At 47.7% G+C, this 71,455-nt stretch overlaps 1 protein-coding gene across 1 annotated transcript; it reads left to right on the top strand.

Moving 5' to 3' along the window:
• Window positions 1-25,872: 25,872 nt before the first annotated feature.
• Window positions 25,873-64,571, top strand: IGSF5 (immunoglobulin superfamily member 5). Its single transcript, XM_012781789.3, has 9 exons — window positions 25,873-26,483; window positions 29,258-29,336; window positions 33,075-33,392; window positions 37,723-38,022; window positions 47,695-47,835; window positions 52,065-52,089; window positions 54,740-54,840; window positions 56,574-56,647; window positions 63,763-64,571. The coding sequence occupies exons 2-9, from the start codon at window positions 29,279-29,281 to the stop codon at window positions 63,859-63,861; spliced, it is 1,116 nt and encodes a 371-aa protein (XP_012637243.2). The 5' UTR covers window positions 25,873-26,483; window positions 29,258-29,278; the 3' UTR covers window positions 63,862-64,571.
• Window positions 64,572-71,455: the final 6,884 nt, after the last annotated feature.

Below are 71,455 nucleotides of genomic sequence, written 5' to 3'. Positions count from 1 at the left end.
GCCCTTGCCAGGTGGACTTCCCGGCTTCCAGAAGCATTAGCCAAATAAACTTCTGTTCATTAAAAATTACCAAGTCTCGGGTATTCTGTCATAGCAGCAGAAAATGGACTAAGACAAAGCTATATTTATTTTCTTTCCCCCAAAGCTAGATTTCTTTTCGCATTATTCTCTAATCTACATTGATGTGACTTCACCCTAAATTGTGTGAATGAGAGCTTTGAATGTATTTCAAAGAACATTTACAGAAACACTAATTATATTTTGAGGATCATATTATTTTTTAGTCTTAAACAAGATGTATAAATCTTTTCATTTAATTCCAACTTAAATATGGATAACTTGCTAATCAATTCACTTCTGTTCAGTTTTCTCAAATTTAAAAATAACCTTTATCTACCCACATAGACTTAGACATAATGTTCATAGCAGTATTTATTAACAGCCCAAATTAGAAACAATTCGAATGCCCATTAACAGAAAAATGGATAAATAAATTTTAATTTATTTATACACTGGAACACTACTTAACAATAAAAAAGCAACAAGGTGATGATGGGTAAATCTCAAAACGCTGAGCAAAAGAAGGCAGACATAAAAACATTCATGCTATATGATCTCATTGATCAGCATTCTAGAAAAGTCTAACCTCACCCTACGGTGTCTGAGGGTAGAGAGTGGTGGCCATGGGTGGCCAGGGATTTAGGATATCTTTGCGGAGCTATTATACAGTTTGCCCTCAGGCTCCCAAAAGACTCATGTTCAAAATACAATTACCCTTTCCCAAATTCCCCCCAATTCTCAATTAACTACAGCATCTATGCAAATCCAAAATCTCATCAGCTCAAAAATCCCACACCTGTTCATCTGCATCATTGAAATCAGGTAAAACTCTTATATGATTCAGCTTGGGATAAAATTCTTCTACATCTGTGTATCTATGAAACTAGAAGACAAATTCTCTGCTTCCGAAATACTAAGGTTGGACTGGCATGGGATAATAGTTATAGATACTCACATTTGAAAGGGAAAAAATTAAAAGCAAAAAGGAGTCATTGGTCCCAAGTGATCTCGAAATTCAGCAGGACAAAATGCATTAGTTTCCAGGCCTAGAAATAAACCTTTGTGGCCGAGGCTGCCCTCTGAAGCCACAGTGCTAGATCTGGCCTCTAGGGGGGCCATCTGGTCTACTCCCAAGTCAGGCCACTCCCAAGGTAAGGTGACATACTGGCACATTTCGAGGATTAGGACATGAACATCCTCTGGGGGCCATTCTCCAGCCTGCTATAGGTGGTTAACAGGTGTGTACATTTGTTAAAATGCATTGAAATGTACACTTAAAACGGATACATTTTGTTGTATTTAAATTATAGCTCAATAAAGTTGATTGTTTTAAAGGCGGATTCTTCCTTGACATATGGTCACTAAGGATGTTTTCAGAGTTAGCTGGCTTAAATCCTACAAAGCAAATTGGCTAGGAACATGTGCAATCAGTTACTGCAATCATTATCATAATTTATAGTCATTGCAAGATCATCCCTCTCATTTCAAGCAAACTTCAGATAATAGCAAGAGGTTCATTAAATCTGACGAACATTTTTGGAAACATTCTTCCCGGTAGCTTCAGATGCAAAATGCATTAAAGCAAAGAGCATACTTGACCTCTTAGCACTTAAACCTGTCTGAGGAGCTCCACCTTGAGACTCTAACTTTGGCAGGGTAACCTAACAGGATCTCCTGCTTTGCTCAAGGTGGTGTCCTTCTCTTTTTTATTGTTCAGGTATATAGGATTCGTGTGGCTTTCTAAAGGGAAATGAAGCACTTTCTCAGGGAGCTGTGCTCTAGAGGCTAAGTAATCAGAGAGTGCATGATGTTGGGTTGAGTTCCGTATGGGGGTAGTCAACTCCAATGAGACACGTGTTGTATTCTATGTTTAGGGCATTCTGTGGCTAACCTGTACCAGAATCGCCTTGGTGTACAGAGGAATTCCCCTGGACTTGCTGAAATGCACCTCCCTTCTCCCCACCGAGACCTGCTAAACTGTAATTTCTGCAAACCAGAGGCTTAGATTCTACATTTCTTATGCTCCTCAGGTGATTCTATGCCCACCAAAGTCTGCGAATCGGCAGAAAAAAGAGATTGAGAAAAAGTAGCCGAGGAGGTAGAGGAACCAAGTGGCCACGGCATCCTAGAAACCAACAGAAGAGTCGCAGGAAGGAGAGTGTTGGTTTCCACCCTGTCATATGATATGACAAGATAGAGTAGACTGTCACTGATAACCAGGAGGTCACCTGGTGCCTTAAGCACCCACTGCTTCAGCGGAATGGGAAGAGGATGGTACAGAAGGCAGATCCTCGGCAACCAAAGAGAAGGCTCTATTGACATTAAACTAGACAAACATTTGGATCCTGCAGTCTCACCTCTTGGTGGCTACCCTGATGTCACATGAAACGCTTGCCCGTGTGCACAGAGATGTGTGCAGTGATGTTCTACCGAAGCACTATTTGCAATGAAGAAAACAGGTTTTAAATGTCCATCAGATAGGAAAACTAAATAACCCAGATACTGTATATGCATGTGATGGAACTCTCGGCAGCGTTGAGACGAATGAGGTGGGAGGCCCTTGAGAGAAAAAAAGTAAGTTGCAATAAAGCTCTGTATTTTCAGAGGCATTCAAATTTAATGATCAGAGAGTGATTAAAGGAGCCGGCGTGTAGTGCAAGCGCCACAAATGTTAGCTGTTATTACACTGGGGGTGGTGGGCAAAAGAGACTTCAGTGTTACGTAGAGTGCCTGGATTTTAAACCATGAGACTGCGTTTTCAATGTGCTACAAGTAAAATTAATAATAATAATAATAATGAAAACAGAGAAAGGAGCAGAGTTATCACAGAAATGCAGATGACTCTGTCAAGAAGTTTCAGGATGAATAGAAGAGACTGACAGCGCTTCACGCTTTTTCACGAGTCCGTGTTGTGTGTTGAATGAAGTTCTGAGCTCCAGCCAGTCGAGGAACCTCAACCCTTAAAACCCATCGCTCAAATGTTCCTCTCAAAGGATAGTGCAAATGACCCAGAAAGACAGAAAAGAGGAGCAGAAGTTTACTTTAAAATCACAGATGGATGGATGACGTAGATGGCTTAAAAGAAACTTATCAAGCATAACTAGGAAGCAATCGAAGGTAGGGTGTTGATTACTTTCCTAAGTATTCAGCTAGCGGGAAACTGGGAAAAAAAATGCATGATTCGCTCACAGTTCCCGGGTTCAGGATACACTGGCAAGTGTGAAAACTTTGGTGGGCACTAAATTAATTGTGGCTAGCCACGCTTTTGTGACTTTCGGAGATAAAACTAAATCTCTCCCTCACATTCGACAGAATAATGGCAAAGGATACGGGCAGCAGGTGGGCTTTGTAGCTAAGGTTGACATTTACGTCACTTCAAGATGAGCCCAATGTCACCGTGAGCACGTTTACAACTGTGGTGTATTCACTCCTGGGTTTGAATGTAAAAAAGGTCCACTTCCCATCAGGTGTCTGTGGCCAGACAGAGGTGCAGGGTCTTAAGAAGGCAATCTAAGTCTTGAGATAGCCATAGAGAGGTCATATCAATGCAAATAAACCACACCAACAAAATGCAATTATTATTAAGTGCATTTTATCACAGTGAGCATTTTCGGCCTCTGAATGTTGTGAGCACCTGCCTTGGCCCGGAAGCTCAGGATGTGACAATGGTTCCCCGGTGGCTGGCTGACTTCCTCCATTGTCCCTTCCCTCTGTGCAACCTACAAGGAGGAAGTCACTTTACCAACCAGGAATCTAAAACTAGGAAGTTAAAAAGTGTGGCCCAAATCTCACAGCTGGTAAACCACCAGGGCTCAGACCAGCTTATAAAACTAGTTTCTCCACCAGCCCTTGGGAAGCCACAGTGCCAACCGTCAGAAACCAGAGGGAATGGAGACACCTCAAGGTGCCACTGGCCCAGAAGCAGACAGGCATCGTGTGTCTCAGCAGGTGCCAGCCCCAGCAGCTGACACCCGAGCACCGGGTTCTCCCTGTCACACCAAGATGCTACCTAAGACCGATGGCAATCGGATGCCACCTTGAGAACGAGGGGGGTGGCAGTTAACCCCTGGTTGACCGAGTTTACCCAGAGATAACTGAGTTGACCTTAAAATATTAAATATTCTTTTAGGAGGAGGTGGGGGAGAGCGTGAGATAGAAATTAAATCCAGGCATCGTAAACACATAAAAATAAGAGCTGTTCCCTCTGTTGCCCACCGGAGTGCTGTGGACTGAGACACACTCCCAGGGCTGCAGCTCTGTGCCAGGTACCGTGCCGAGTCATTCGCTGTGGTTAGACCGTTGAATAATTACTGCTGAATGGATGGATCATAGATGGCTATTATTCCGTTATTTTGGATGAGAAGCTCAGTAAAAATCAAGTAACTCCCTTAAGATTTCACAATTAGTAAATGGGCTCACCGGTGTTTCTAAGATGCATTTCCCTTCTGAATTTCGAACAACTGAAAAGCAGGAGCAGAGTCAGACAGACACCACACTATTAGATTTATCCCCTGGGCAACAGGGTTCCGAGAGAACGTGTGTCTTGGGTCTGAGCATTAACCTTCCCGCTCCTCCATCCAGCCCCATGTCCACGTCCAGACTTAGCCCTTGCCCTGGGTCAGGACCCGGGACACAGGCTCGGAGGGGCAGTGTGCTGCAGGCGGTGACCGCGGCCGGGCTCCCAGGAAGAAGCGAGGGAGCAGGGCCTGGCAGGAGGAGAACGTGGGCTGTGACGGAGATGCAGTCGGGGCTGCGGCTGAGCCCGGGTCAACTCTGAAGCTTGGACGGCATTTCCGAGACGCCTCGAATTCAAGTGAAGGGAGCCAGGCCTGTGTATCCCAGCACCAACGAGTCACTGGATGCAGGCTACCCCGGGGAGGACGTGCATCCTTGGGTGCTGTAGCTCCCTCTGGCTGAGGACAAACCTGAGAAGGAGTCCAGCTGTGAGCCATCAGCAGGAAACACTCCCAGCCTCTGAGAGGATGAGAGCCCTGAACTGGGCGTGGGGGAGTCGGCCACACACCACTGCATCGCCGCAGTCCACCTGCTGCACCGGTGGCTGGCTGACACAGTGAGCTCGCCCCACTGGGGAGGAGTGCTCCCATCGGGGAGGAGTGCTCCCGGGCGCCAGCTGGCCCTGTTGCCTGGAGAAACCTACAAAAGGTTATTGGGACAAACTACTGACCCTGTGCTGCTGTGGTCTTGGGACAAGACTGTCACACCTGACCTCCCTCCTCTACTGCCCAGTCTTAGCTGTCTTTGTCCTCAGCCAGCACTGCTAGGTCTAGACCGCTGTGGCCCAGGGTGGTGGGTGACCCGGATTCCCACCCTGGGGTGCTATCTGCAGCCTACGCTGCTGTACTTCTCCGTTTGCTGCCAACGTCGGGCCAGGGAGGACTAATAGACACCCCAGTGGATCACGTGGGTGCCAGAACTATGCTCCCTTCCTTCCATGTGTAACGGCAGTCTCTTTTTTTTTTACAATTAGGGCCAATTAGTCCTGCCAGAATGGTGACACCGTTTCCTGCTGCTGGTCATGTGGCACGAGGAGCCCGAAGTTGAGGGAGGCAGTCATAGCTCGACGCTCAGTGAGACTGTCACTGTCTCCTTTAGCGGGAGGAGGCCCCTCTGGGGAGCAGGACCTCCCCCTGCAGAGTCTGGCATTGCGAGGAGGGGAGGCGCAGTTCTCCGAATGTCACTGGGAGCAGTGACAAGTAGGGCTGCCGTTCCGTCCCTCCACTGACGGCCACACTCTCATGCCCACTGTGGGCACAGTGCCGGGTCTTGGTCACGGAGTTAGAGGCAACATTGCATCTTGGAGCGTAGCGCCCAGACTTGCAGGTGTCATCGCCCATCTGACGCTTTACCTGTAGCTTCCAAGGGTTGTTTCACTGCCGCTGGGTCAGAAGCTGCAGGGCAGTGCCGGGTGTGGTAGGACCCGCCAACCCATGGTCGTGTGCCCACTGTCAAACGTCCTTTGCTGTAAACCGGGTCCTGGGATCCCATGTAGGATCTATGTTGGTAGACCAGACATTTTTTCAGCCCCCAGATAAGCAAAGGCAAAATGACACTAGAATATGGGTTAACTGCAGCCTCATTCTGGAACTTCCAGGGCGGCTGCTTGGCCTCTGGGGGATTGACTGTGCCACGTTAGGGGTCCCGGGCTGGTGTCTGCTGCCTGCAGGCTGGGTGGCCCGCGGCAGTAGCAGCCAGATCAGCCTCGGCGAGTTGGGGACCGTGCTGACGGGTCTGTGCGTAGCCTCCTCCCCTGTCACCACACGGCTCTGATCATGCACCTCGTGCCAGGACCGGCGTGGGCGACGCATGAAGAAGGCCGAGCCACTCTGCCTGCTTGGTGCTCTGATGTCCCTTCCACGGTGAATGCTCTCTGGAGGATGCTAACATAGAGCACAGAGACCTTTACACCGAATGCCCTCTCCCATGAGGGCCACCCACAGATCTCCTTGTCCCCGATCTTTGAATCTCTCTTCTAAGCCACCGAACAACCAGCCAGGCCACTACTCACTACTGCCAGTGAGTGAATCTATATATGTTCTAAGCTCGGGCCACTTTTCTTTCTGCTCCAGGTGATGACAGGGACACGGCTCAAAGCTCTTCCCGTTGGGAGGAATCCCCGCAGCCCTGAGTACTCAGAGCTGTAGTGCAGCAATGGTCCAGTTTCAGCTGGTCCCGAGCAGCGAGCTGACCCGTCTGCAAACCAGACTTAGCCTTTTCTCTCCCCGCTCAGCAGGAAATAAGGAATAAGCCCCCTTTCCTGCCACTGTGTGTGACAGGTGTGAACGGAAGGACACTGGTTTCGCAGCAGTGGATGACCCGGGCGTCTGGGCCACCTGCCTGTGCCACTTACGTGTGCCTCCTTGCCCTGCCAGTGCCTCACCCGCCGGTGCCACCTCTGTCCCAGGCATCACTTGCAGGTTGCTGGCCTGGCCTTATAAGTTAGCGGGTGCTACCTGAGCCGGCCGTGGTGGCTGCGTGCCCAGGGTCAGGCAGCAGGACAAAAGCTGCTCTTTAAATAGTGCACGTTTCCCTGCTGCAGATGGGCTGAGCTTGCTCTGGACCGAAGGGTTTGCATTGTGGTCCTGCTGGGCCTCATCTTAAATGGCACATGGCGTCCTGTCCCACTAGGGTCTTCCAGGCTGCGTGAGCCAAGCATCGGGGACACTTGCTCCACAGCCTGGACCTGCTGCCGTGCCCCCTCCTTCTCCAGGTCTCGCTCAGTGCCGGCGCCCCCCACGTCTCTCGGTGGCTGTGTCTGCACGATATTCCCAGCGCGGGGCACGCCGCTTCCAGAGCCCCAGACCACCGGAGCCTTAGAAACTCACCGCTGTCCCAGGTCCTGATTTCACAGGGGCTCTCTCCCGCCCGCCCTCTGGGGCAGAGATGGGGCCACACACTCGCCGCCTTTTGTTCATTCAGTCAACTTAGCATGTCACCCACTTAGCTGAGCAGCGAGATGTTCCGCCGAGTGTCCCGACGGTCGGGTCCTGGAGCCTGTGCTATGACGGAGGGCAAGAGAGTGAACAGCCCCGGGAGAGAGCTGGAAATAAACATTGCTGTCCGTCCCCGGTGGGTGCGGGCGGCTTCCAGTCCTCCCTCCGGACAAGCATGGAAATGGCACGCTCATGCTCATCAAACCCTTGTCTGCGAGCCACGTCTGCGCTCCCTGGCTGGGCACAGGTGCCACGTGGGCACAGCTGCTGCATCTGGAGCTGCCACTTGGGGGGGCTGCAGCGGTTCACTCGCACCTGAGACACGCACGCCCGGGAAGGAGCCCGGTGGGTGGAGGACACGGGGCTGTGAGGGAACCCACCGCCCCTGCAGCGGCCTCCACAGGTCTGTCCCCCACCCCATACAATATTGGGTCTGACTTGCCCCCTTGGCCTGCAGGCAATCTCGTGCGTTCCTGCTTGGCCTTCCCCCCGTGCTGGCTCCGAGCCCCAGAACACGTGGAATGCGAGCTCACGCGGCTGGCACGAGTGAGCACCACAGACTGGGCGGCTTCAATAGCACAGACGTGTCGTCTCACGGTTCTGCGGGACGGGAGTCTGAGATCAGGTGTCTCGGGGCAGGTTCGTTCCGGGAGTCTCTCCCAGCTGCTGGCGGTTTGCCGCAACCTGTGGCGGTCCTTGGCTTTTAGAAGCATCACCCAGACCTCTGCCTCCGTCTCCACCTGGCGTTCTCCCTGCCTGTGTCTGTCTGCGTCCAAATTTCTCTCTCTCTTTTTTTTTTATAAGGACATCAGTTATATGGATTAGGGCCCACTAATGACTTTATCTTAACTAATTACATGTGCAGTGATCCTAGTTTTAAATAAGTTCACACCTAAGGTGTGGCAGATCAGGGGTTCAGTATGTGATTTTGGGGGGACAGGGGCAGCGCCGTTCAGCCCGTTAGTGATTTCCGCCAGCCACCAGGGACGTCCCCTGCTCTTGTACACGGTGGGCGGGGAAACGCCCACAGGGTGAGTGTGTGGACTGGCTGGGCTGGGCCAGGACTCTCATTCTCATCTAGGCCCAAGGTGCCCCCTCGACCAGGGACACCAGGTGATGCATGGGTTCCCTGAGCACCACTGTCGCCCGTGCACAGCCGTCCTCCCCTCGGTGGGCAGTCACACGTGTGCAACGCTGGAGGACCCCGTGGGGGTGAACACCAGATGCGTTTGCTGTGGGGTTGTGGGGTCCTTCCTCCGGACAGCAACCCTGCCCTCAGTCAGTGGTCTCAGCCCCGAGAACAGCTCAGGGACAGAAACCAGGCAAAGGGGCTGTCACTAGTTCCTGGAGTGGCTGGTGTCAGCGTGCTGCCCCTCCAGCCTGGATTTGGGTTGATTGTATAGAGAGGGGGACGCGCTGGTCGATGCGTTGGTGGCTGCCGGTCCGTCTTGCTCCCCGGAGTGCTGTTCTAGGAACGACCTCCAGCGCTCTGCGTGGCTCAGGCTGCTGTAGCTGCTCTGGTCTTGCCGCCTGTTACCACGCCGGCACCCACCTGGCTGCTGAAGGTGACACGCGCCCACCTGGCCTCGACTGTTTTCAGGTTCTCTCCTCCCCGTGGCTGCCCAGTCCTGCCACAGCGCTTCCTGCCGTCAGCCGCCACTCAGCTTCCTGACAGCGCCGGGCGGGGCCTCTCAGCTGGGACTTCTTGCCACTTTGTAGCAGAGTGTCCGCAGGTCCTGGTGCGGATCACAGCTGATGCTGGCCACTTCCTGGGGCTCGGGCGGTGTGTGCACCCTTCTGGTGTGTGCACCCTTTTTGGAGCCTTTCGATCTTTCTCCCGTCTCCTGTCGCTGTGATCCTGTCGTTTCTACTTCACTTGATGTGGGTCATGGCTTCCCCGGGTTCCCGGGAGCTGTCCCATTAAGCCTATCTCCGGGGGCCGTGTGGGGTGTCGAGTATGTATTTCGGGAAGGTGTCCCTGTGTCAGTGACCTCTCCCCTGTCTGGGCGGACAGGTATCAGGCCAACCCAGGCTGAAGCAGGTTCTGACGGGGGGGGGGGGCACTCAGGCTTCAGTCCTCTGGGGGGAAGAGCGTGCGAGAGGCGGAAGGGAGAGGGCCGGCTCCACTGAACGCCTACCCTCCGGGCAGGTGGGCGCACAGGGAGGACGGGAAGGCGGCTCTCTGGATTACTCCCGGCGGTGGCGCTGCCCACGTCTCAATTACCAGCCTCCATTCCACCTCTCACAAGCACCCCATTTCCTTTTGGAGAAGCCCGTCTCCTGCACAGGCGTGGCCTTTCTGGGGCCGTCCTTCAGGGCGCTCGGCCAGCTCTAGCCGAGGGCCGGGCGCGTGGCCCAGACGAGACCAAGCCGGGACTGGACATCCTGGGGGAATCGGGTAGGGACGGAGAAACAGGTGGAAGCACATTGGTTCCAGCGATCGTGTCTGAGGCTGGGGCTGGGGGTTCCTGCTGCATGGACTCCGGGACCTGTCCTGCCTTGCTTTGGGCTGCCCAGTGTCCCCCACATCTTGCTGGTGACCCAGAGTCAGTGGCTGGTGTTTATGTAATAGCCAAAGAAGCCACATTGGCTACAAAGTCTATCCTAACCCCTTTGTAGACCTGCCGTCTTCTTTGCCAACTCCAGGTGGTTTTGGAGAAAACTTATTGCTGATGGGGTGAAGGAGGGAGTAAGCCAAGTTTTTTTGTTTGTTTGTTTGTTTGTTTTCCAAAGAGTTGTTAAATAGATTCAGACTGCGGAAAAGTGTCGTTATGCCGAAATAATCATTCCTCATGAAGTACTTTCTGCTTTGATGTTAAATTTAGATATTAGGCCAGGCACGGCCTAATAATCTTAGCACTTTGGGAGGCTGAGGCAGGAAGATTGATTGAGGCCAGGAGTTCAAGACCAGCCTGGGCAACATAGTGAGACCCCGTCTCTACCCAAAATAAAAAAAATTAGCCAGGCCTGGGGGCACGCGGCTGTAGTCCCAGCTACTCAGGAGGCTGAAGCAGGAGGATCACTTGAGCCCAGGAGTTTGAGGTCGCAGTGAGCTATGATCATGCCACTCACTGCACTCCAGCATGGCTGACAGAGTGAGATGCTGTCTCAGAAAAAAAAACTGTAGATATTTATTTGATTGTGACAACTCCTCTTCAGGCATCAATATCAGCTAGCATTGGTGTTGACCACTGAAATTAAATTTAGCTTTCCACCTGCTTTCAGTTTCTTAGGTGCTACAGAGAGGCTATTGCAGATTTTATGGTAATGTTAGTATTTTATTATGATCATGTATTCCTTTTGCATTAAAAATATGCATACATATTATCAGGTGAAATTTTTTTCTCGTTAAACTTTCAAAAGCAAATAGAACTCAGTGTTTGAAAATACTTCTCCTTTTCTTCTGCTTTGCTGACTGATATTTTTTGACATGCTTTTGTATTGGTGTAGCTTATTTATCCATAAAACTGGAAAAGAAATGACTTACTACTTTTCTTAGTACTCTGGCCTGGAAAAAGAGTTCTGCCTTTGATTATTTTGCTGCTGGATACATCCTGTCCCCTGAGGACTGGGTCTTAATAAAAATCTCCCTTTTTCTCTCCAACATAAGGGAATATAAAACCCTTAATTTTCATATTGGAGTTAGAATGAACAAGAATGGAGATGTGAAAATGTTAGCCTTTTATTCTAGTTGAGCTTTTCTTTCCCCCAAGAAGAACATTTGATTCTTTCTTTTAAGATACACAGTGAATATAATCTCTAATGCTATGAAAGCCTCTTTCTAAATGTAAATACGTGCGTCATTCCAACTTCTAGAAAGTTTCAGTCCAAGCTATGGAGGTCCACATGTTTAGTTTCCTGATGATCATCCCAGGCATTCATTCCTTCATTCCTTCATTTATTCATTCATTCATTCTCCACCGAGCATCTATCCATGGCAAGTAGTATCCAAGGTGCTAAGGAGGCACTGTAAACAAATAAGAACAGAGATCCCCACTCTCGCAGAGTACAAACAGTGTTCTCACTAATTTTAACCTGAATGATGAAGGCAGAAATACAATTTCATTTTATTCATTAGGAAAATGTGGCTGGAGGGTGATCATTCATGGGTTTTATAATTAGCATAATTTAGTCTTCTCTTTCTGTGTTCCAAGTTTAGGGCGAGCATTCACAGATCACTGAGTCACTGAAACTCACTGAATAAAATGAAATGTGGGTGTGTAGCGGGGTGGGAGGTGGGGAGGGGATCAACGCAGGCATGTTAGGAAAGTAAAATTTCAAGTCTTTCTTATTCGGTTTGCCACCCTGCAGTGCCATCTGGTGGTCAGAGGAAGGAAGACATTTCAAAAAGGCAACTATTAATAATTGCCCAGGCCAACAAGCATAAACTAAGATGGTCAGAAGCAAACCTAAACTGGATGCAGGAGTACAAATTATATTGAGCACTTGTGATGTGTCAATGCTTTGCATGTGTTATTCCATGACATCCACACAGTAACCCCATGAAAGGCGAGTTCAATTATTATCTTCATTTTGCTAATGAGGACATGGGGCTTGTAGGGTTTCCAGATAAAATATAAGACGTTCAGTGAATTTCAGATAATCAATGAGTAACTTTTTAGTATAAGCATGTCCCAAATATTCAGATAATCAACAAATTTAGGATAAGTATGTTCCATGCAATATTTGGGACATATTCATACTGAAAAATTATTCGTCGGCTATTTAAACTTCAGATTTAACTGGAGGGCCTGTTATTTGTTTTGTTTTTTCCTGCATCTGACAACCCTAGCTTGGAGAGTCTGAAGCACTTACTTAGGACCACAGAGAAGGCCGGACAGAGCTGGGGTTGCCAACCAGCTCCTGCTTAGAAGGAAACTGAGGCTCCCAGCAGCTGAGGCTGTCTCTGGCGACAACAAGCACACGGTTTGGTGGAAAGGCGGAAGCCCAGCTACTTAACTGCGCTGCTGCTTCCAAGTGCACGTGTAGGGAAGGACCGTCATTAGCACCAGCGTGGTTGGTTTTAATTTAGTGAACTTCACAGCATTTGGGGAGCAGAAGGTGCAGCTGGGCCAAAAGGGGGGCCAGACTCACGCACTGGAAGGTGCTGGGAGATTTGTGAAGCTTTTCTCGTGGTCAAGTGGACATGCCACGTGGAGCTTAGGGCACTGTACGCTGGGCATGCAGGCTGGAGAGACCCAGTCCCGGTTCCCGGGGGACTCCCCCGCTCACTTCCCATCAGGGGTCCCCGAGGAGGGGCATATGCTGAAGCCCTGGTGACTCATGGCCTCCTGAGCAGGGCATGGGGGTGGGCCTGCCCAGCAGGGGCTGGAAGCCAGTCTCTGGTGCCAGCCTGGGTCTGAGCGGAGCTGCTGACTTCTAGAAGGTGTGTTTGCGGGAACGCTTGGTCCACAAACCCTTCTTCTGACACCTGCCCTCCTACCACAGAGGGGGCCTGGAAGCCAGTTTTGTACCCTGTTCTCTGTGCGCTGGGCAGTGAGAAGAAGGCAGGGAGACTTTGAATTCGGAGTTAGGCGCAGAGCTCCTGGCCACAGATGGCAGCACTCTTGGCAGTACTGTGAAATGATTAGAGCCCCAGTTCAGTCTCTGTAAGATGAGTGTAATAAATAATACCCTCCTCTCACCAGTGTTGGCCTGACTGAATGAGACTGCAGGTACAGCCCCCTCCACAGTGCCTGGTGTAGGAAAACAACCATTGCACCCGGGCAAGTCAGAAATTTGCAGCACAGACCACCAGGAAGGGCTGCTGGAACTCTGGAAACCGGCACAAGTTCAGGTGGAAGCTCTCCTTTTTCTGGGAAGCCTCCTTTCTGCTCCTAACGCCTGTCCATTGATGGAATCAAGCCCACCTGGATGATCCAGCATAATTACTTTTACTGCAAATTAAATTAACGTTAATCACATCTACAACACGTTCCCAGCAACACTTAGGTTAGCGTTGTATGGAATAATTGGGGACAATAGCCTGGCCATGGGGACACAGAAAACTGACCATCTGCCTGTCTGTCATGAACACTGTTCTCCTGTACATTCTTTTATAGAAACCATACGCGAGAATTCCTGGCCGTTTTCTTAGAAAGGGGCTTCACTGAATGAGAAAGGTCATGCTCGTTTTTAAAAATTCTGAATCCCTCTGAGTCAGAGTCATCAAACCTTCCCTGTAAAGGGCCAGAGAGTGAGTATTTCTGGCTCTGTGGTCCCTGTGTCTCTGTCACGGCCCCTCCCTGCTGCCGCTGTGGCCCAAGTCAGACGCAGATGGTTCGAGAGCGGGTCGGGGTGGGCGGCGTCCCCACAAAACCTCGCCCGCAGAAACGGGTGCAGGTGCCACGCTGCCCGCCGGCTGTGGCTTGCTCGCAGACCTGTCGCACAGGGGTGGTTTTAGAAAGCGCTGAGTGGAAAGGGAAGCCGGGCAAAGAAGCCGCCTGGGGCTAGTCCGGAGGACAGAGAGGGAGGACGGAGCACTTCACGAGGGCTCAGAGCCAGGGCCGGAGAGCTGCGGTGAGAAACACGTGAAAACCACGACGGCCTTGAACTCCACGCGCCTTCAGCAGCGCCGTCACCAGGTGTCGCGTGTTCCTCCTTCCGGGCACGTGGATGTCTCTGCCCCTTCTGAAGTTAGCTGTGGCCACGTGGTTTGATTTGAATGGTGAAATACAAGCAGAAATAATGTATTACGTATGGGAGAAAGTTTAAGAACTTTAAGAGCCAGTGAAGGACTTGTGACTTTTTTTTTTTACATTTTTATTTTATTTCAAGATAATATGAAAGTACAAACATTTTGATTGCATTTTATATCTTTGCCTCTCCCTAGCAAGGGTTAGATTTATGCCTTTCCCCTCCACATTGTCACATTTTTTGTTGTTGTTGTTGTCCCAATGCAGCAGTTTTAAGATGAGACTTCTATCAACCTGGGTGTCTGAGAGAATAAGATAAGCAGAATTCCCCTGCCCACCCACGCCATGCGAGTGAAATATAAACTTTGGTTGTGTTAAGCCAGCAAGATTTTGGGATTGTTTGTTACGGTGGCAGAACCTGTCCTGTCCTGACTGATACAGCTAACAATGACGCTTAACTAAAATAGCATCCCTGCTACTATCTATCTTTTGTACCCTACCTTATTTGTCTCACTCCTTCTGCTTCCTCTCTCTTGCTTCCTGGGGTCACCTCCCAGAAAAACTAAGCCTCACCAAGCCTTTTTGCCTTATCAGGGCCTTCTTTCTTAGAAACCCAAGCTGAGACAACCCTATGCTGTGTGAAGGATACACTAGTGTCTAAATGAGACTTTTTAATTAATCAATTAATTTATTTTTTTGAGACAGTGTCTCTCTCTGATGCCTGGGCTAGAGTGCAGTGGCGTCAGCCTAGCTCACAGCAACCTCAAACTCCTGGGCTCAAGCAATCCTTCTGCCTCAGCCCCCTGAATAGCTGGGACTACAGGCGTGCACCACCATGCGCAACTAATTTTTTCTATATATTTTTAGTTGGCCAATTAATTTCTTTCTATTTTTAGTAGAGACAGCGTCTCACTCTTGCTCAGGCTGGTTTTGAACTCCTGACCTTGAGTGATCCACCCGCCTCGGCCTCCCAGAATGCTAGGATTACAGGTGTGAGCCACCGCGCCCGGCCTAAATGAGACTTTAGTTTCTGAATGGAATATCTCTCTCTCTCACTGTGTATGTGTGTGTGTGTGTGTGTGAAACAATGAATTATCACTACACTTGCCATTTTCTGACCACCTACTGCGTGCCTGGCACTTCACAAACAGCAAATCTCATCCAATACGATCACACGTGGTAGATATTGTTATCACCGCTTTACAGATGAGAAACTGAGTCTGATGGAGGTTAAGAGACTTGTACCATTTGTGATGCCAAATCCATGTTCTTTCTAGTTACCTAGGACCCGAGCTCTGCCCAATAATTGCCCTATAGTTTTCCAGCTTTTATCTGTGTATCCACCTGTATGAGTCGGTATCTGGGTCTGGCTGCTGCGAAGCGTGGGGCCGTCCTGCTCTTCAGAGTTCTCGAGAGCCCAGGTTCCTCGTTTCCACTGCTCCGCCGCCCCTGGGGCGTTGGTTCTGTGCCTTACTCTCACTCTCCAGCCAGTCGGAAGCTGAGAAAAGGGAAAGAGAACAGAATTGTCTTTCAGGGCAGGATCTGTGCTCATCCCCTTGATCAGAATTGCCACCCCGGCCACACTTAGCTGCAGGGAGAGCTGGGAAGTGCAGTCTGTATTTTGCCCAGGTACATGTAGGGGTTCCAGCACCATAGGGCAGGGGACGTGAGTACTGGGGATGCCAGCAGGTATTCTCGGGGTGCCCTTTGTGTGTGTCGCCATGTCGAGCAGTGTGCGGAATATGAAGGTGGCACGCTGTAGTCCCCGAATTCAGAAGAGGCCAACAATGAAAAGTTTCCTTAACACACACACACACACAGAGAAAGAGAGAGAGAGAGAGAGAGAGAGAGAGAGAGGGCCCGCTGGGCTGTGGGACGGCGAGAGCACAGGAAATGCGGAGCACAGGTACCCAAGTCAGCAGCTCTTGGCCCGGAGGATGCACAAAATAAACAAGTAAGGAGGGGAAGAGAAAGGAATATTAAGCCAATTGGAGACTTGGAATATGGATCTCCTAGAAACAGCCCTTTGGAATCCTGGGGTATTACAAAAAATCCCCAACAACCCAGTGACCCCGATTTTGATTCTTGAAGCAAACACACCAGGTGAAGAAAGGAGGGCGAGACACGCGAGAAAGGACACAGGGAAAGGTAATTGGACACCAGCCCTTTCTGTGAGTGTGGGGAGCAGCTGGAGAGAGCAGAGCTCAGCCCTCGCTTGGGCATCTGTGTCCCAGGGCTGCCACCAACAGTGCCACAGCCTGGGAGGCTTAGAACGACAGAAACATGTCCCCTTGCAGTTCTGGAGGCTTAAAGTTAGAAATCAAGGTGTGGGCAGGGTCATGCTGCCCCTGAGAGCTACAAGGGAAGGTTCCTTCCGTGCTTCTTTCTTCCTGCTGCTGGTCGCTCCAGACGGTCCTCCCCTCTGCCTGCGTCAACGTGGTGTCCCCGGGTCCCTGCATGCGTCCTTCCTCTCTGTGTCTCCGCCTCGGAGCCCGAATCTCCCCTTTTCCTAAGGACACCAGTCACGCTGGATTAGAACCCAGCCCACTGACTTCCTTTTAACTTTGTCGCTCTGCAAAGACCACGGGATCTCAAAATAAGGTCGCATTCTGAGTTACTAGGGGTCGGGGCTTCAGCCTGTCTTTTTTTGGGGTGACACAGTTCAACTCATGACAGCTTGCTGGGTGGACACTCGCGGCTGAAGTCAAAGTAAATTTAATTCTCATCCTCAGAGGCAAGAAGGATTCCACTGCTAAAACCAACAGTGGCAACCAGGGAGTTTTGTTCCTGCCAGCCCTTTGCACCATGCCAATTGCCAAAAGGGATTAAAAATAAAAAAAAATAAAAAAATAAAAAGCCACATGGTCATTTCTCAGCGACGCACACCTGTGAGGCGGCAAGCCATTCTGACACGCCGAAATGAGAGTTCTTTAGTAAAAATAAAAGAGAGTAGATTCGATTATGATGTTCCAAAGGCAATTTATACTGTTTTTACGCTTCGAGATTCATTCTCAAAACGTGTTGTATTTGTCTTTGAAAACCTCAGTTGACTCTCGAGGTCCACTTTGCGTTTGCTTTTTGCCCAGCTGTTAGTGTGTGATCCAACGCACTACGCCATGCTCGGTGTGATCGCTGAGTGGGCAGCTCCTGGCCTAGGGCCGGGCTGCCGACAGAAGGCCCCCAAACTAGTGCTTTTTAAAAGATTTTGCACATCTTAAAGCCCTCTCCTTGGCAAACAGCACTCTTTCTCATTGACAAAACCAGAGTGTTCCGGCAAGGCCTCCTTGTTGCCTGGTGGGCAGCTGAGTCCCGAGGTCGGCTGGGAGCCTGCTTGTCTGGGACATCTTTGTAGGCATGGGCCACCTGTCCCCACACCCCCACACCCTCCCCTCACAAGCCCGAACAATTGGAGGATGTGATTATTTAAAAAGATAATCCCCCAATTCTTCCATACTCTTCCAATGAGAGGCGGGTTTATTGACAGGCAGGTTTACCGAGAGGTCTAAGTCACCCTCCCTGTGCCTGGACCCTGTGACTGCTTGCCCGATGGAGTACCCTGGGTGGGCACATTTATCCAGTGATCCCTGATGACTCATGTCCCCGCATGATCCCCTGCCCTCTGGGCACGGGAAAGACTGGCAATACAGTGTCACGTCACTCTTGTGACTTTGCTTTGTTCTAGGGCGAACGGGAGATCATCTGAGTGGGCCTCGCCTAATCACACGAGCCTTTTAATAGCAGAGAGTTTTCCTTCCGATACAGGCAGAGAGGAAGTCAGAGATTTGAAGCAGGAGGAACTTATGGTGCATCGTTGCTGGCTTTGAAGATGGAGGGGCCACATGTCAGCCAATGTGGGTGTCTTTTAGGAGCTGAGAGCAGCCCCTAAGTGAATTCAGCTCACAAACGGAATGAACTTGGAAGTGGATTCATTCTCAGAGCTGCTAGAGAAGAGCCCAGGCTAGCTGACACCTTGACTGTGGCCTTAGGAGACCCTACCCAGAGAACCCAGCCAAACCTGCCTGGACTTCTACCCACGGAACTGTGAGACAGTAAACGGGTATTGTCTTGAATTTTCTGATAGCTTAAGCCACTAAGTTTGTGACAGCTTGTTGTCTGGCAAATAGAAAACTGATACAGTGACAGTGTGCCAATCTGTAGGTCCAGGCTGTTAAGGACGAGCACTGTCATTTATTGTTTCTTGCGCAATGGCTCACAGAGCCACTGCCATGCTGTGAGGAAGCTCAAGCAGTGCTATCGGGGGCCCAGGTGGAGAAGAGTCGAGATCCTCAGCCCAGCCATGACGAAGCCCCTGGTCAATGGCCAGGACCAGCTTCTCAGCCCGGGGAAGGAGCCACCTTGGAAACAGGCCCTCTAGCCCTGGGTAAGGGGGTGAAGCCTAGACAGCTGACACTGTGTGAAGCAGGACAGGCCATCTCCACCGAGCCCTGCCCAGATTGCAAAATGGATGATTCTTCCTCTTTTAAACCACCAAATTTTGGGGTAGTCTAAACAGAGGGTGAGCTTTCTACTGCTTGCCCTTATGCCACAATTGCTAATTATGTCTCTGGTGATAAGATAAATAAAACCATTAAAGGCATTGCCTGTGACATTCCTACCCCCCTATTCCAAGGGGAAAATGGCCCTTTCAACTTGAAGGGCACACTGTTTTGGCCCACATTCCTCGTGGGGTTTTGTGAATCAAGGAGTGTGCAATGGACAGATAACATTTTGCAAATTCTTAGCTATAGGGGGATTTATCAACTTTATACCCAAATATTCCACCCTCACAAAAATGGTGCAATAAACCATCTCTGACACGGCAGGTGGGATTGCAAATCAGCATCGTTCTGGAAAATAACTCTATCAGTAATTTTAAAGTGATCAGTGTTTTGTCATATGATTCTAATTAAAAGAGCCTAATATAAGATATAGTACCAAAGGTAAAATAAAAAAAATATAAGACATAGTACCAGAGGCAAATATAAGACATAGTACCAGAGGCAAATATAAGATATAGTACCAAAGGCAAATATAAGATAGTACCAAAGGTGAAATAAAATTTAAAAAACCCCAACAATCCTCTATGCATAAATCAGTTAATCTCAGTATTATCTGCAATATTGAGGAATGGAAAACAGCAAGCAATGCTTAACCACATGGGTATTTACAGTGATTATGCTGCATTTGTAATGATATGTCATGTATAATAATAATAATATTCTTATGAAGCCATTTCATGAATGGCTTTTAATGACATGGCACAACGTTCGTAATGTAGTGTTAAAGAGGATATAAAATTTTATATATAACATTACATTCCACTATATAATACATGAAGATATATGATTACCCAAGTGGAATATTTCTAATAGCTCAAAGATAGGTGCAATTTTAATGTTTCATAATAAAGAATCCTTTAAGTAACTAATGGCACACCCGTAAAAACATGGTACTGTTTAGTGACTTAAAATTATTTCATAAGAACACAGAAATTTATGGAAAAACACTGAGGCCATTTGGTTAAGTGGGTGTATTATTAATAGTTTCCCAGGGACGCTGTTAGAAAGTGCCACAAATTAGATGACTCAAAACAGCAAATGTATTCGGTCATGTCTCTAGAGGCTGCAGGCCCGAAGTCAGAGTGTCGCAGGGCCGGCATCCCTTTGAAGGCCCTACGGAGGGATTCTTCCCTGCCTCCTCCCGGTTTTCGGTTGTTGCTGGCAATCCCTGGGGTTCCCTGGCCTGAAGCTGCATCATCCTCATCTCAGCTCCGTTTTCATGTGGCCTTTTCTCTCTGTGTGCCCCTTTGACCAAATGTCCCTCTTTGTGTAAGGACCCCAGTCGTAGCGAATTAGGGCCTACCATGCTCCAGTACGACCCGCCTTAATTTAACTAATGACATCTGCAATGACCCTATTTCCAAATAAGGTCACATTCGGAGGTTCTGGGTGGACAAGAATTTTGGGTGGAGACTATTTAACCTGGTGGATGAAGTGAAAAAAAAAAGAGATTTTTCAATATACGTTTGCAGTAAGAGTTAAAAAATGACACACAGCACACGCAGATGCATAGATGTACACACACATACACACACACACACACGCGTGAACACACATGATGGAGTGGAAGGCTTTGCCACAAACCCTTTACTGAGGGTTTTTCTGAGTGTCAAGGTTATGGGTTCTGCTTAAGGAACTCTGTGTATTTTTTTTTGAATTTTATACATTTTCTACATTGAAAACATATTCCTTTTGGAATTAAAATAACATGAATTTAAAAAAAAATTTTTTTGCCATTCGACTTGTCAAAAATGAAAATGACTGCCGGTGTTGAGCACACCGGACATTACTTGCTAGGGGGACTAGAACCGTCTTGGGAGAGTCTTGTCTAATATTAAATATTTCAGACTTCTCAAAATGTGCATGTCTTATGACCCAGTGATTTCATTTTTTTTTTATTATGAGTTGGAAGATTTTTTATTTTTATTTTTTAAATTTTTTAATTTATTTTTATTTCGGCATATTCATTTTTTTTTAAGAGTTTATTTTTTAGAGCAGTTTCAGGTTCACAGCAAAACTGGCAGCAGGTACAGAGTGCCCACGTACCCCCTGTCCCCACACACGCTCAGCCTCCGCCACCATCAACACCCCCCCCAGAGCAGCGCATTTGTCCCGTGGGGGCACCTGCACTGACCCAGTGTGTCACCCAGAGTCCACAGCTCACCTCCTCAGGGTCGCTCTAGGTGCACACTCCACGGGTTTGGGCAAATGCATAAGGACATGTGTCACCATCACAGCATCATACAGAGCAGTGCCACTGCCCTAAAAGCCCCCTGCCCTCCGCCTGTTCATCCCTCTCTGGCTCTGGTAACCGCTGATGGTTTTACCCACCGCGCAGTGGCAGTTGCACTTTTCAGACTCGGTCCTAAGAAAGCATTAGGTGTGTCCTCTTCGATTCAGCGGTGACACGGTGTTCGCCACCACGTGCAGGGGCCAAACCTGCACCCCAAGCTGCCCGGAGCTCCCCTGTGGGAAGCTGCTCAGGCAAGTGCTGTTGCCTCCAGTTGATGGGACTAAGCTTAGTCACTAAAAATAACGTGAGTGTTTACTGATGGGGGGTTTGGGGTGAACGTTTGTGATATATTAAGTACATAAAATCCGGTTACTAAACAGCGGGTATGATATGAACGTTTTAAAACAGGCACATGCCATGCCGTTAGAAGTGCTCGTCTCTGCAGGGTGGTCTCAAGAGCAATCTGTTTAAAAGTTTTGCTCCTTTTTGCTTTCTTGCATGGCCTAATTTTTCTATGTGACTATGTATCACTTTCGTAACAAGGCAAATCATAGAGGATATTCATTTAAAAATTCATCATTCTTATCTGTGGGTGATAGTGAGATTATAAAGGGTCTTTATTTTCTTCTTTATATTAAGTTGAGCCTAATAAGAAATTGCTTTTTTTTGGAGGTGAAAAAAATTAAATAGTGACCCTTTAAGTTAATTTAACCTATGACTTAATAGTTTCTAAATATTCTACAGATGTTGTGTACCTAAATTCCTCATATACCTAAATGCCTCAAAAGGTTCCTGTTAAAAGATTTTTATGGGATAAATATAACATCATGGCTGTCATACAAATCCACAATGAACTTGTTTCAGAGATTTTGTTTAACTCATCAATTAATGAAGGAACAAGCAAGATATCATAACGGATTCAATGGAGAACTCAAAGAATGCACATATATATGCCATCATGAATGCTGAAAATTTACAAATAGAAGCAAAACAGGTCAATATCTGCAGGGCAAGAATCAACTGCATCTCCACCAGAGGCAAGTTCACTTGCATCTCTGTGTATAAGAATCATTTGCATTGCTATCAGCACCTCATAGCCCCGAGCTGTAAATCGCTTGAGGACAGTTCAAGCCCTACTAAGTCAGATAGCCCCACAATCTTCTTTGTCCATTTCAGTTTTTTTTTTTCCATAGCTTTCCCTGACATTCCTTTTTATAACTGAAGATAAAAACCAAGCTCTAGAGTGTGCCCTCTGGTCTGGCTTCTAGGGGGCTCATCTGAAGCCACCCCTTGCTCCCTTCTCCCTGTTGAGGACCCCCCCACCTCTAGAACTCCTTCCAACCCCCCTGCTGCCGAGATACCAAGGCATGTTCTGATCCCCGTTAGCCTAGAGGTTCAATTTTTTTTAATCGATAAATGACCCATAAATATTACTAAAAACTAAATAATTTGTTAACTCAGAGGGATCTTCTGGAGGGGGTTGTCACTCACCATGCTTTTGCCTCAATTTACTTGTTGATAAAAATGCAGCTGATGAGCTCATGGGACTTTGAGAGGCTTCATAAGGCTGATAAAATAAAGCTTTCAGAGTCTTGACCCAGCACATTGTACATGCCCCAACAGTGTTTGCTGTTGTTTTTGTTATCATTATTATTATTGTTTATTATGATGATTTCTAATGCGCCCCTATCCACCCTTCAAATGAGTAAAATATACATCAGGCCATGCCTGGCAAGAGCATTTCTGGGACAGTCCTAGCACACCCTCACCGAAGGGAGACCGTGTATTTCTCTCCACCAGCGTGCAAGCACTGGGAGGGCTGGCACTTGGCTTGGTTACGTGCCTGGGAGACTGTCTGGCAAATGTTAAGAGCAATCGAAATAGTCACTGTGTGGAATTAGTGGGCATTACGACTAATACCCGGCCTATGGGTGTCAGGAACTTAGAAGAGGACGTGACTATGTAACTCCGAAGGGGCTGCTCTTCTGCCAGCGCTGACTTGGCAGAACTGATTACTGAGTTAATTACTTAAGAGTGATGACAGTTACATGCCAATTAATAAGGATTATGGAAACTCATTATGTGCATAAGCAAACCCGCAGAACCAGACAAAAGACCAGAATTGTTAACCTAAAATTCTAGAGCTCTTTGAGCAAACCAAATGGGTGGTTGTATAATTTTAAATTAATAGGCATAGAAAGAAAGTCCAGGCCATTAACATAACTTGTGCTCTCAGCTCATTTTTCAAGTGGACTTCCTATTGCTTTCTTCTCCTGGTGAGATTGACCTAGAGTGACAACTCCTGAATGTGCGATATTTTTAGCTCATTGCTAATGTCCAAGGACAAGGCGATTCAGGAATGCAAATGGTTTCAAGTAAGGAGTAGGCAGGGAAACACACAGTGTGGATAAAAAACTCAGGCAAAAATGTTATTCCTATTAAAAGTGGCTTTTATTTTAACACTAAAGCTCTGAAGGATAAAATATCTATAATTTAGTAGTGGTGATTATACCTCTCAAGATAGAGATTTTCAGATTTGGTCATTTTCTACGGAGGAAGGAGGGCTAGTTTCTTAGCGTGGGTGGCTGCAACCAAATACCACAAGGAGGGTGGGTTAAACAGCAGAGATTTCTTTCTTTTCTCACAGGTGATCCTGTAGACTCATGTCTGGTGCGGACTTCCTTCCTGTCTTGTGGGTGGTCCCCTTTTCCCTGTGTGCTCATCACACGGCCTTTCCTCAGCGCCTGCATGGGGCAGGGGGAGGGAGAGTGAGACCCACCTCTCTTTCTCTGTCTCTTCCTATTCTTACAAGGGCACTAACTCCATCATGATGCAGCTGAAACTGCAAGGGGGTATCTGTCTAGGTCCACTTGCTAGTCACACAAAGACCCAATTATTGAGACAATGAGGATTGCCAAAGGAAGGAAGGAATTTTTTTTTAATACGACAGATGTCTTGTCTGGAGAACAGGAGGGGCTGCCTCAGATCCGTCTATCTGACTCATGGAGATCGTGGGCTTTTTGAGGAGTGGCCACGTGCTTTGGGGCAGGTTGGGAGAGTGGCATCATCAACTCCTTTGTCTTGCAGGGACTCCATCATTTCAGGCAGGGGTGGCTCACAAGCACTTTGGGAGGCCGAGGCAGGAAGATCACTTGAGGCCAGGAGTTTGAGTCCATCGTTTCTGGGAAACAACTCAAAAGGTCAAGTGTTCAACGTTAGTTAAGGGAGAGGATTATAGAAAGCATACAGGGGTCATTGAAATTTGTTCATGGAGCCAGTTACAATGGGGGCTCCACCCTCATGACCTAATTACCTCTCAAAGGCCCCATCATTGGGGGTTAGGGCTTCAACATATGAATTTTGGGGAGACATGTAGAAGCTCACAAATAATGTCTTAGTAGTAAAAGGGAAGATGTTTCTTGCTTTCTTTCTTTTTTTTTTTTTTTTGAGACAGAGCCTCATTCTGTTGCCCAGGCTAGAGTGAGTGCCGTTGTGTCAGCCTAGCTCACAGTAACCTCAAACTCCTGGGCTCAGGTGATCCTTCTGCCTCAGCCTCCTAGGTAGCTGGGACTACAGGCATGTGCCACCATGCCCGGCTAATTTTTTCTATATACATTTTTAGTTGTCCGGCTAATTTCTTTCTATTTTTAGTAGAGGGGTCTCACTCTTGCTCAGGCTGATCTCGAACTCTTGACCTCCCGTGATCCTCCCGCCTCGGCCTCCCAGAGTGCTAGGATTACAGGCGTGAGCCACCGTGCCTGGCCTGGAAAGATATTTCAATATGATTTCTTTTTTAATGGCGTGGTTGTGGTCTACTAAGGAGTAAGGACACACAGCCAGTGAGGTTGGGGGGGGGGCGCATTTCAGGGTTCACCAGTTGTGAAGTACAGCTGACCTAACCCTGATACAGTTGCCTGGGATGGCTAAAAAAGGGTACAAATGAGGCCAAAACGTCCAGTTACTATGCAGCAGGAGAAAGAAATAATTTTCCCCTCTCCTCTTATGTTCAGTTCCTGGGGCCTGCAAACTAATCTGGTATCTAAAAGACAGCTTAACAGGAGAAAAAGGTTTAGGTCAAATGCACGTGGGAGCCCACAGAGAAAGTGTCTCATTCAATGGTTAGAGTTAAAGGCTTAGATTAATATATCTAAGTCGGCAGGGAAAGGGAAAGCAGGGGAAAGGCTTCTTAGGGGAAGAGCAAACGGGTTTCTTTAGGACAAACAGGTTTTTAGCAGAACGGTTGGGAAGTAAAGCTGTTGGTGATAACGTTTGCCTATACAGTTGAGAAAGGTTTTTGTGTCCTCTTCCAGGTCATGATGCTTCCCTGATGAAGGGATTTAAGGCAGGTTTTACTCTCATTCTCTTCTCTGGGAGTAGAGCCACTCTGAAGAGGAATTTATGGCAGCTTTATTTCCCAGGAGTTTCTGCTTTTAGTCACATAAGGGAAGTTCTGAGAAGGCTTTTATTTTTTGCATCTCTTGAATTTCTATTGTTTCCAACTTAAAATAATCTTTGTGCCAAGGTGGCGTATTTTGGTGTATTCTGCTCCCCTCCAACGGAAGAAACAGGATTCTTCTCCTCTGCCCCCATTGATTTGCTTCCGTGTCTTACTTTATTTTTATTTTCAATTTGTTAAATTTATTTTTTACTCTGCACTGCAACGGATGCAAATGCGTCTCCGTTTATTTATGTGAGCTGCAGCTTGCGCGGTGCCTGTTATGTGCAGAAGTCCCTGACTCCGAGGCCCCTGACAAGATTAAAACGTCATGGGGGTGACAAGCCGGGTAGTCACAGAGAACTGATAAAGAAGCAGTGCCAACTACCAGGATTTGGGGAGACAGTCTTTTCCAGAGCCAGTCACGGGGCTCTGCAGAGCCCAGGAGCTGGGAGTCTGCCCTCCCCAGCAGTTCTCGGGCGAATGTCCATAGGAGACTGCGCTTCACTCCCTAAGCTGTCACGTTCCAGAGGACTTCACCCTCAGGACATTTTTTCTTTCTTAAAAGGACTTGTTCTTGTGGCTATCCGGGTGGCTGGCTGGGAGAAGGAACCGGTTTCTCCAGCCCCTGGGCCTTCTCAGGCGGCCAGGCCGGCCTCTGCAGGGTGCTGGTGGGGGCGAACAACGGGGTCTAGGCTCTGGACGACTGGGGAAAGTCTGCCGGGAGGAAGAAGAGGAAGAGGCTGGGAGGCAGAGGAGGAAGAGTCCACTGAGGCCCAGCCGGGAGGACGGGCCGCCCGAGGCCTCTGCACGCCCAGCCGGGGCCTGCACTTCCTGCGCCGGCTGCCGAGCGGGGCTGGCTGATGATTAACGAGGACAGCTGCCTCTCCAGAGCTCACACCTTCCTGCCGTGTGTCTGACACAGCCCGGGACCTGACAGAGCCCCTGCGTGAGGGACTTCCGGGAAATTCCCCGGTGCGGAGGGATCGGGATCTCTAGCGGCCCAGACCCAGTCTGTCCCCACGTCTGCGTGGAGAGCAGCCGAGAGGCCATTAGGAAACAAACGGAGAACCTTCCTGAAGCCCTGAGGAGGAGGTTTACCTGTCTGAGGTAAGACAAGTGGGGTTTGCGGCCTTCCCTCCTGGCTTTTTCCACAGAGCCCCGGAAGGCAGCCGGGTTCCTGGGGAAGTGCCGGGAGATCCCACTCAGGTTCTTTGTTTCGCAACTTCCGCAGAGTTAAACATTAAAGGAGTGGGCTTCTCTGAGAGCTCAGAGCTGCCAGAGAGGATTTCTCACCAGGGGGTGTCACTCGGGGATGGGCTGAAAGCTGAGACTCTGCTGGGACTTGGGGAGTCAGGAGTCAGACGCTGGAAAATTACTGTGACGCAGGCCCCTGCTGTCCACTGGGAGGATTCGTTCCTCTCCAAAGGGGAAGGGCTCATGCAGCGTAGAGTCCTTCTGAAGTTTCTGGAAGTTCCGAGGAGGCAGGCCCTGGATGGAGGGGCACACAGAGCTGGGGTCTTCGGGACTTGGTATAGGGGTTAAATCCCGCGCATTTAATACAATTTGATAGGACTGAGGACTTTAAGAAGGCTTTGCAGTTTTTCAACTCAAAGCAGGCACTTCAGGTCTTCCCTAACGAAATGAATGAGAAGTTAAATCTCAGGTCCCGCTCAGACTACCCCACAGAGATTTTAACGGACAGTACCCGGTGTATGTTCTCATTTAATCAAAGCAATTTATCTGGTTTCGGTTAGACTTGAAGTCAGCTTCGTGACAATGTCCCAACTGCACACACCCTTCCAATGCCACCCCCTCATAAATCCGTGTGATAGTAACCCCGTGACTCAGTTGCTCAGTTGGACTCTTCTCTCACCCAGAGGTTAAATGACGTGTGAGGTCGTTGGCAGAACGGAGCGAGAGAAGTATTTCCTGATAGACCTTAATCTACTGCTGCAGTTTCAATAGCCCCGGGTCCGCACTTGGTATGTGGTATGATTGCTTTCGGTAAAATGTGTAAACTTTCATAGCGAGACGGCTTCATTTTTCCTCCTTTTTCTGCTACAGTCTGGAGTCCAGGTGACTGGCAGACCAGTTTGCTTGTGGAGTTGTGCTAATTGAAGCTTGAAAACGAGTAAATGATTTATTTGGCACTTCACACTCGGAAGGCTGCGGTTTGATTTTGGTTGTGTGCAGTTGCTGCATAGCTTGCTATTGAGACCTATTTTTAGGGATTTGCTAAATCGATTTCGGACTATTACAAGGGGCTGGGTTCCTCAGTGGAATGGTACTGCGGCACACGTATTTCAAACCTTAAATTATGCATGCGTGTAGTTTAGTGCACCTGCTCACTTCTGCTTTCCAAAGACATCAGAGAAACAAGGGGTGGAAACTCCACCTTCCTTCTCCCGAATGAAGAGAGTGAATGCCCAGCGATGTGCCTTCGTGTCCGGCATGGGCCGTGGGCCCCAGCATCTTTGCGACCCTTCTCGCCGACACTCTCTTTTATTGGGCCACCCGACAACTGGGCGAGATGTCCACAGGCTGATGTGTGGCAGCTGTTTCCCATCCTGATTTCAGTTCTTGTATTTCCGCTCCTGGGTCTGCCTTCCAGGGCCTGCCCGAGAAGAAAGGAGATCAGAGCCCTGGATGTGTGTGTCAGACACATTATGAAATCCTACTCTGGGGTCTCTGATGGGACCTGGCACCTCCCATTTCAGAGGGCCAGGTGGATTCCCCTGCAGGGCTGCGTAATCTGTGTGGGTGCGACAGCCAACGTGAGAACCACCCAGGTCACTGGCTTCGCACACGGGGGTGGGGAGGTGGAGGGGTGTTTGAAATGGGGAGACCCTTTCCTGAGACTGAGGAGCATGTTTTTGCAGACAGGTCCTGGTGTGCCAGCACAGAGGCGATTTAGCCCTAAATGTCCCAGCGGAACCAAGCAGTAGTGGCGAGTGCCTTGAACAGGCCAGGCCCAGGGGAGAAGGGAAAGGCAAAGAGAAAAAATGCAGGGCTGCAGGAGGGTTGTCAAAGAACGGGGGGGGGGGGGGGGGCAGTGGTGGTGGTGGTGGTGGAAGGAAGGACTTCAAAGGCCGGGCAGCCAGGCCTTGCCCAGTCTACCTTGACCTCCCTAACTCTGACCTTACCCCCTGGAACTCCCCCTCTGTCACCAGCTCTGTCTGCGCTTCCTCAGATGTGGCAGACATGGTCCCGCCCCAGGGCCTTTGCACCTATGGCTCACTCTGCAGGGAGAGTTCTTCCCACAGATGTCGGGGGAGGTGGCTGTGGCCTCACCTCATCACCGTCCCCATGCCTCCGACCACCCTGCAGGAGTGACAGCCAACCCCCCCCCCCACATTCTCTCCTTTCTATTTTCTCCACACCTACTGCCACCTTCTAACAGGCTGTGTAACCAATTCGTTCACTGTGTTGCTCGTCTTCCCTTTCGAGAACGTGAGCTCAAACGTGGCAGGGGGTTTCCTCAGGATGAGGGACTACAATGAGTAGCAGCCCACACTTGCAGTTTGCTCCATGGCTCAGGGCTAAGGCTGTTCCACCCATACCCCCCGTGTGTATACGTGGGCTTCCCGGGGAGAAAGATCACCGATTCAGTCGTTCTCAGACTTGGCGAGCACCAGAATCTCTCGGGAGGCTTATTTAAATACGGACTGCTGGGTGCACCCCCCCAGAGGTGGTGACGCAAGGCGGGCCCAAGAACGCACTTTTCTGACGTGTCCCCAGGTGAGGCTGCCACCCACCGACCACCCCGAGACGTGCCGACGCGCCGTGTCCCCAGGCACACGTGAGCTGGCGGGTCACAGAAGACCTCCGCAGGGCGGACACTCGTCGGTGTGGGCTTTTACCTGCCTGCTCTATTTTCCCAGGGCGAGGAAGACCATGCGGAGATGCAGGGCAGCTGGGAAGGCTTCCTGACCGTGCTGGGCATCCTGGCCGGGCTGGCAGGTAGGGGTCACCTGGACTGTTCGTTGGCACCCACTGGGACCATGCCCTGAGGGGTCTCCAGGGCACACAGCTGCCATAGGGTCTTCCTTAGGGATTTCCCCCTGCGTCCACACCCCCCTCGGCCACCTCTTCAGGGGAGTCTGCTTCCTCCCGCAGCGTCCGGACTCCAGGTGCTCTGGGACCCCCACCGTCGTCACTGCCCTGGGAGCCTGACCCAGGTTCCCTCCCATGAGTGCTTGCACCTGTTGAAATGTTCCCTCCCCCAGCTGGGTGTTCACCTCTTCAGTTTCTATCTGGTCTCCAAGGAAGACCAGCCTCAGGCATCACTGCTCCGGGAGGCCTGCTATACCCTGTGGTTCTCGGGCTGAGAATCCGGGTTCCCGTTTATTGACGGGGTGAGGGGCCTGTTGCCTGCGACGCCTCCCCTTCCTCACCAGCCCGGGTGCCAGCCCAGGAGCCCCCTCGCTTCTCGGTTTCCCTCTGTGGGTCCCCACGTCTGACACATGCTGACTCCCACCACGTCCTTCTAAAGCTGCGCCCCAAAGCTGTTCCCCTCTTTGGCCCTCCATTTCATTTCCCTTCCTCCTTCCTGACTTTCAACCTACTTCTCCGGTCCAGCATTCCTGTTCATTACAAACTCCAGGGACGAGAGGAGACCTGAGGGGTCCTCAGGTGTAGCCAGGGAGGAGGAGGCGGGGTGGGAGTAGCCCTTACGCCCCGGATGACCGGGAGCTGAGCGCAGGCGTGGCAGAAGAATGACACTTGTGTTTAGCATCAACGTACGGAGGACAGGCAGGAGCCGCGGAGGCTGGCATGTGTGCTGCCGTGGGGGCGATTTGAGCTTTGCAGGTGTCAGGGTGGAGTGAGTAGAAGAAAGGGAATCTCTGCAGTCCTGGTGGGCAGCCAGCTGTTCACCCAGCTGCCGGGCAGGGCAGGAGAGAAAGCAGGAGGCCAGCGCAGAGACATGGGTTTGTGAGCTGGGGACAGTTGGGTGACCGAGAGGCTTCCAAGTGGATAACCTCCTACAAGGGCATCACGGGACAGAGGCTGTGACCTGGTATCAGGTGACCGAGTCACTGGTGGCCGCAGGGAGGGTCCCGGGCGGGAGCTCTCTCCCGGCCCTGCCCCGTCTGCCTCTTTGCTCTGCAGAGGAGAAGGGGGAGCAAAGGCTAAAGGGAGGTTTTGAGGTGAGGCGGGATAAAGGTCTGGTTTCCTGTTTTCATATTTGCTCTGTGTAGGGCAGGGCCACACACCCCACCGCAGATAAGACACAGACGAGAGAGGAATGAGGTTCGGGCCCTCGGGCTACTGGAAATGCAGCTTCGGAGTCTCCAGGCATAGCTGCAGGGCGGTTTACCTGCAGCAAGGACAGCCAGTACCATGTCCCGGCATTCGGTGCTTGGGATTTGGTGCCTCCTGGTTAATTGAAAGGTCAAATCCAACGCCAGGGCTTTCCTTCTTTCCTCCTTTTTTCTACCTCCCCAGCTGCAGTGTAGGGCACGGAGGCTGCGTGTATTAGATCTCACGATTCCTTGGTCACACGTGCAGTCCGTGGGGTGTGTAGAGACTGGCTTGGGACTGAAATAATCTCACTGTCGCACACAACACAGGGGGAGGAACTGCGGTTTCAGAGGGTTTGCTGATTCTTCGGGAGTTGCCTGGCTGAGGTTCTCGGAGGGCCAGCCTGGGGCACACCCACCCTCGTACTGCCTGCCTTGTCCTGCGGGGCTCTGACCGTGTGACCCCCTTGACCTGAGGCAGGGGTGGAGGAACCGGGTCATTACACCAAGGAGTGAGAAGTGGCTTTTCCTGCTTTTCTTGGCGTGTAGATTTGGCTATTTCTCTTTTTTTCTCTTTCTCTTCCTCCTTTCTCCTCTCTTCTCTTCTCTTTTCTCCTCTCTTCTCTTCTCTTTTCTCCTCTCTTCTCTTCTCTTCTCTTCTCTTCTCTTCTCTTCTCTTCTCTTCTCTTCTCCTCTCCCCTCCCCTCCCCTCCCCTCCCCTCCCCTCCCCTCCCCTCCTCTCCTCTCCTCTTCTTTTCTTTCTGAGACAGGGTCTTGCTCTGTTGCCCAGACTGGAGTGCAGTGGTGTCATCACAGCTCACAGCAACCTCAAACTCCAGGGCTCAAGTAATCCTCCTGCCTCAGCCTCCTGAGTAGCTGGGACTACAGGTGTGCACCACCATGCCCTGCTAATTTTCCTATCTTTAGTAGAGATGGGGTCTCTCTCTTGCTCAGGCTGGTCTCAAACTCCTGACCTCAAGCGATGCTCCTGCCTCGGCCTCCCTGAGTGCTGGGACCACAGGTGTGAGCCACCTCCCCTGACCTCCTCCTTCTTAACATGCACTTCAGGATTCACGGAAAAGGCCGAATTAGCCCAGTGGCTGTGGCTTCCCTGGGGGATCATTTCTCATTTCCCTGCCTCAGTTTTTTTTTTTTTTTTTTTAACATCAAAGATGAAAGGGATCTTCCTGCCTCAGTTTTTTTTTTTTTTTAACATCAAAGACGAAAGGGATCTTGGAGCAGAGAGACCTGCCAAAGGGGTCGGGCAGAAGACCTGATCTGAGTTGTGTTTCAGAGTCACTCCTTCTCTCTCCTGTCATGCCTAGGGACAATGCAAAGAGTAGAGATCATGTTTACCCGGACACCGGGTTGGCTAAGTAAATTCCGCCCTTCCTCAGTTCTGCCTCTGCCCAGTCAGGGCCCCTCCTTGACCCTGGCCAGCCATGCCGGGCCTGCTGCAGTGGCTCCCGCAGCTCACTCTCTCCCATCAGCGAGTCCACCCAGGGAGGCAGGTCTGTCCCGCAGTGTGTTGCAGGCGCTCTGGCGAAGTGTCAGTATGTTACCGTGTGTCCGCCAGCATGGCTCCTCCCCAGAAACCCCAAGGGCTGTGATGAGGATGTTTTAGAACCAACCTTATCGCTCAGCCTTACAAAATCGGAAGGAAAGGGGCGCTGCAGCTATTTGGGGACACCCAACCAACACATATGACAGGCTACCCGGCCAGCATCCTGGATCACGCAGCACCAGAAACTAAGAGGAATGTGCTGCAGTCTTACTGATGCACGGTTGAGAAGAAAGCAAGGTGTGTGGTCTGAGTGACATCAGAGGGGAAAGAGCCTGAAATTCGGAGTGGGAAGGTCTGAGCTTGGGTGCAAGCTCCACTGCTGTGACTTCAAGTCCTGGGATAGTTAGTGCTCGTTGACAGGTTGTCTCCTTATGGAGGCTCAGAGGGAGGATCTGTTGCCGGCAATCCTTGGCCTTTGTTGGCTTGTGGATGCATCACTCCAATCTCTGCTTCCATCCTCCCACGGTGTTCTTACCTGTGTACTTCTGTGCCCAAATCTCCCTCTGCCTTTCTCTTGTAGGGACACCTGTGATTGGATTTAAGGTCCATCCTAAATCCAGGTTGATGTTGTCTTAAGATCTTTAACTAGTTGCATCTGCAAAGGCTATATTTTCAAAGGTCGCACTCTGAGGATCAGTGGACATGAAATTTGGGGATCACTACTCAACCCAGCATGACCATGGATTGAGGGGAGTGGAGTGGAAAGGGGGGCATGGTAGTGGCTGTGTCTGCTGGAAAGGGGGGATGCTTAGGACCTCTAGGACACACAGAGTCTGAGCCATTGGGTGGGACACCCGGGACACTACAACCGGTGAATACAGAAGGGTGAAACCGTACAGTTGATTTACGTAGATTAAGTCCCTTTCCAACTTGAAAACTTGGTTGTCTTTCCAGCTTCTGGATCCAGTTATCAAATCTTAGAAGGTCCCAAGAATGTGACGGTCCTGGAGGGCTCGGAGGCTCGCTTCAACTGCACGGTCTCCCCGGGCTGGAGGCTCATCATGTGGGCTCTGGAGAGCACCGTGGTGCTGAGCGTGACGCCCACGGAGCCCATCATCACCAACGACCGCTTCACCTCCGAGAGCTACGACGTGGGCGGCAACTTCGTCTCCGAGATGATAATCCACAACGTGCAGCTCAACGACTCGGGGCAGGTCAGGTGCAGCCTCCAGAACAGCAACCGGGACGGAACTGCTTTTCTCTCCGTCCAAGGTATGTATGCAGGTGGCGCCAACGCGGAGCATCTGGAGTCCATTGGGTTAGATGTCAGAGGGCCGGAAGGGACCTTCTGAAGTTCATGCCCTATGGGATGACGCACACGGTCTACTTCCAGTTGGCGTTGTACTTAGAATTGTGCTGAACCCGAGGAGTGTTTTGTGGTTTGTTTATAAGTCACCTCTTTCCCCCATCCTTTCTTCCCTCCCTTCCTTCCTTCTTCCATGTATGATCAGCCTTCACCTGGCAATGGGCTTAGGATTATTCTGAATGAACTAATGTTTATTAATTTGTAGATTTCTCTCCTTTCTTCCTCATTCCCTTTCTTCTTTCCCCTTTGCCTGCTCGGTTCCCTCTCTTTCCTTCTTTCCTTTCCTCTTTTCCTTATTAACACTGTTAGAGGCTAATTTTATCACTTCCCCATCTAATTCATTTCAGTATCTAATAGCCTTTATTTCAGGATATATATCCTGAAATTTCAGGAAATATATCCTGAAATTCTTCTGGGGCCAGTTGCAGTCACTTTTCTTTGATTTGGAGATAGTTGACAGTCACTGCCCTTTCTCTTGTTTTTTTATATACTTGGCTGCATTTGTTTGCTTACTCATTTATCAGCTTCGGAGCATGCTTTCATCTTTTCCTCTTCCCAGCAGAATTTCCCCAATCTATTTCTCTTCCCTGCCCCCAGCTACAGTGGTTATTATAGCCGAAAGTGTGTGTTCACCAAAGATATCAAGTCTTTGAGAGAAAAGACAAGAGTATACAAAACTTATAATAAGGGTTAACTTATTTTTCATTTTTAAAGGTAATTTTGAGGTATTGAAGATCATGTTGCATAATAAAAAAAAGTAAAAGAATGCTTTACAAGGATTTGGAATAGTCTTACCAAAATTGAATCACTTCACATTTTTGTAAAGCATAATTATACTCTAATATAGATGCATTGGAACTAGCAGAATTCCTAATTTCTATGGCAGTATTTCTGACAGGAGACTGACTACACTATGTCTTTGAAATAATTTCTTGTATCAATTTATTTGATTGTCTAGAAAAAATTCCCAAAGATTCTTTCCATATTCGTGTTGCTATCAAATCAGATTTGATAACATTTGGTGGAGACATTTCTATTTGTATTTTCAAAATTCGTTTTTACTTTAGAAATTTAGCTAAATTGGTATACCTTTACTTTTGTGTGTCTTTAATTTTGTGTGGTTTAATTGGGGCACAATGATATTTCCTAAATAAATGATTTTATAAGGCTACCTAGGACTATTGGCCTAGTTTGCATGACCAGATTCTCGTTATAATAATTCATAGTATAAAGGAAAGAACGCGGGGAAAGGAATCAAAGAGGTACACTCTGGTTTTGACTTCACCAGTTATCTCCCAGAGAGACTCTTGGGATGGCTCAATCTTTTCATCTTTAAAATTGGGATAAGGCTTCCTGCCCACCTCAGCAGTTGGCTGTGAGAATCAGGTGAAAACTTGACTGAGGATGGTGTGAAGACTCCAAAGTTCTGTTAATTCTGCACATTAAGTTGGGAGCCAGAGTGCTCCAGTGGCTAGTAGTTTTTGGTTTTAATGCAGATGGAAGAAGAAGCATCTAGGGGAGTTAAAGACTTCTCCAAGGTCACGCGGAGGGGCCCCAGAAAGCCGGGACAGAACTCGATGATCTCACCCTGGTTTCGTTGGTCTGAGTGGCACTTAGCTCCCAGATGGGCAGGTGTTCTCTGAGCAGCAGGGTCTCCCTCAAGGGATAAGGAATCTTGAAAACAGAGGACACGCCCATGAATTATCCAATGATTGTTTTTACCTCCTCCTTATGTGTCAACAAGAAAAATAAAGAGAGCTGACATAACTCCAAACTGAGTCATCTCAGATCTATGGGACTACTCCAGTAATCACTTTCGTGTGACGTGCTTGTCACGCACCTGTGAAAGCCAGTGGGGAAAAATTGAATCCCGATTGTGCACAGAAAAAACAAAAGTGTCTCAGATGGCTGCCTTGGTCTATTTATGGCTCAGTCCACCAACTGATTGCACAGCAAGCTACAGACCTCTTACGTTTTGGGGGCCACAAGGACTTGATTAAGTTCAAGATCCTCTGTTGCTAACCGAGGCAATGCCATTCCTCCCAGTTCCCGTCATCTTAAATCATTAAACAAAACAAAACAATAAACAAACAAAAGAACAATCATAAAATATTTTAGATTTAAGGAACACATCCTTTTTCTACTTATTTTCATTTATAGTGGCCCTTGACTTAGCCAAAGTGCCTTACCTGTTTTAAGAGAGTATTTCAGGAAAGGAATAATTGGAAAATCTAACGTTTCAGAGTAGAAAGATCCTTTTGAGCTGATCGAGCTCTGTGTCTTCTGGGGACTCCTGGGCAGACCCTTAGACCCTTTCAGGATGGCCCGTGCAGTCACGACTGTTTTTACAATAGTATAAGACGGTTAGCTGCCTTTTTTACTCTCATTCTCACCAGTGCGAATGGGAGCTCTCCACTGTGCATTGGAAAGGTCTGGGTAACTCAGTGGACCAGCATTTTCCAAATGACTGGAGTATTATGATACAGCATCACCCAAGGGCAACAGATCCATTCAAAGTGCCAGACAGTGCAACGGATTTTAACGCAACAGAGAGGGAACGTTCCAGATTCCACAGTGCAACCAACCTCTAAGAAGCCATTTCTTGTTGAGTTTTGATATAGTATCTATGAGTATCCACAATTATCTGAAAACGCTATTAAACCCTCCTCACGGTTCCAGCTACGTAGCCATGTGAGTTTAGACTTCCCTTTACATCTTTCAAAGAAAGCAGTATATTGCAACAGATTGGATAAAGAAACAGATGATGAGAATCCAGCCAGACAGTAGAGATTCACATAGGTGTAAAACAGTGTCACTCTTCTTATTAACGTTTTTGGTTTAAAAATATAATCCTTTTTCATGAAAATATGTTAGTCTAAGTTAACATGTCATGAGTTATTACTGTCATGTTTAGATAAATATTTTAAAATAATTATTTAATTCTAATTTCGAATGTGATAAATGTTGGTAGCTACAACCCACAGAAATGAAAGGTCTTTGGAGTCTTCAATGATTCTGAAAAGTGTAAATGGTTCTGACACCAAAATGTTTGGGAACTGCTGATCTGGTCAAATCCTCTCACCCTATAAGTGAGAAACAGAGAACTCCACAATCTCCGTGACTTGCCCACGGCGATGGCAGTTTTGTGTCAGATCGACAGATCTTTTGATTCCTAGTCTGGCGTTCTTTCCACTAGCCAGGGGTCCTCAAACTATAGCCTGTGGGCCTCATGCGGCCCACCGAGGACATTTATCCGGCCCGCCGGGTGTTTTTGCCTCCGCTGCCTGTCCTGCTTAGCAGCCGACTTGTCCCGGGCCCACAGTGCGCATGTGTGGAATGTGCGCCGCACTCCCAACGGCCTGAGGGACAGTGAACTGGCCCCCTGTTTAAAAAGTTTGAGGACCCCTGCATGATACCATGCAGCCGGAAATTTTAGCATGTTTTAATTGGGACATTTCACTGAGGCTGTGTCTTTACTAGGACCAACCCTTAGGTGACTTCAGTAGTACTTGCAAAAACAGGCACTATTTTCATGTGAGTTATTGACTGTGTGAAAACTGGCCTCTGCAAGTGGGCTCTTAACAAAAATTTAAAAATAATTGACCTAAGTTATTCTGATGTATGATCTGCGTTGGTTGTTTCTGTGATTAGATTAGATGTTGATTTAATTTGTAACAAGAACTATTTTAAGGCAATATCATAGGAAGTTATGGTCAAAAAGTATGTGACCTCCAAAATAAATAAAATGAATGTGACTGACCGAAACTCCAGGACAGACTTGCTGTATGTGTCCTCCTTACATTGAAAAGAAGGTGGAGAGTGTTTCCCTTTTTGCCTTTGCTGCCGGGACAGCCCGAGACAATTTTGTAGCTCCTCTTCGGTGACTGTGTATCCCTCCTATGGCACAGACATCTGCCTTCTCTTTCCCATACAATTATTTTCCTCCGGTTCCTGATTTTCATTTATTCATTTGCCATGTAATTGCATGTTTTCTTGGGAGCAACTTCGCCTTCTTTGAGAACTCAGCAGGTATAAAAAAAAAAAAAGACACAGATAAAACCCAAGTTGAGGTTTCCTGGTATAGACACAGCCTTCTGGGCTTGGGAAAATAGGTCCCTCGAAATGTGATTTGAAGCAAAAATTGAAAAAAAAAAGAAAAGAAAAGAAAAGAAAAGAAATGGAAAACCTGAGAGGCACTGTCATCTCTTCAGAATGTTTCTCTCTTTTCTCCTTTAGTTATGGGAGCGTTGCTCATCCCCAATGTTAGTCTTGTGGTCACTGAGGATAAACCTTGTAATGTTACTTGCCAAGCGTTGGGCTGGACGCCACTCCCGGAGTTTTCCTGGGAGGTCGGCGTCCCCGTCAGCCAGGCAAGCAATTACTCTGTGCCGGAGCCCGGAGACCTTCACAGTGCACGGAGCATCCTGGCTCTCACGCCGCGGGGCAATGGGACTTTGACTTGCGTGGCCACTCTGAGGACCCTGCAGGCCCGAAAGTCTGCAAGTGTAAACCTCACTGTGGTTCAGCCTCCCCTGGGTAAGTGGAGACTCTGCTTTATATCAGATGCATTGCTGTTTCATGCTTGTGTAGTGTGTCATTCTCCTTCATGGGCAGTGCCTAGGAAAACCATACGGCCACCTTGATTTTCAAGTAGGGGTGCTAATGAAGGCAAATCACGTCTGCTGTTAATTTAATGACCCTGTAAACTCGTCTGCTTATTAAATTCCATCTTAACATTTTCCTCTTTTCTACTTGCATTTGAAAACCATTTAGAATCTTGCTGATGATTGATCACAAAAAGAGCGTCAGATGCAGAGGCTAATAGTTGAAGTAGACATTTTCCTTTAGCTTTTACCCACCACTGCTCCAGTTTAATCCCACCCTCTGAGACAACATGAAGCAAAGCCTAACAGTTGAGGAAGGTGTTCAGGTCCTGTTGGATTTCTTCCAACTCAGTGCAATTATGACCGCTTCATTTTTTACCCAGCAAGTCCACAGTGTATTTCAAAGTGTCGAGTCTCTATATATTGTCTAACTTGACCAAGTGACATAACTTGAATGTTTAGAGCCCCCCAAAGAATCTCCAGTAGGGTTCTTGGCAGACCAGAAACTCTACCCATGTTTCTTGAAAGGTTGCTCAGAGCCTGTGAGCTCTGAGTCTGCCTGGACAGGGTGCGGTTGGGGGCGCTGGAGTTTTACTTTAATTTCTTTATTTTCCGGAAGAGGAAGGGAGACGTAGAGAGACGCCGTGGTTCTATCCAGGCCACATAGCTGGTGGGGCAGAGCTGGGCCTAGAAGCTAAGAAGAGCTTTTTTTTTTTTTGGTCTAAACTTTTCCTGCTATGAAAACACTTTTTTTTTTGCTTGAGATCTTTCAAAGTACAGAATAAAGCTACAACCAAAGCAAAATAATAACAGTAACAATAATAAATAGCACTCCATGTAGCACTGAGTATCGGGCACTATTCTAAGCTCTTCTCAATTACTCAGCAGGTTAACCTGCCTGACAGGCCCGTGAGTGGGTGCTGCTCTTGTTCCTATGGTCAAGACGGGTGACAGGGACAGCGTTGTTTAGACTCTGCCCACACCTGTAGAGAGAGTGAATGGCAGGGCAGCCTTCCTCTAGCATCTGCTCACCTGTCACCTCTGCACACCACGTGAGCAGCCACTTGGAGGGGATGGGGGGGTCCTGCGGCTGTCGTAACAAAGTGCCACGGACTGGGTGGCTTGAGCGACAGGAATTTATTGTCTCGTGCCTGTGGTGGCTGGGGGTCCGAGATGCCAGCGGGGCTGGTTCCTCCTGAGGCTTGTGACAGAGAACCCGTCCCGTTGCCTCTCCCTTACTCCTGGTGCTTTGCCGGCGACCTTTGACACTGCTTGGGTTGCAGGAGCATCACCTGCCTTCACTGCCCCACGGCGTTCCCCTGTCTTTTGTCTTCCCTGATATAAACATTCCTGAAAGGTCCAGCCTATTTCTGCGAGATGCCTCTTACTTTCACTTTGCCTGAATTTTTCCCCACATACTTTGATTTAGGGTAAACTCTCCTGGCAAGATATAAGGAATGCCACGTGGGCACGGGACGGCAATTTTCTCTCTCGTTGTTGGTAGTAAGTGTATGGTTCGGTTAAGGCGGCATCTCTCAGATTTCCGCATTGTAAAGGTGCCTTTTGGCCTCTATAATGAATATGTAATCTGCAGATACTGTGGGACTATCCTGTTTGTCCATTTCACCTAATAACCTGCATTCGTTAAGGCATTGCCTGAATTAACTATTGCTATGGTGGTTGTAAAAGAGTGGTTTCCTGCTCCCATCACTCTCTCCTTGTTTAGTGGTTGGCATTCTTGTTCCATTGAGAGGAGACTTCTGTGGGGATCCCTTCAAATTGGCTCTGGTGTCCTTCCGACATGTCCCTCTTGGTTTTTGAGCTCTTGGCCCAACAAGGTGTCCCAGACTCAACTTTGCACCCCCCAACCCCTCGTGCCAGCCTGGAGTCAGCCATTCCTCCGAGGAGCCAACCTTAAATATCATATTTTAAGCTATCTAAGCCTGATAAATTAGGGTCCAGCCTTTGGAAGGGAAGATTAAAAAATTTCCATTGGCACCCGGTGGGATAAAACTTTAAAGCACACAATTTAACAAGGTAAAAATGTGGCCAGAGCTCTGGGCTGATTGGTGGTACCCCATGGAAATGGATTTTAGAGACCAGCTTGCCCGCACATTTTCTCTTTTCTAGGGGAAGGGAACAGGAAGGGGCACTTAATTTCCCTTAATCAGCTTTAATTCAGCTGAATTCTTCTTGGACTAGGACTGGCGTCTTAATTACGGTAGCTGGAGGCGTGACGGCCGGGGAGGTGAGGGCAGCGGGTTGCCTGCGGTGAGTCTGGCTTTATTGGGCTCATTTGGAAAAGGGTGATTTGTTTCTAAATTATTCATCAAAGTCTGGAGCAGCTGGCACTGGCTGCGTGCTGTGTGTTTTATGCAAGTTTTATTAGCCAAAGACCTCGTTGCAGCCCCGGCTGGCGGAGCTGGTGACTCGAGGAAGCCTTGAGCACAGCCAGGCTCACGGAGAGTCAGTGAGGCTGGGCCCTTCCTCTCGAATGGGACGGACACCGATTTTTCCACCCATTTCCGAGAAGTGCAAGGAACTTTGCTTCCATTTCCAGGATGAAGCCTGTATGCTGTTTAAAGACAAATGACAGTGGCAGGTTAGGAAGCTTAGCTAACCAGGTCAAGGCAAAAGGTTGTATGAAGCCCTTGCTGGTTCACAGTTCAAAAGGCTTCTTTAAAGAAAAGCATATTCTCACGCCTGTAATCCTAGCACTCTGGGAGGCCGAGGCGGGCGGATCGTTTCAGTTTCAGGAGTTCAAAACCAACCTGAGTAAGAGCGAGACCCCGTCTCTACTATAAATAGAAAGAAATTAATTGGCCAACTAATATATATATATAGAAAAAATTAGCCGGGCATGGTGGCGCATGCCTGTAGTCCCAGCTACTCGGGAGGCTGAGGCAGGAGGATTGCTTGAGTCCAGAAGTTGGAGGTTGCTGTGAGCTAGGTTGACGCCATGGCACTCATTCTAGCCTGGGCAACAAAGTGAGACTCTGTCTCAAAAAAAAAAAAAAAAAAAAAAAGCATATCGAAAGGGTTAACACTTATCTTCAGATCTGTTTTTCTAAAAAGCAATTATCTTTTTAAGAATTTATTCTTTTTTCAACAGAGGTAGGGGTGCAAGTGTTTTTTGTTACAGAAGTAATGTGAACCTTGCTTGTTGCAGGCACACCTAAAACTAGGGAGGGGGCACCCCTCTGGGATGTCTTTTTTGTGCACTTAATTGTGTCTAGGGTGTGGAACGATTAAGTGAAGCAGCATTTCTAGGACTCCCCAGCACCTCGAAGGATGTAGTGATTCCTGGCTATGATCTCATTTTTTTGAGAAGTGGCAGTTTGGGAGGCAGGGAAGAGTGGTGGAAGGACAGTCCTGCGTCTTTGCTCTGGCACCGATGGTGCAACTTTGGCAAGTCACTGACCTTCGGGCTCAGTTTTCTCACCTGCAAAATGGGCAGGAGGAGACTAGAAGTTCTCTGTCCTGGGTGTGTGTCAGAGCCTTAACCCACGTGCAGATGCTCAGGCCACTCCCCAGAGGTTCTGGTTTCGTTGGTCTTCGTGGAGCCTGGGAGTTGTGACTTAAAAAAAAAAGTTCCCAAGTTACTCTAATGGGCAGCCAAGATTGGGGGCTACTGGACTAAAAACGCTCTAAGACCCCGCCTTTCCATCCAGCCTCACCAGGTGCTCCTGCCCACACAGACTTGGACACGAGACAGCCGGAGTTCTGATCCCAGCTCACCCACTCATGAGCTGTGCAACTTTGGGCAAGTTACATACCCTCTCTGAGCCTCAGTTTTCTCATATGTAAAACGGACTGCGATAATAATAAATCCTCCCTAATAGGGATGTTGCTGGTGTGAGAATTAAGTGGGTTAAAATACCTAAAGCACTTAGGACAGTCCCTGCCCCAGAGACCACAGGACAGTAGAGTGAGCGATTTATTATCATTTATGTTATTGATTCGGAGATCTCCTGTGTCCCCTCTAGTGGGCATTTGCTTTGCAAATGTTGGTGGTGACATTTTGTATTGACACAGTTGGGTTGAAGAAATTTTTTATTATTATTATTATTTTTTATTTCGGCATATTATGTGGGATTTTAAGGTTTTAATAAATTTTATTAAGGTTTTATTAAGATTTTAAGGTTTCAATAAATGCCCTTTCCCCCCTCCCCCCACAAGTCTGAGTCTCCAGCGTGACCATCCCCCAGATGGTGCACATCTCACTCATTATGTATGTATATACTGGCCCCCCTCCCCCCTGCCCAATACCCTATTACTGTAGTACCTATGTGTCCACTTAGGTGCTGCTCAGTTAATACCAGTTTGCTGGTGAGTATATGTGGTGCTTGTTTTTCCAGTCTTGGGATACTTCACTTAGTACTATGGGTTCCAGCTCTAACCAGGAAAATATAAGATGTGCTATATCACCATTGTTTCTTAGAGCTGAATAGTACTCCATGGTATACATATACCACATTTTATTAATCCATTCTTGGATGGATGGGCACTTGGGCTGTTTCCACAGCCTTGCAATTATGAATTGTGCTGCTATAAACATTCGAGTGTAGGTGTCTTTTTTGTAGAGTGTCATTGGATCATTTGGGTAGATGCCCAGCAATGGGATTGCTGGATCAAATGGTAGATCCACTTGTATCGCTTTAAGGTATCTCCATATTGCTTTCCACAGAGGTTGAACTAGTTTGCAGTCCCACCAGCAGTGTAGGAGTGTTCCGGGTTGAAGAAATTTTATGCACCCTTTAAAACTCTGTGCATTCCTCTGAGAGCATCTGGGAAATACTATTTTCCTTTTCTTCACAGATGGGAAAAGGACAATCTCGAAGCTGAGGTTAAAGCACACAGTAAAGTCAGTAATGCGGCCGTAACAACACACAGTGGTGTGAAGGAACATAGGGAGGAAGGCAAGTGGTGTTGGACTTGGAGATAATCTTCCCTAGTCACTATTTGTGGGTAACTCAGGTATGGTATACACAGCCTGTCCCGCACGCCTGCCATTCACCTGGAGTCATGCAGGTGCCGCCAGGTGCCTATAGACTTTCTGAAAATATATGTATTTCCTACCTGGGCTGCATCTTCCCCAGAAGGATTATTCTACATTGGAGACGAAATGTGACAGAAGGGAAAGACATGCGTCAGAGGACCTGTGGTTTCCTGTTCTGGGCACCCTGGTTCCCTTCGCGTAGTCTCTTTGTCCTGGAGTCTTAGCGGCATGATCGAGAGGTTGGATTGTGGATGAGATTATTCCAGGAGTCTGTTTTTCCTGTCCATTGTCATGATCTCTGACTTATCAATATGTGGCTATTATTATTTATTCTTTCAATCTACTGTAAATGCACTAATTTAAAAAATTAGCCTCATATTAAACAAAAATATCCATGATATATCTATAGGTGGATAGATAATGTGTGTATACACATACAGGTAATATATGATAAATTAAACATGGTTATCAAAATAAGAAAGGTTGATCTGTGTAGCTCCAGCACTAAGTCCTGCCTCTTCCTGGCTCACACACTACGCTTTGGGCTCCCCTGGATTAGAGGGAGACTTAAGCTTAAATCTCGCCTGGGTGCGAAACTCCCTGGGAGATTTGCCTTGCAATGGAGTGTGGTCACAGCAAGTAGGAGGCGAAAGAATGAGTGATGTGGGTCCTGGCACCAGTTGCCACTTGGGTCAGAGTTCAGGGCTTTTAACAGTGTAGTCATCCCTTTGCTGAACTTTGTGGTTAAATCGGAGGGCAAGAGAGTATGTAAAGCCACAGTGTCATGGACTCTGTCTTGACTTAGTCACCAAAATGTAGTGAGGGGGCCCTCTCCTTCCTTTAAACAGGCACTCCCTGAAAATAAAGTCCTGCTAGAGTAGAAGAAAGGTTGTTATGCCCAGACCCAAGAAGTTGACACAAGGTTGGCATGCTAATATTTGTCTCCAGTAGAGAAGAAAGGGCCCTGCTAGGGAAATGTTTGAGTAAGTCAACAAGCATGTTGTCTTATGCCAGGGAGAATTTCAAGCCAATCTCTTAAATCTTGACCTAGACCTTAATCTTTAACCCCAGCCTGCTCCCTTATTTTGAAAGCTTGTGGTATTTGCAAACTTCAGTTTGCCAAAGAGACCGTGAAACTAGATGTAGGATGACCACGGCAATCTTGAACGCATGCCTTGTACCTTACGGCAGCGGTCCCCAACTTTTTGGCACTAGGGACAGGTTTCATGGAAGACAATTTTTCCTTCTTCCACAGCCCCAGGGTGTGGGATGGTTTTGCGATGATTCAGGCACATTATATTTATTGTGTGGTCAAACCTCTCTGCTAATGATAATCTGCATTTACAGCTGCTCCCCAGTGCTAGCATCACCGCCTCACTCCACCTCAGACCATCAGGTATTGGATTCCCATAAGAAGTGTGCAACCTAGATCCCTCGCATGTGCGGTGTACAGTAGGATTCAAGCTCCTATGAGAATCGAATGCCGCTGCTGATCTGACAGGAGGCGGAGCTTCTGCGGCGACGCCAGCAATGGGGAGTGGCTGTAAACACAGACGAAGCTTTGCTTGCTTGCTCACCTCCTGCCACTCACCTCTTGCTGTGCGGCCCTGCTCCTAACAGGCCATGGACTGGTACCGGTCTGTGGCCTGGGAGTTGGGGACCACAGCCTTACAGCATTCTCAGAACTTTCACACACACCCCTAACAGCCCAGCGGGGCAGGAGCTGTTACTGGTAAACAAGCCAGACGCCAAGGTAACAGGGCAGGTGAACAGTGACCGTGCGATTTCATGGGCTCCACTGACAGGAAGCCCGGAGCTCTTGGTCAGTCACAAAGCTTCCACACAGTGGTCTGATTTCAACTCCAGATTGTAAATATCATCATATCATATATTCACGATATCATTATGTGCAGGTCTGGGCTTCATCATTTTATTGCCACACCTGTGTGGGACGGGCATACGGGAACAGCCTGTAATGTAGTGGGGGGGGGTTACTTGGGCAGTGTTGCCTTTTGGCTGCACTCCAGGGATTGCCAAAGCGTGGGTCACAAACCACCTGCATCAGATTCACCTGAGGGGCTGTTCCAGACCCTCTGACTCTGCACTGGAGGTGGGGGTTGAGTCTGCACATGCAACAAGGACTGCAGGTGATGCTTGAGGGAGCCTGCCCTTCGCAGAGAAAGTGGATGCACTTGCTCTCTGTTTGTGAAGGGACTGGCTTGAGTTAGGGCCCCAAATCTGGGGCTGGGGAGGTGTGGCGTGGGAAGGGTATATATGTATAATACTGTTCCCTCTCCTTCACCTTTTTTGGGGGGAACACTTTTCCTGTCTCTATAGATGTCCTGGCTCATCTCAGAAAGATGGTGGGTGAAGTGGAGATAGACAACATTAGGAAAGCAGTTTGGATTTCCTATAGTCCTACAATTCTGCTCTGGGCATCTCAGTATGGGGAGAAAGGTGAGCCCTATGTCTGGTGTAGCTATAATTAACTGCCTGGTGCATAGGCTTCTCCATGAAGAGTTGGAAGGGAACTCAGCCTCTTAATCTGTATCTCCATCCACGAATCCATCCTTCCATCCATCCATCCATCCATCCATGCATGCATCCATCCATCTTTTCATCCATTCATCAATCCATCCATCTATCCATGCATCCATCCATCTATCTATTCATCCATCCATCCATCCATTCGTCCGTCCATCCATCTATCCATCCATCCATCCATGCATGCATCCATCCATCTTTTCATCCATCCATCCATGCATGCATGCATCCATCCATTCATCAATTCATCAATCCCTCCCTCCCTCCCTCCATCCATCCATCACTTGTTCCTAATATGTTCCAGGTGCTTGGGATATAAGAAAAATAAGACATAGCCTGTGATCTTGAGGGCCCTAAGCCCAGTTTAGACAGTAGCAGATATAAGAAGAAATGAAAGCAACAACAGTTGATTTCATAGACATTTGAGATGGCAACGAATGTGAGATATTAAAAAAAAAGGAAGCTGTTAAAATTATTTAGCATTTCTTAATGCCTTAGGAGAAAACTTTGTAAACCATTTCAGGTAATGTAGAGAAACTTTGCACAAAGGGCGAAAGACAAATTTATATTATATCATTCTTCAAAGTATGAAGTTCCCTGAATTTTAGCACTTGTTTTTGGACAAGCCTGTGGATTATTCTCCTGTTAGATTCTTGCTCCTGAGCCAGCATCCGGGTGGCTAGGGAGTGTAGACACCAGGGCATGAGTGATCATTCTAACCATTCATATAACTTATTCTGAGCATTTGACTTTGACTCAGGAACAGCAAGCTATAATTGCCAGGTCAATTTTCAAGGGAAATTCTAAGGAAGAATATCCAAGAGCTATTTTTCAACTCTAGCCTCTGGTTCCAAAGTGGTGGATGGCTGTTGATTTCAAAGCAAACCCTCTGTTCCTTCATAGGAAGTCTATCACTTTAATATTTTCTAATGACTAGTATCTAATAAAATAGTATGCATTTACACCGAGATACCACCCAAGCACGAAGGGTTGAGTGACAGACTTTTGTTGAATAGCAATTAACAGTTAAACAGATCAACTTAAATGTTTGTAGTGTGGCTTCCACGCGGTTCAGTGGGGAGGGGCAAAACGTCAGATCAGGACTTGGGAACATCAGTGTAGTTCCCCCAAGCCAACAACGGGGCAGCACTCTCCAACGGGACTTTCTGTGACGACGGAAATGTTCTATGTCTGCAGCGACTGAGCACTTGAACCGTGTCCAGTGCGACTGAGGCACTGATATTTAACAGCACATAATTTTAATTAATTTAAGTTTGAGTTTGCATAACCCCGTGAAGGCAGTACTGGATAGCTCTGGCTGAGACATGACAGCAAAAAAATCAAAATGGCTTTTTCTTCTCTCTCTCCCCCTCTCTCTCCACATGCTCTTTCATTTCCTGCTAGCTCTGCCTTCCCTTACCCCCTTTTCTCCCAACTCCGTGACTGCTGGATGGAATAGGAGGGCAAAGCAGACGCCAAGCAAGGTGGCTCCTGAGGAGCTGGGCGAGGAATGAAGTTGCCGGTGGGGCTTGGGTGGGGCTGCGGTAAAAGCCACCCACCTAAGGTCCTTTAGAGGTGACCCTCCCTTGGTTTGTGCTGGTTTCCTTTGGGCTCTGGCGTCTCGGTGGGTGGGGACATGGCAGCAAGAACCAAATGTCACTCTTCCGGTCTAGTCCAGCAGTAGCTGCGCAATTAGTGTCTCTTGACTAGAGGATGTCTGAGCGTGACAGTCACTCCTGCCACCATGGGAGTTGTCACCCGGCCCAGTCTCACCTACCTCTCAGGAATGCTAGAGGCGTTCACGAGCTAACACCTGCCCCGGGTGACTGAGCAGTTATTTACCGGCAGGAATAAGCATTATGATGGAAGATACTGTAGCGTTTTGAGTAATTAAACACACTAAACTCAAGTTAGCCGGTGACACTTAGCTGTGGCAGGTGGAATTGTAATTGTTATCATCTTATTAGAAGACATAATAATTTATAGTGTGGCAGAATCTGTGATTCTAGACAGTGCAAAAGCATCACTGAGATATTTGTCTTCCTCCTTTTGACCTTATAGGCAGCACTGATGATCCAGATACATCATTGCCTACCTGGGCCATAGTTCTACTTGCAGTGTTGTCTTCATTGCTTTTGATCCTGATAATTGTTCTGATTATAATATTCTGCTGCTGCTGTGTCTCCGGGACAGAGAAAAAAGGTAATTTGCTTTGTTCATATAGATTTGTGTGCGTGTTTGACCCTGCGATACGAGCAGCTGAAGTTAATGAGCTTGCCAGCTCTCTCCAAAAATGCATTCACCACCATGAGGTCTCACCTCACACCTGTTACAATGGCTATTACAAAACGATGAAAGCTCGGCACTCGTGAGGATGTGCAGAAAAGGGGGCCCTTGCACCCTGTTGGCGGGTGTGTAAATTGGTGCAGCCATCATGGAAAGCACTGTGAGTTTCCCCCCCAAATTAAAAATAGAACTGCCACATGGTCCAGCAATCCCACTGCTGGGTCTACATCCAAAGGAAACGAAATCAGTTATGTCCAAGTGTTCTACCTTCACTGCAGCATTATTTACAACAGCCAAGGTAAGGAATCTACCTATGTGTCCGTCGGCAAAAAAATACATAAAGAAAACGTGGTGCCTATACACAGTGGATTACTATGCAGCCTTGAAAAAAGACGAAAATCCTTCTCAGGTAGCATGAGGGGGAAAAAAAAAAAAGAAGAAGAAAATTCTGTCATCTGTGACAACATGGACGGACCTGGAGCACATCATGCTAAGTGAAATAAGCCAGACACAGGAGAGACAAATACAGAATGATCTCAATTATATGTGGAATCTAAAAAAGTCAAACTCATGGAAACAGAGAGTGGAATTGTGGTTACCAGGGGATGGGAGTCCGGGGCAGATGGGGAGATGTCAGTGAGAGTAGAAAGTTTCAGGTAGGCAGGAGGAAGAGTTTCCAGAGACCTGTTGTACGGCATGGTGGCTGTAGTTAATAACGATGCATTGTATACTTAAAAATTGCAAAGAGGATCGATCCTAAATGTTCTCACCACAAAAAAATGATAAGCCTGTGAGGTGATGGATATGCTCATTAGCTTGATGTAATCATCTTACAGAATATGCATACATCAAAATATCACATCATACATCATAAATGTATGCAATTTTTATTTATCAGTTATGTCTTAATAAAGCTGAGAAAACAACAACAAAACAAAAACAAAAACACAAAAGATACATTGGCTTTCAGAGTCCTTGATAGGAACTACGGGAAGTTTATAGGGAAGGAAAGGACTTTCTTTTTTTTTTTTGAGACAGAGTCTCACTTTGTTGCCTGGATTAGAGTGCTGTGGCGTCAGCCTAGCTCACAGCAACCTCAAACTCCTGGGCTCAAGCAATCCTTCAGCCTCAGCCTCCCGAGTAGCTGGGACTACATCTCTTCATCCCTCCATCCCACACCCTTCTCAACCTCTGGTAACTGTCATTCTACTCTCTACCTCCAGGAGATCAATTCTTTGGCACCCATATGTGAGTGAGAATTTATGATCTTTGCCTTTCTGTGCCTGGCTTATTTTACTTAACACAATGACCTCCAGTTCCATCCATGCTGCTGTAAATGACAGGATTTCATTCTTTTTTATGGCTGCATAGTTTTTCATTGTGTTATGTATATATTTTCTTCATTAATTCGTATGCATCAATGGGCACTGAGGTTGATTCCACATCTTTGCTATTGTGAATAGAGCTGAAATAAACATGGGGGTGCAGGTGTCCCTTTGATACACTGATTTCCTTTCCTTTGTATAAATATACAGTGGTAGGATTGCTGGATCATAGTTCTAATTTTAGTTTTTTGAGAAATCTCCTTATTGTTTTCCACAGTGGCTATTCCAGTTTACATTTCCACCAACAGTGCATAAGTGTTCCCTCTCTGCGTATCCGTTTTTGTCTTTTTGATAACAGCCATTCTAACTGGGGTTCAGTGATATCTCACTGTGGCTTTGATTTGCATTTCCCTCAAGATTAGTGATGTGGGACGTTTTTTTTCATGCACCTGTTTGCCATTTGTATGTTTTCTCCTGAGAAATGTCTATTCAGGTCCTTTTCCCAATTTGGAATGAAATTATTTGTTTTTTGCGGTTGCATTGTTTGAGTTCCTTGTATATTCTGGATATTAGTTCCTTGCTGAATGAATATGTGGATGTTTTCATCCATTCAACAGGTTGCCTCTTCACTTTCCTGATTGTTTCCTTTCCTGTGCAGAAGCATTTTAGCTTAATATAGTCCCATTTGTCTATTTTTTGTTGTTGTTGCCTAGACTTTTGAGCTCTGAGCCATAAAATCTTTGCTTAGACCAATGTCCTGAAACATTTCCCCTGTTCTATTCTAGTAGCTTTATAGTTTTGGGTTGTATGTTTAAGTCTTTAATTCATTTTGAGTTGATTTTTGTATATGGTGAGAGATAGGGGTCTAATTTCATTCTTCTGCATATGGATTTCCAGTTTTCCTGGCACCATTTATTGAAGAGACTGTCCTTTCCCCGATGTCTTGGCACCTTTAAAAAAAAATCAATTGTCTGTAAACATGTAGATTTATTCCTGGGTTCTCTAGTCTGTTTCATCTCTGATATAACTTTATGCCCTGGGAATCAGAAATTGAAAGGTGAAAAGGTGAAAACTCTGGTTGATCTAGATTAGATGGGAATTGGTTTTCACCTGGGAATAATCCCATATGCCAGAGATGGGTCAGTCAAATGAAATACACTGGATTTTACATGAAAACTATTGAATAACTTAAATTTTAATCAAGACATGACTATGAATTGTTCAGTGCCTTCAGATTATTATTTTCAACCTTAGCCATTGTGGAATAGTTGAAGAAATTCTGGTCATTTGGACATTCTGCCTCCCTTAGGCTGTTGTCTGTTCTGTACTAGCTTTGTAAAAAGGTTAATTGATAGTTGGTGGCTCCCATAGGATGTGCAAGGGGCAATTTTTAGTTTTCTCATTTACAAAACTGGAATAAGTACTATCCTATAGACAGATTGTAAGAATTAAATAAATTGCTTATTGAAAGTTTTTGTGATCCATCTTAGATTTTACCCTTTATTTATCTTTGAGATGAAAAGCCCATGTAAGAGTGAGCTGTCCCACCCTACCCCTTCATAGTAAGGCCACAGTCAGGGCCTGCCATGACCTACTTACAGTGCCCACCTGCCCCACCAGGTGTGATTCATAATGGAAACCATACTATACCTTAACATAAGTGTGAAGATAAATAAAGGTCAGGATTTTCCCATGAGGATTATTTCAATGCTTAAAATGTATCAAACATCAAATTTCTCCAGAAATTATTTTCTGGTGCTCTGCTGGTACCCAGAGAATTCTCAGTGTGCCAACTGGTTAATTAGGACCAACTGAGAAGAGCCGAAGTCTTGGGATGGTGGCATTCCAGAGGGAGGGACCTAAGACCCCTCTCTTCTCCCTTGTGGGAACACTGGAGGCCTTCCCCTATCACTAGGGGCATTGCCTATTACCTGACAGTCTCTCTCCTGCAATTCAGATAAAAATCTTTCCAAGGGTTGATTTGGAATGTAAATTGGTAGATGTTATTAGAACTGAAAATACCTGAGAACATTATCTAAACCATAAGGAAAAGGGATATTTTTTAGATCTCAGTCGAACTGGACATATGGAAGCCGGGATGGGAAAGGATAGCTGCAATGAACACGGGCTTTAGAGACTCTTGGGTGAGGACTTAGTCTATGGCTTGTCGCTCCCTGTCTTCAAATTCTAGATTCTCCAGTCCATCAATCCATTGAGTAAAAACATTAGTGATTTAATGATAGCTTTTTTGGGGGGGAAGGGCACAATTGTATGAATTGATACCATTGGTTCACACTGATTAAAAATATACCTTAGCATCAAAGAAATATGGTAATACTAATATAATAGAGCCCAGTCTGTTAAAAATGTGATCACAGTAATGCCTACTCTTATGTTGTTGTAACAATTAAATGAGATAGTACTTTGCAAAAAGCCAGCATGGCACTGGCTCACGGTAGGTGCTGAATGAATAGCAGCGGTGACTGGTAGCACATAGCAGCTCCTCTTGGCGAATGGAGTCTTTAAAAATCTTGCTAATCAAATCAAATTCAATATTCACTAAGTACCTACTGGGTACCTACTGTATTTCAGGTATCTAGGGATTATTTATTTTTCTGATAGTTAATAGTGAATTTTACTTTCTTTATGCTTGGAAGCCACTTGATAATTTGGTGTGGGGGAACTTAATAATACCTATTGGCTCACAAATGTGGGGTCTATTAAAATCAGGGAGTCTATAAAAATCAGTGAGATTTTTATAGATTTTTTTTTAGAATAAGTATCCTGATTTTTCTAATGTGGTTTTGTTCTTTTTTGCAGAGTCTAGTTATCAAAGTGAAATAAGGTAAGTTTGAAATCATATCTATTTTCTGAAAACAGAAACCAAACAACCAAATAACAACAGCAGCACACACAAACACAACTGTGGGATTTTAGGATTTATGTTGCTCAAAATTAAGTACTGAAAATAGACAACTCTGAAAAACACGTATGTCCTTCACAAACTCAGAGGGCAACATTACTTGTGGGGTGAAATAGCAGGGCTGCTGTTGCCTTCTTTTGACTTGCTCTGGCTCCCTTAGGGAAAGGATTTTCTTAGTGTTTGGCATTTGCAAGTCTTTCCACAAGAGGACACTGTGCACCATGCCTGTCGTCCTTCCTGAGCTGAGTCAGGGCTAGGGCTTGGCTGAGGCCCTGTTGGGATTTCTGGGGCATCGAAGAACAGGGAGCCCGGCCGGATGCCTGCCAGGCACATGGAACTGTCCAGGCAGACAAATTAGGCAGTTTGTTCAAACAAGCCAGGAGGGCAGGACTGAAAAATTCCTCTCATTCCCAGGCTGCACAGAAGTAGCTGCAAGCACTTTTAAGGTAACTATGTCAAGGACTCGAGACTGTATACAATAACCGCTTTAAACGTCTGCACTGTTTACAAAGTCATCAATGCACCAAGGGGAGTGGTTTGGTGTGGGTGTTATAACAACCACATCTTGTTTTTGGTATTTTATTAGATAATTTAGATTTTTTTTTTTATTTCGGCATATTATGGGGGTACAGATTTTAAGGTTTCAACAAATGCCCTTTCCCCCCTAGATTTTTTTTTAAGTGCTGAGATTTTAAAGTGCCTTCTGGCTACAGACTGTGAATGAATGTGCATAGCCACAGTGTGACAGGCACTGTCCATCCCCCCTCTGGTCCCCGACAGTGATGAAGCTGTGACTGAGGACACCACAAAGCAGCAAATTTGAAAACAGACCTCCCGTGGGGCCTGACTCAGGGCAGGGGAGAAGGAGGGAACACTGACCCGGATAATTATTCTGGCTTTTCCGATTGCTGCTACCGGCAGGATCAAAGCCTGCATTCTTCGGTTCACCGTTATTGACTGCACCATCATCTTTCATTTCTGTTTCCTGGGGTCTTAGGTGGTTTCAAAGCACAGTACAGCAATCAACAGCTCATTAGGATAACGAGCACAGAAAAACAACAACCAAATCAAAAATAGTATCCTGACAGTGGTAGGGATGATAGCTAGCATAGCTATTAGCACCTAATAGGTAGCTAATAGCATACTAGTACCTAATGCACATGCTAGGTGCTGCTCTAAGCTCTGTAGAGGTTTTGATCCTACTTAATTCTCACAATGATTTTTTCCATTCTGTAGATGAGGAAACTGAGATACAGAGAGGTTAAGTAATATTCCCGGTGTCTCCTGCCTGGACAGTGGGCGGGTGGGAGTGTGACTGGTCAGCCCTGTGTGGGGGCCTGGCCTTTCGCCGCTGTACAGCCTTCTGCCCTTAGGAAGGCAGGGTGGCCCACTGGCTGGTCACACCCCACCTGCTTTTCCCATCCCCTGTGTCCACGGTGCGGAACTCTAGCTGCTCGAAGACTTCTTTTGCATTAAAATAACAAATACATCTCTTAGTGGACCCATGCATGTTTATTGTAGAAAAATACTCACTATAAAGATAGGCTTAAGAAATAGCTTTAAAATCACCCACAGTTCTATTGTGCAGAAGTAAGCATCATTACCTAAGTGTGCAAGCACTTACACACACGTGTGTTCGCCCATAGATGTGCCCACATCTGCATTTTGTAAAATTCGCGTCGTGATAAACATTATTTTGTAGCTTGCTCTTTTCACTCGACACATTCTGAGCATTACTACTGTAAGCGAATAGTTTCCCACACAGTTTTGTTTCATTTGTTTGATGAAGTTTTCTTTTTAATTGAAATGTAACTTAAGTACAGAAAAGTGCACAGGTCACGGGTGTGTAGCTCGATGAATGTTCGCAGAGCGCACAAGTCTGACCTTGGCGGCCAAAATTCAGAGCTGGAACATCCTCAGTGTCCCAGAAGTGACCCGGACCCCCGTCCAGTCGCTGCCTGCCCTCCTCCCTAAAGGTGATCTTCCTCTGACGCCTTTTCCCACTTCCCTGGAGATCAGACTCCTATAAACTTTACGGAAGTGAGATCGCGTTGTGTGTGTGCCATTTTACGTCACGGACTTGAACATCCGCAGACTTTGGCATCCATGGGGGGCTTTGGAGCCAACCCCCATGAATGCCGAGGGAGACTGTATCTAGTCCTGGAAGTGGGCCAGAGGGCGGGCACATGCCTAGCTCTACAGGACACTGCCGCAGGTCTCCAAAGTAGATGCATCAGTTCACACTTCCCCCGGCAGTGCCTGAGAGCTCTCCTCTTGGCCATTTGTACAGGTGGCGTGGAATTCCACGTTACAGACGGTCACCATTTATTTTACTGATCTGCTATTGTTGGGCACCGGGGTGGTTTGCAGCTTTTGCTTTTACAAATAGCTCATGAATTAACATTCTTTCAAGTAAATCTTTGTACTTATCCTTGATTATTTCCCTAGAATAAATTCTCTCTCTTTTTTTTTTTTTGAGACAGAGTCTCACTCTTTCACCTAGACTGTAACCACGTGGACCCGGTATCCATTGGTGATTAACACATGACTTTTTAAAATGGTCTAATTCTAGGAAATCTGCAAGTGCGAAGACAGACAAAGGAACTTCTGACACAAACTTAAAAAGTGGAAACGAAAACTATGGCTACAGTTCAGATGAACCAAAGACCACACGTGAGTGGAAAGCGGGATGGTAGAAAGATCTGGAAATGAGAGTGTTGGCAGAGGGCTGGCTACCTAGGCACCAGCTGCACAAGGAGAATAATGTAGCCGTTGGTGGTGATTGTTTTTTGGATACTTTTTAGAAGAAGGAAATATTCCAGAACTAGGAATATTCTAGGAGTATGTTTTTTTGTTGTTGGTTTTTTTTTTGTTTTTTTTTTTTTTTTTTGAGACAGAGTCTCACTCTGTTGCCCGGGCTAGAGTGCTGTGGCGTCAGCCTAGCTCACAGCAACCTCAAACTCCTGGGCTCAAGCAATCCTGCCTCAGCTTCCCGAGTAGCTGGGACTACAGGCATGTGCCACCATGCCCAGCTAATTTATATATAATATAGATTATAATATTATTATATATAATCTATATTATATATTATATAATATATATAAAATATAATTATATATTATACATATTATAAATTACATAATATATAATATATATTTATATATAAATATATAACATATATATGTATATATTTTTTTAGTTGCCCAGCTAATTTCTTTCTATTTTTCTTAGCAGAGACGAGGTCTCACTCTTGCTCAGGCTGATCTAGGAGTATGTTAACAGTAAAATTCCACTTTTTTTTTGTCTAAGGCATAAAATAAAGTCAGGAGAACACCTGAAAGTTTTAAAACATAATTTTCTGGTTTCCCCCACCCCATGCTTTCTCCTTCTTTAAAGGCTTCGACCGTTCTTAAAACGTGTGGGGAGGCATTTTAATACACTGGGGGGCATTCCCTCCAAACTGCAACTAGATTCAAGTTAAACAAAAACCCAGCAAGAGATCTGTTCCTCCTCAACTTAACAGGGTGTGGGGGGCGGTGCTAGAAGACTAGACGCACTTTTGAAGAGTCTTGAGTGGAATCTCATTTTCCTGCCTTGAGACGACACAGTCACAGCGGGGTGGGGGCGTCTCTGACGGCAATGTCACTGTCACAAGGCAGCAGCAGCCTTCGGATTTCAAAGGCAGACGAGGGAGGAAGGCTGGACACGTCAACTCCTTCTTTGAAAGGGAGACCTGGCCCTAACGAGCCGCCTGGAAAAACAAATTCCATGGGAAGATTTGCAGCCAATCAACTGCTGCCCAGGGGCCTGGAAACATCTTTTTTCACTAATCTTGGGAGTCTGTTCTGGGCAGCCCCATTCCCTGGGTTACGCCACGCTGCTTTCTGTGTCATGGCAAATCACGCGCTTCGGATTTTCACACATTCCACAAAGCACGAGCTGTTTCTGCAGATAATCTGACCACAGCTTCTTGCAAAGGTTCCCGTGAGGGAATATTATTCATTAGTATTTTGAGCACTTGATCAAGTATCTTGACCGAAAAATCATGGCCCGGGTCAAACCTCTCGGCCTTCCTCCCCACCACCCCACTTGTCCAAAGTTTATTTGCCTTGGTCACCTCTTGAAGGAAGAAGCTGTGGACTCATCTCTCCTCTGGAGGAGACTAACGTGTCAAGAAAGGAACTGATTTTGAGTCAGTTTTTCATCTTTTCATTTAACTGAAAACATGACATTCTAAAAGTATGTAATCTCAAGTGAATTTTTTAAAAAGTCTATTTGTGGTTAAGGATTATTTTATGCCAGGGGTGCTATGCAGAAACAAACATGTTTCTTTATAAATCAGGAGTGTTAGGCTATGTAGCTTGGTTTTGGTCACTTATGGCTCTAAAGTCATTCTTCTGTTGCAGAGATTGCTTCTCCCACTCCCAAGGCCCGCGGAGTCAGCGTTCTGGAAAGAAGTAGCAGTAGACATCCTTATCAGGTGAGCCAGACCATCATTTCCACCCCTTCTTTTTGGAATTTTTTTTTTTTTTTTGGCCATTTACAAGTCCTTACCTGTGGTAGGTGATTATAGCATGGTGCACGTTGTATAGTCAGGATGGAAGAACATTGCCTTTTCTGGTGGACCTGCAGAGGTACGTCTGAGACATGGAGACTCTCTCAGCAGGGCCCTAAGACCAAGGCTGGTGCCCTGTAACAGCTCTGCGTGCATGTTTCGGGAAGATGAGGCTTGATTTGGGACATATTCCATCTGGGTCAGCACGTATAATGTACCATCTGTTCCCTTTGAGCCAAGTTCTCCCAGGACTCCGGTCGACTCTGCCCTCCTCGTGGCCCAGCACCCACACGATAGGCTTCTAGAGTTGGAAGGATGCTGGGGCCTGGGTTTGAGGACCAGGACAGAGAAGAGTGGCTTGGTCTCCATGCAAGATCAGTGCCAGTGAGCTCCAGAGCTGGACAAACCCTGTCGGGGGGTTAGAATTTTAGGGGAGGGAGGAGGAGTCCCTGACGATTAAGGAATGTGGCCGGAACCACAAGGAGGCTGGAGTTGCCACCAACTGAGATGGGGAATGTTGTGGGAAGCGTAGGCTTCGGGGAAACATCTGGCATTTAATTTGGGGCTTATAGGTTTTGCGGTATGTGTTAGACGTTCACATGGAGACATCGAGTGTGCAGTTGGGTGCACACGTCTGGAGCTCCAGTGGGAGGCCTGAGCTGCAGACATGCTTGGTCATTATGCGATGTTTTCACGGCTGCTGTCCTTTTGCAGGCCGGTTCACTGAAAGCCAGTGGTCAGCTGGGAGCCCCTGAGGACATCGTGTGGGAATTTTCTGATGCAGAGTCAGCATGGGTTATCATACGTGCATGCATTAGAGCTTATAAGCAGAAAATGAGATTTTTTTTAATATCCAAAATTATATTTATATGAAATATGTATAACCAGCACCCTTTTCTGACCTGTACAAATGCAACCTCAAGCAAGAAGTATTTCCATGCGGTTCTGTGGTGGTGTCCCCCAGTAAGTGTGGATGTTCTCCCCTTTTCACTTTCGGAAAAGCGCAACTCGCAGACCGGGTTTCTAACAGCACGCTGGGCCAGACGGTCTTGGGTTTGTGCTGCTGGGAGTCGCTCTTCCCCAGGGGAACATGCCCAGCATGCGCCGGTGCAACCCCGGACCATGCTTTCTTGACACTGGCGTTCACTCGGGTTTCCAGGCAGCTCCGGGCTGTAATGCCCCTCCCTGCAATTAGGAGTCGGCTCGATACATGCATCTCGCCGGGGACATGCCCCTTTCGGGCCCGTCCGGAGGAAGGCGAGTGCTGGCTGATGCTCCACCGTGTGTCGGGAGGTCCCACGTGATGTTATTAGTGGCAACACAGGGCGCCAGGCGGAAAGACATATGAGGGGTCTGGGGCACAATAGAAGACGGGCCTCGGTGACAAACTGCCAGCTCCCAGTGTGAGCTGTAACTACCCTCCTCAGGCGGGCCTCAGGAAAGAGGAGAGGTCAGTCTCTTGCCATCACGGCTGCTCTCTTTGGCGCATATACCTTTAATGCATCTAATTTGGAGCTGGGAGGGTTGACTCTGGGAACGTGACAGGTTTCCTTTAGAAGGACCAGTCTCTGGCTGAGTGGTGGCGGGTGAAAGGGAGTGAGTGTTGTTCTAGGAAGGATGTCGCGTGTCGGGTCTCCCATGGCAGGGCCTGGCTGGGGCTTGCAGGCCCATGTAAGGGCACGGTTGCCTGAGGGGTTCTCTCCCACCCAGCTCCAAGCATGGACACCCCAAGAACACATTTAAGGCAACTGTTATTTCCGTGGCCTTTCTGTAGTTACCTTTTGGTGTCAGATACGTTTTCACTACACGAGCCATCATGCTCCGGTCTGGGGTGGTGGGGACAGGGGTAGGCTGGGAGGAGATTCAGCATAGGGTCATGTCACATAATTCCCTTTGCAACACATCAAGTGTAAACTAGGAGAAGGGACTCTAGATGCCTGTAGATACAGGGATGGAGAATGACGTTTCAGAACTCTGAGTGGGTGCTTCTTAAAGCTTGTAGTGTTGCTTTGGATATATGCAGGAGGAGAAATTTAAGAGGTTTCTGCTACTGAAACATGTAACCAGCTAAATAATCTATGGGTGGAAAAAGAGCAGTGGCCGTGGGGGTGCTGAGCCCTGGGGACTGGTAATACACACTGGTGTGTCCTGCGGTGGGACAGGTCTTCTCGGGTGGCTGTTGCCTGGCTACAGGTCATCCCGGCAGAGAGCATCTCGGGCATTAAGAAACCAATCAGGACTCCCGGAGGATGAATTATCTCTGCCTGTGCTGGAAACTGCTGAGAGTCATTAAATAGCTGGACCTTCCCACTTACAGACGGGGACCTTCAACACGAGCACCATTCTGGAGAAGTCAGTCTTCGCTTATGACCCAAGGGTGCCTTTGCTGGCACGAGCCAGGCACTGTCTCCAGGTGGCCCGTCTGGAGAACCTGGACCCAGGATGTGCCCTGGACTGTGCTTCTCCGGAAGCACCTGGAGGAGGAAGGAGCAAGACGGCCACGGAGGAAGGGCCGGGCTCAGGAACTCATGTCCTTGGCCCAAAGAGGGCAGTGTCTTTTGTGTGGTCCCTTGACTTCCTGGGAGCTGCCAGAGTGGCTAAGCCACGGCTGCAGAAGCAGGCCAGCCGCCCGGTCTATGTCGCCACGTCCCTGCTGCCCAGGCCGGTCCTTCCGCAGGACCCCTTAGTGCAAGGTGGAAGGACAGTGCAGTTGGCGCCTCCTCTTCTCAGAACCTCTCTCCATCCTGCACGGAGCCTTGCTCCCTAAAGGCCCAGGAAAGGCAGCTGAGAGCTATTCTGAGCCCCTTCTCATCCGTCCCTTCATCCTTCCTGCATGCCTCAGTGTGACTTCAATTTGTCACTGAGACCCCCATGCTGCTGCCGGGTGTTCCCACGCACATGCACCTCTCGGGCCCAGCAGGATTCCTGCCAGAGAAGCTGGCAGAGCATTAGAGTTCGTGGTGGTCGACCGCAGATTGCACTATTTGTAGAAGACCCGCACCAGGCTACGGTCCTGCAACACCTGTCGGTTAGCTGGAAAGACCTCAAGCCGCGAGTCAGCCCACAGCAAATGCTCTCGCCGTCCTGGTTGCTGCGGAGCTGGTTGGCCGGATGAATGGCCTATCCATGGAGATGCAGCTCGCATCGTAGCAACTGGAACTCCTGCTCTGCATCTTGGCGCAGGACAGCCTTGGCTTTGCAACCAGCACAGCGACTGCTGAGCGTGTGCACTTGCTCTCTGTGCGTGCCGGGGATCTGTTTGCTCTCAGCATTTTCAGAAGATCTCTACTAAGGGATGGCCTTGACTACACACGGTCTAGCACAGCCTTCCTAGGTGCCCAGCAAACAGTTATTCATTAAAGTGGATGCTATCTTCCCCGCCCAGCACCATGCTATCACAAGCCAGGCACTCCAAGGAGCATGCATGTGCTTTTAGACATAGTTCCTTTGCTGTCAATCACAATCCAGTTATGACAAAAAATATTGTTAGACCACCATAGGTGAACCTACAACCTAAAAATAAGCATTAAATGTGCGTCAAGGCAGGGAAGTCTGAAGTGGCAGGGGCTGCCCACAGGGTTTGGGATGCTGGGATTTGTGGTTCTCACCCTGGGACATCCGGGCTCACAAGGGCCAGGGAGGCATCGAGCATCTCTGCTTTTTAGTGCAACTTGGTGCATTTATGACACGTGGCCAGGTGTAAGGGTTACTGGTTACCTCGCAGCAAGATGGGAATGGGGATTTCTGGGAAGGGAAGAGTGGCAGGTCCCCAGACACCAACTTCCCTCCTTCACCTGTCACCTGTGGTCACCCTTCACCAACTCACCTGTCTTTACCCTGCCTGATGGGCACTCAACAGTTCCACCGTCTTGGCGTCCCAGGGCACTCGTGATGAGCTGAGCTCAGCCACGCTGGAGGGGCTTGTGCTGGACCCTAGCAGGCATTGATGGTGCCCGTGCTCCTGCCCCTTTGCCCGGGATCCCGTGACTCCAAGAGGCAGAGGGAGTCTAGACGCTGAGCCCGGGAGTCTGTGATGACACCCAGCTCAGGCTGTGCACGGCATTGTGAGGAGGAGGCAGCGTTTCTGGGTTCCTGGTGCCCCCACCTTCAAAGCTGCACCCTCCAGTCCATCCTCCCTGAGTTCTGCACACTGCTGTCTACATTTCGAGTCTGCTGTGAGCTTCTGCATGCCACATCTTTATCACAAATCACCCAGCACAGTTTTAATTACATCCAACCATTACTAAAACAGGAAACTAGCATTTTTTTTTTTTTTTTTTTTTTTGAGACAAGGTCTCACTCTGTTGTCCAGGGTGGAGTAACTGGAGCTACAGGCACATACCAACATGCCTGGTTAATTTTTTTTAAAAAAATTTTGTAGAGATGGGGTCTCACTATGTTTTCCAGGCTGGCCTTGAACTCCTGGCCTCAATTGATCCTCCTGTCTCAGCCTCCCAAAGTGCTGCTGGGATTTCAGACATGAGCCACTTGACATGGAAACTAGAATTGTAATGTTTTAGGAAGGAGCAGAAAACTTCACTGGCGGCTGCACCAGCCTCCCATGACTCTTGCCCCTTCACCTCCTTTTGGTTAACGTCCAGAACGCCATGGAGGAAGCAAGGAGAGATGTGGGGACAAAACCTTTTGTTGTGTCCTGATGCTTCCATGCTGGCCCTTTTTAGATAACTTCAGAAGGGTGGGGCTTGTCGCAGGGCAGCCTCACAGGACAGACCGCAGGTTGGAGTTTTGTCCCACAGATGGCCAGCCACCGTGGCCAGGAGCTGTGTGGACGATGGCTGGCGTGGGTCAGGTCCACCAGGTGACGCTGGGGTGCAGACAGTGGGGAGAGTCACCAGTTCCCCAGCACGTGGCCTGGAGCCCCCTCTCCTGGTCACCCCACCTGTCAGCCCCGTCCCCTGCCAGGTTCCTCCCTGAACATGAGACTTTCTACTCCAGAAATGGGACAGTCCTCGTTCCTGCCACCACCTGGCAGAGACGGGAGATGTGTTTCCTGAATCCTGGATCCCGGTTTTCCTAAGGAATGCTTGCCGAGCATGGAGGTGCCCTTAGTACCTGTAGACACCTGTACCTTGGGACCCTGCCAGCTTAGTGCGCATTCTCAACATAGAATACACCGGAAGCACCCTGGGCATGTGTTAAAATGCACACTCTTGGGCCTCTTCTGGACTATTCTGGATCAGAATCTCTGGGACGTAGGGCCAAAGAATTCGTATTTTTACACGTTCTCCAGGTGATCTGTTTTGGGGAAAATGTTTCTGAGGCCCGGTGTGAAAACACAACAGATGTAGATAGCAAAGTTTCTAAGGGAGAGCATTCTCTGGTTTCTAGACGTTTTCTTATAACTGTGTGTTAGAATTACTTGGAACGCATGTCCCTGCCATATCGACCTTGCTGCAAAGCACAGGGAGGGGTTTGAGATGCTTATGGTGGTGCCATGATCAATGCTCAATGAAAGATGCTATATACTCCACCGTCCATGTGGCATCTTGGTGGGGCACGCTTTTTAAACCTCCCATATTTAGGATGGGTCCTGAAGCACGTGGCATTCCATACAGATGAAAGAAATAGGACTTTAGGCCATAGAGACCCCAGGTTATGCATTGAATAGTATGAAGGATCAGAAGGAAAAAGAGAGATGGGTTTTCAAAACTGACATACACAAACATGTGGCATTTTTCTTCTCTGATTATTTCCACTATGACAGAATCTAGACTTAGGATATATAATACATTATTTTCTGGACAAGGGTTTCTGTTGGTAAAATAGAGTTAACTCATGTGTGACAGCAGCCAAAATACATTAGGACAAAACTAATAAGTAAAATTAGAAATTCTTACTAAAAATTATAATCAGTTAATGGGAAAGGGAAACTTTTTAAATTTTTGGGAAGCAGCCATGGGGTTTGCAAATGTTCTGTATCTTGATGAATATTTAAAGCAAATCATCCTCCTTTTCCTCTCCTCTTCCCAAGCCCAAACTCACCATCAGTCAGTTTTTCTGGTTGTTCTAGAACCTCTGTCTCTGTCGGTTTTGGAAGGTGAACGTATAAACAACCTGAAACCTGGATCGAGCCTGCCCCGCTAATCACGCCCCCATTGAGATAAACAGAAATACGGTCTTGGTAAATTTAGGAAACAGCAGGACAATGGTGCAACCCAGCAATGGAAACGAAAGCGAACAACAGTAACAGTCTCGAGCACATTTGCAGCGGAAGGCACGGCATGTTGCTGAAATAGGCCCATCAGCTGTCAGTTTTCCTTGGGAGTCAATAAATTAAAACCACGAGCCGGAGCGAGTCTATGCTCAAGACTTACTAGCGTTCCGTTGCCATGTGAATAATTTATCATGCCCAGTTGCATTATTTAAGATGTTAAATGCAGCTACTGGGCCTTGGAATCTGAGCTGGCGTTCTCAGGACTGGCAGGAAAAACACGGTGCACACATTTTAACGGGGCAATATTATTTGACAGGCACTGGCCGCTCTGGAGGGTTTCATGGTTTGTCTGGGATTACCTCTCTGAACGAGAGTGCAGAGACCACACTCCTTCTTAATGGGGCAGGCAGCAGGCGCTGCCCGGGGAGACAGATGGGCCACCCGTTTGGAGTCGATTCTTTAATTTTGGCCCCCTCCTCTAGAAGGAATGTATGTTCTTTTTTAAAAGCTTAGAAATATTTATTTTCATTGAAATGCAAGAACTTCCATAGGAAAATTGAAAAACAAAACAAAACAGTGAGTCTTTGCAGCCATTTGCATCCATAAAAACAAATAGGAGAGTCTTTGGCTTGGATTGCCCTGCAGGCACTGAACTTGGAAAACTTCTGGAGTGTGTGTGTGTGTGATTGGAAATAAAGAAATAAAGGGAGGGCATGTTTTTAACCTTTTTGCTCCTCTCTGCCCCTTCATTTGATCTTCACTCATGTTAATTTTATCTTAACTCATGAGTGAAGTTTCCTTCTCAAGCCTGCATTTGACAATGATCTTAACAAACTAAATTGACCTTTTTCCCCTTTGTTACCAGGAACCCAACACTCATCGGTCCAGCCCGGCAAGTCGTCCACAGGTTTCTTTTAATAACCTGGCCAGTCACAGGCAGGTCAGGAACGCAACCCTGGTATAGCAGACACTTCCCTTGGCCTCCATCTTGCACTTGGCTGACGGTCCACAACACAGAGATACCATCCTTCCTCTCTGACACCAGGCTCCAGCTTTGAAGAGACGATGTCGCAGTCATTGGAACTGATATTTTATATAGAGAGAAGGATTCCGTTTTCCCAGACTTCAAAGTAGAATTTGACTTTTAAAAGGTTTCTGAGTTTTAGTGAATTTCACCAAGTTACTAGGTAAAAAAGCCGCGCATTTATCATGGTGGAGTTTCTCAGCACTCAACACTCCCGCTTGCTAATCCCGTAAATGGTAGGTAAGTCTATGATCTACCGTGACTTTTAACACGTTTCTGTTATTTTAAATCATACCAAGGTGATATTTATGTATGTTTCATAGGTAGTGGCATCGTTGCATATTATCAGTGAAATAAGAGGATGAAACTTAGGGTCAATCCGAAATCTAAAATTGACTGGCAAATCAGAGCTCCAAAAGTTAAAGATAAGATTCGATTCGAGCGCTGGTGCACACGGGCCTAAATGCCCCACGATTGAGTATTTACGTGAAGACACTCGCTTTTGTCTGTTTCCCTGTCGGGCTTGTTCTCTTCTCCTCAAACGAATGAAATGTGGATCATGCTTTGTGGGGGATGTACCTCGCACACCACGGAAAAACTGGAGACGGGCAATGTGTTCTTTAATAAAGAAAAAAGAAAACACGAAAAAAGTGGGTATTGCCTTTATTAACTCTTTACTATTCAGGTGGCAGTTGAAAGAATCCAGCATTTTTCCAAGAAGGACAATGGGAGACTTCGCCAATACACCCTCCCATCTCCATATATGTCTTTGCATCCTGTGCATTTGCCCCGATTAAAGTTAGAGTGAACGTTACGCAGAATAAAATCGCTGCCTTTTCCAAATAGTTTTCTTTCCTCGTGTGGATACACTCCGTGGATTTCACTGCCCACCCACCCTTTCGTGTCGAACCTAGAGGCAGGACTGACTCTGAACTGGTTGGTGAAGATTTCTCTGCTGACCAGTAATCGGCAACTGCTTTGCGTTCCTCATGCCCAGCCATGCTGTTGCTAAAGTAGCACGTGACTTTTAAAATGTGTCAGGATTTTAGTGAATTATTTAAAATTACTGAGTAAAAGCTGCAAATCCATTATCGTGATGTTTCTCATCACTCAGCACTCCTGCTTGCTAATCCAATAAATGGCAGGTAAGACCTACACTACCATGATTTATAAAGTACTTTTATGATCTCAAATCACATCGAGCCCCTACCCTGGACCTCTTCCTGTGAATCTGCAACTAGCTCAAGGAGTGTTTTCTAGTGCAGAGTGGGGCTTTGGTGGGCATCTGTTCTGATTGGCTGATGCTCTGTATTCGTTCTGATTGGTAGGTGCACATACAGTATCTATGCTGATCGAGTGGTGTTCACACCTTACTGGTTGTCAAATATTTTGAATATCACCACTGCTTAGAGGATCTGTTAACTCTTCTTGGACTGTGTCCTTAATGCGAAAGAATTGGCTGCCTATTTTCTTGAGAGTAGAACTGCAATGCAGAATCTCAAAAAGCCATAAATATTGCTATCTCACTTTCCTAAGAGTCCTTTATATGGAAAAAATTACCAATTCCACTGCATAAAAATGAGACTTTTGCTTATTATACTAATTTCTTTATTCCCTGCCAATATGGTTGTGTCTCCCTACCACCATCCTTTAACAGGTACAATGAGAAGAGAAAGACAAGAAGGTTTGTGAGTCCCTTTAGACCAAGCTAATGCATGAACTCCACATTCTTAATAGTTTATTATCCTTAAACCACCATGGAATCCAGATCTGAAGACAAGGCAAATGTCATGTCATTTATACCTTTTGTAACCTTTGTAGCACCTACTATATACTACAAGTGTTCAGTAAATATTCACATCAAACAGGTCAATATTCAGAAAGGCAATATATTGAATAGAATGAATATTTGCTATTAGCTTGCTATAAGAATCATATTTTTGTGGTCATTTTAGGAGTTAAAGGGGTTGCATGTAGAATATAATTGAAATTTAAGTTTTGAACTCTGGGAGACAATGGTAAATGATTTTCATTAGAAGTTTCTCCAACTTACTTGAATCACCCTCAAAATATTTTTTTCATTTATCAGACTATGGGAAGTTTTGTGATGTCACTCAAGAACAGGTTCTTCCTACTGCATCTAACTCCAGGAGTAAAAGGTTTCTTAAAGGGATCCCCTGGCCAGCTTTTATTTCAAAAGAGGTAGATGTGCTATTTGAACAGAACTATCTAGAGCTGCACTATCCTATACTGTAGCCACATGGAGCTGTCTAAATTTAAATTAATTAAACTAAATAGAATATAAGATTCATTTCCTCAGTTGCAGTGGCCACGTTTCAAGCGCTCAGGAAGCCACATGTGGCCAGTGGCTACTGTACTGGACAATGCAGATCGCAGGCTTCCATTGTCGCAGGAGTTCTTTAGGACTTCTAGAATGCTGATCTAGAGGCAGCTACCTGGAAATGACCTTGATGAGTCAAGGATGGGCTCTTTTACACAAACACACAATCTGTGTTTTTTTCCTAGCATTTTATCTGTGCACTCAGCCAGTTTCTATTTAAGAGTCCTGCAACCCCCAAGGCAGCTCTCAACTGAAAATGGTGTTTTGCTGATGTGGAAAATTCTTCTCTCACCTCTGCAATGCGGAGAGCTGAGGCAGGCTCAGGGCTGGAGTGAGAGGAGCCAGTCACAGCAAGACATCATGGTCAAGGTTGTCTGTGAAACAACAGAAAGGCAGACGAAGCTCTCTGCTAATGAACGGCTGAGCAGGCCACAAATGCATTTAAACAAATACCCCCTCCACGCCCTGCATCCTAAAATACTAGCCAGGAAAGCCACGCGTGCCCTTCCCTCCTGGGGTCATTGACCTTGGCTGGACTGTCAGATTCCAAGCCTGCCCCATGAAGTCAAGGATCTTCCATCATTTACTAAGGGCAGGACTCAAGTGGTAATGCCAACACCTTGAAGGCAACAGGTGAGCTTGAATAGGAGCACTTCCTTTGCTCTGTGTGATCCTGGCCTTGGAAAACTGTCAGGGGGCGTCTGATTGCACGTTCCTGGAAGTCTGATGACATAAGAGCTCAGAGGATGCCACAGAGCAAACATGAGATGCTGTGCCAACGTCCACACCCCGACATTTAAGTGCTCACGATGTCTTTGGGGAAGGACGCTCCACCCTGCGTAAGATGGAGAATAGTCCTCCCTGGGGGACAGAGGGGACCTGGAAGAGTTCAGAGATGAGGGAGTTGGGTGAGAGCAGGACAGGAAGCACGGGTCCAGGCGAAGGCAGAATGGGACGAGGGTCTTGGTAGGCGGGTGGTCCTGCAGGCCTGGGGCAGATCCCGTTGGCTGGGGAGCTGTGACCATCCATCAGATCTGCAGGCCAGGGAGGGGCTGATGGACCTGCATGGAGGATGGACCCGTAATGCCACTGCGGTGGCCTTGGGTGGAGGGACAAGGCCAAGACGTGGACACCCTGCAGGGAGGGGGTGAGAGCGACAAGACTTCAGCCCCCCACTGCTCCTGCCTCCCCTTGACCACACCGACCAGAGGCCAGGGGTCCTGGGAGCCCTTTGATGTGGCAGGTGTGAGCCAGTCCCCTGGGAGGACAGAGCCGGAGGGACAAGGTGGATAGAGGATGTGGGCGTGGGGTGGGCAGAACATTTAGGAAGGAGAAACTGATGAATGGGGAATGTGTGAAGTCAGGAGGAAAGACAGTTTGCCTCATGATGCTCCACTGTGACTTGCTTTCCTTAAGGACGTGGAGACAGGTGGAGGGGCCAAGCCTTGGGCCCACGCAGGTCGGCTGAAAATCACCGATAAGATGCAAATTAATGGGATAAAAGGCACACACATTCATTTAATGTGTATACACAAGAGGCTTTAGAACGAAGACCCAAGGACACAGGGGAAATTGTCCATTTTTATGCTTAGGTTTAACAAAGCAGAGACAGTTATTAGAGATATGACTGGACAAAAAGGGCAAAAATTGGAGGGCCTGATGCTGGTAGACTGAGTGGGGAAGCCTCACGTGGGGTTCCTGTCCCTTTTTGCCTTCCCCTGGGCCCTCGCTCCCGTCCTGCCCTCGCCTGGCCCCCTCATCTCAGAACTCCAAGGTCTCCAAGTCCCCCGGCCTGTGGGAGAGTCAAGTGTCTTCTCGGCCTCTCTGAGCAGCCTCCTTCCTGCTGGGCGTGGGCAGGGCTCTCTCTGGAGTGGGGGTTTTATGACCTACTTTCCAATAAGGTCCGGCAATTTCTTTATGGCCAGTTTTTACATAGGATATTTTTAGGCTTTCCAGCTGGCTTTGGAAAATAAGGGTTCTGGTTCCCAGGACTTGCCTTGGGGAAGAGGGAGTCTAGCTTCTATGGGTAGCTTCGAGGGAGAGTGGGCCTGAGAGACAGGAAGGCAGGAGAAGTTTGGAGAAAAGCTTTTGTTCTGGGGCCTCCGAGGTGGGGCGCTGTTTTCTGAGTCCTAACAGAGGGCAGCACGGGGAGGAAGGGAGTCGGCTGCGTTGAACTCGGGTGGCTCACGTCTTGGGTGCCTGGTTCCACATCAGTAGAACGGGGGGTGGGAGGATGGATCCCTGAAGTCCCTTCTGGCACTTACCTTACACGCACGCGTGCACAGTCCTCACCGGCGTGGCCCAGCTCTCAGGACTGAGGCTGTTCCGTCCAAGCGTGGGCAGGTGTCCCTGGCCCTGCCCCACTGGGAGGCAGCTGCGCTTTTGCAGCTGGGACATATTTAATTCTCACCTAGCACAGGCTGCAAGTCATGGCCCGGCAGCGACGGCCACAGGGGACTCCCTCTGCAGCGTCCACGAAGCAGGTGCTCCGACCTCGCGCCCACGCCTTGGCAAAGCGGCAGTGTGAGGCGGCGCTGGGTCCCCGGCTGGAAGCAGCCCCTCCCTCGTCTTCCCTCTTCCCTTGGGGGAGCCCCGTCATTTCTGGAAACACAGCGGGACTCGGAACCTGCGGACCGGAGGGCACATTTGTGGCAGTTACTGGCCGGTCCGTGGTGTCAGATGGAGACGGGCACGCCCTGCCCCGTCACACCCCGGGCGGACACAGCACAGCATCGATGAGCTTCCTGCAAACTCTACCGGGAAACGGGGCGCAGGATGTATTGATTACATTTCTCTGCAGAAACGTCAAGAACCTGTGATATTTCACAGGGTAACGTGATTGGGGAACAGCTGGTAAAATGAAGCCTCAGTTGCGTGGGAAAAAAAGCCTGGGGAAGTTCAAATAACAGCAGATTATTTGCTAAATCGAAAACTAATTTTAAAAATTGCAGTTGATTGAGATTTTTCTTTTTCTCAGAAGGTGCAAATAGGCCTGGCTGAGGTAGAAGGTGGTCAGACCAAAGGTCCCTTCATGGCAGTGGCAGGTGACGGAAGAATATGCCCACCTCTTCCTCCTCACAGCTGGCGTGTGTGCGTGTGTGTGCGTGTGTGTGTGTGAATGTGTGTATGTGCGTGTGCATGGTGTGCACTGTGTGTATGTGTATGTATGTGTGTATACACATGGTATGTGTGTATATATATATGGCATGTGTACATATGTTTGTTCCTGTGTCTGTATTTCTGTGCATATATGGCGTGTGTATGTACGTGCATGTGCCTGTGTGTTCATATGTGTGTTGAAGAGCAAGGGAAGTAGGGAGGCATTTTTTGTGTGTGTGTCTACCACGGGATGTCAGCTAACTATAGTCCCCGAGTCAAATCCAGCCTGCTGCTTATTTTTATACAGTCAGCAAACTAAGAATGGGTTTTATATCTTTAAATAATAGTTGGAAAAAAATTAAAGGAAGAATAATAATATTTCATGACATGTGAAAGTTATATGAAGTTCACATTTCAGCGTCCCACAAGTCAAGCTTCACGGGAAGGCAGCCCGTGCTCATTCACGTACAGTCTGTGGCCACCTTCGTGCCTCAGGGCGGAGCTGAGCGGTTGTCACAGAGACCGCGTGCCCAGGAAGCCTGGACATGGACGTCTGGCCCTTTGCAGACAAGGCCTGCCGGCCCCTGTCTCCCGACACCGACTTTTCCTCACTTAATCCCGTTCATCTTTCGTCTCCGTTGTGCCAACAAACAGGGTAAGGCAGGAGTACACGCACGGTCATGGAGATTTTGATCTGGGTCTTTCCGACTCCAAAGCAGGTGTACTGTCTGCTCTCCCTGCCGGTGACACGTTTCCCGGGATCCCCATTGCTCTTCCGACAAAATCTAACGCTGTCGTGGCCTAGGAGGCCTGGCCACACCTCCCCCTCCCCACCAGTCACACTCCGGGCCCCACAGGGCCCCTCGTCCTGCCCGTCCCCTCCCCCCACCTCCCCGATGCAGAGGCAGTGGCTTGCTCTTCCCCAGCACACGCTATGATCGCGTGCGGGTGACCCTATAGCCGACGTCTTATTCCACGTCACTCGTGCATGGCGCATCTCTGACGGGACTAGCTGATGCACCTGCTCTGTGTCCTGCCAACCCCCAGACTGGGTTAGCGCCTCTGTTAATATGTCGCCTTAGACTTCTCCTTCATGGTGCCGATCACTAATGACGTATTGTTTGTTTGCATAGTTATTTATGGAATCCCTATTTTCCCATCAAATTCCACAGGGGTGGGCAGACTCCGTATGTGCCTTGTCCCCTGCTCGGCCCTGGTGCTACTTAGATCAGGCAGGCACATTCCACGTACTCAACACATACTTGTAGGATGAATGATTTATTCCAAAAGCATAGAGGAGACATGAAAATCGACTTTGCTTTGAGGCAGTCATTGTTTTCCGAATCTCCAGGCGGTCCAGACCTGTTGTCACATAGGCACTGCAGTGGTCAGGAAGTCACTGGAGAGTTGGATTCCCTTTGTGGGCTCTGAAGTCCCCCAGAAGCAGGATGCAGAGGAACATGTAGAAAGAAGAGACTGAGCTTGGCACTAACTTGCTGTGTAGCCTCGGGCACGTCAGCCGACTCATCTGAGCAACATGCTTGCTGGTGAAAGGTCTGGTTCGTCTCCCAGTGTACCTGTGGGTGCTTGAGTTTCTTCATGATCGACGGGTGCTAGCAGTGACTTTCAGTTGGAGGGAGGATTCCTGGATGTTCTACAATACTGGAGAAAAGCCTGCAAAACTTTCAAATGTCCTCAAAGACACTTATGTAAACGATAAGTCTGTTTATCTGAGTCAATTTGTCACTGTGAACATTTTACTAAACATAAAAATATAAAATATGTTGGTTGTACATGTAAAGTATTACAAATTTTCCATGAATGCAACTACCTTGAAAATCGAGGTAAGGTTAAAGTTTGTTTTGTTAGGAACTTCATCAAGAGTTGTTTGGAAACTATAGAAAACTATGTCACCCATGGCAATGCCACCTGTAGTCTTTGGGTTGATAATAAGACACACATAGATCCATCCAAATTTATAGCTGTTGCATTTCTGGTGGTTCCAAGTACAGATCTGATTACGTCATAGTCTGCTGGTATAGTCCTACCGAATTCTAAATTTGCTGGATTGTAAACAACTTCCATTGTGTGTCT

Source organism: Microcebus murinus, chromosome 1, assembly GCF_040939455.1.
Source record: "Microcebus murinus isolate Inina chromosome 1, M.murinus_Inina_mat1.0, whole genome shotgun sequence".
Classification (NCBI taxonomy): domain Eukaryota; kingdom Metazoa; phylum Chordata; class Mammalia; order Primates; family Cheirogaleidae; genus Microcebus; species Microcebus murinus.
This window is presented reverse-complemented; position numbering and strand designations above follow the sequence as displayed.

What these genes read in the sequence shown, in the direction of transcription:
- IGSF5 (XM_012781789.3), top strand. Translation starts at nt 29,279, where the DNA reads ATGCAGGGCAGCTGGGAAGGCTTCCTGACCGTGCTGGGCATCCTGGCC. An exon ending in CTCCGGGACAGAGAAAAAAG is followed by an intron (nt 47,836 to 52,064) that starts GTAATTTGCTTT and finishes TCTTTTTTGCAG; the next exon opens with AGTCTAGTTATCAAAGTGAA. An exon ending in GCAGTAGACATCCTTATCAG is followed by an intron (nt 56,648 to 63,762) that starts GTGAGCCAGACC and finishes CTTTGTTACCAG; the next exon opens with GAACCCAACACTCATCGGTC.